This window comes from Limanda limanda, chromosome 1, assembly GCF_963576545.1.
Source record: "Limanda limanda chromosome 1, fLimLim1.1, whole genome shotgun sequence".
In the NCBI taxonomy this organism is placed as follows: Eukaryota; Metazoa; Chordata; class Actinopteri; order Pleuronectiformes; family Pleuronectidae; genus Limanda; species Limanda limanda.
This window is the reverse complement of record NC_083636.1, coordinates 20,820,133-20,890,149: the sequence shown is the minus strand read 5'-3', so window position 1 is coordinate 20,890,149 and position 70,017 is coordinate 20,820,133. Positions and strand designations below refer to the sequence as shown.

General features: G+C 44.6%; 4 protein-coding genes across 7 annotated transcripts in view; 3 read left to right on the top strand and 1 right to left on the bottom strand.

Annotated features, from left to right (window-relative positions):
* Positions 1–6,073, top strand: part of sfmbt2 (Scm like with four mbt domains 2) — a 26,423-nt gene extending 20,350 nt beyond the window's left edge. For all 3 annotated transcript variants that reach the window (XM_061068169.1, XM_061068177.1, XM_061068161.1), the window contains 12 exons: positions 1–172; positions 703–829; positions 965–1,078; positions 1,170–1,212; positions 1,622–1,689; positions 2,299–2,438; positions 2,908–3,017; positions 3,387–3,562; positions 3,661–3,830; positions 4,334–4,573; positions 4,870–4,992; positions 5,091–6,073. The exon at positions 1–172 is cut by the window's left edge and continues 59 nt beyond it. In XM_061068169.1, coding sequence (XP_060924152.1) covers positions 1–172; positions 703–829; positions 965–1,078; positions 1,170–1,212; positions 1,622–1,689; positions 2,299–2,438; positions 2,908–3,017; positions 3,387–3,562; positions 3,661–3,830; positions 4,334–4,573; positions 4,870–4,992; positions 5,091–5,231 — 1,624 coding nt within the window. In that variant the 3' untranslated portion in view covers positions 5,232–6,073. The remainder of the gene's footprint in view (positions 173–702; positions 830–964; positions 1,079–1,169; positions 1,213–1,621; positions 1,690–2,298; positions 2,439–2,907; positions 3,018–3,386; positions 3,563–3,660; positions 3,831–4,333; positions 4,574–4,869; positions 4,993–5,090) is intronic.
* A 10,349-nt stretch (positions 6,074–16,422) lies between these two features.
* prkcq (protein kinase C, theta) lies at positions 16,423–28,344 on the top strand. Its single transcript, XM_061072197.1, has 18 exons — positions 16,423–16,464; positions 19,412–19,710; positions 22,795–22,994; positions 23,192–23,252; positions 23,993–24,173; positions 24,256–24,287; positions 24,368–24,453; positions 24,710–24,839; positions 25,182–25,291; positions 25,371–25,500; positions 25,599–25,771; positions 25,985–26,158; positions 26,239–26,330; positions 26,484–26,546; positions 26,631–26,769; positions 26,864–27,052; positions 27,586–27,714; positions 27,826–28,344. The coding sequence occupies exons 2-18, from the start codon at positions 19,593–19,595 to the stop codon at positions 27,982–27,984; spliced, it is 2,166 nt and encodes a 721-aa protein (XP_060928180.1). The 5' UTR covers positions 16,423–16,464; positions 19,412–19,592; the 3' UTR covers positions 27,985–28,344.
* Positions 28,345–29,165: 821 nt separating this feature from the next.
* On the bottom strand, positions 29,166–44,707 carry tbc1d30 (TBC1 domain family, member 30). The gene is made up of 15 exons (XM_061080379.1): positions 44,228–44,707; positions 42,297–42,461; positions 37,067–37,128; positions 36,905–36,970; positions 36,332–36,457; positions 35,461–35,646; positions 35,271–35,340; positions 35,036–35,134; positions 34,775–34,943; positions 34,539–34,644; positions 34,334–34,440; positions 33,951–34,090; positions 33,085–33,306; positions 32,587–32,673; positions 29,166–31,441 (listed from the first exon to the last, which is right to left on the bottom strand). The coding sequence occupies exons 1-15, from the start codon at positions 44,658–44,660 to the stop codon at positions 30,300–30,302; spliced, it is 3,180 nt and encodes a 1,059-aa protein (XP_060936362.1). The 5' UTR covers positions 44,661–44,707; the 3' UTR covers positions 29,166–30,299.
* A 1,369-nt stretch (positions 44,708–46,076) lies between these two features.
* On the top strand, positions 46,077–49,411 carry atp5f1c (ATP synthase F1 subunit gamma). Of its 2 annotated transcripts, XM_061068791.1 has the most exons (9): positions 46,077–46,159; positions 46,695–46,729; positions 47,229–47,360; positions 47,450–47,657; positions 47,904–48,047; positions 48,136–48,200; positions 48,286–48,441; positions 48,761–48,857; positions 49,212–49,411. In XM_061068791.1, exons 1-9 carry the CDS (start codon positions 46,080–46,082, stop codon positions 49,213–49,215), a joined length of 921 nt encoding a protein of 306 aa, XP_060924774.1. In that variant the 5' UTR covers positions 46,077–46,079; the 3' UTR covers positions 49,216–49,411. The 2 variants fall into 2 exon arrangements, with proteins under 2 accessions (XP_060924774.1, XP_060924783.1); XM_061068800.1 differs by lacking the exon at positions 49,212–49,411 and having other exon boundaries at positions 48,761–48,861.
* Positions 49,412–70,017: the final 20,606 nt, after the last annotated feature.

Here is a 70,017-nt window from a genome sequence, read left to right as displayed (position 1 = left end):
TCGGTCCGTGCTGTGTCACGCCAGCTCGCCCGGCATCCTGCCCGTCCAGTGGTGTCTGAAGAACGGCGTGGGCCTGGAGAAGCCCCCCGGCTACGAGGGCCAGGACTTCGACTGGGCCGACTACCTGAAGCAGAGCGGGACCGAGGCGGCGCCCGACGCCTGCTTCCCTGAGGTAGGACCGGACGTTTTTTAAACATCAGATGAAACAGATTGAAACGCGCCTTGTTTGTTTTCGTTTGCCGTTTACATCATTAAGCTTCTTTTATTATATTTCTTAGAATGTCAAAAAACAGTCCATAACTTTATCTGATCCTCTTATCACTGAAAAACACTCATGTAGTAGACAAGTCCCAGTAAACCAAACCCAATCACACTATGACCTCACCGGGTTTTTGTTACACAAACTTAATCTCGGGCCTCAAAATTGACACAGAGACTTTAATGGGTTTTTGTGTCTCAGTGAAACACAATGAAGATGCAGATTCACTGTTATTACACCTAAAAGGCTTCAAGGGTAAAAAACAGAGTAAAATCTGTTTTGAATGTCACATAATCTGAGTTTAGCTTTAGGTTATCTAAGGTCAGAGCTGTGTCCTGAATGTAAAATAAACTCTGCCTCTCTCTGTCTCCGTCTGTGTGTGTGTGTGTGTGTGTGTGTGTGTGTGTGTGTGTGTGTGTGTGTGTGTGTGTGTGTGTGTGCAGACATGGCAGAGCAGAGGCTTTGCCAAGGACATGTGGCTGGAGGCGGTCAACCCTCAGCGGCCGGTGGAGGTGTGTGTGGCTCAGATCACACAGGTCAGAGGACGCCTGCTGTGGCTCCGACTGGAAGGTACAGACGTTTGTGTGTGTGTGTGTTTGTTTGTGTGTGGGCTGGATTAAGAGGCCTCCTGCTGTGTGTGTGACTGAATGTAAACACCAGTATGTGTGTGTGTGACAGCTCCCTCACCTGTCCTCCTGTCTGCAGGTGTGACCAAGCCCTTGTCAGAGTGCATCGTGGACGTGGAGTCCATGGACATCTTCCCCGTCGGCTGGTGTGAGGCCAACGTTTACCCCCTGACCCCCCCGCTCAGACCTGTCTGTATGTACACACACAAACACACACACACACACTCACACATTTCCCTGTGTGTATCAGGACGATACAAACTCTTACTGTCTCTCGTCCACAGGCCAGAAGCAGAAGAAGATCGCAGTGGTTCAGCCAGAGAAACAGTAAGAAACCAGAGTGACTGTCCCTTTAAGAAACCACATGTCAATCCACCACATCTGGATTTTAGGGGGGGGGGATCTAATTGGATTCAATTAGCATTTTATCATTCTAAAAAAGATCTCCTCTCCTCTCTCTCCGTCGCTCCGCAGCCATTTATCGAGACAGTGTCTTTTTACAGCAGGTATTTCTTTCCCCGATTGATTTTGTCGAACAAGCGACAAGCCGGCGGTTTGAGAGCAGGAGAAACATGTGGTCGTCCGCGGCTCTTTGTCAGCGCTGTCATGATAACCGCTTATTCCATCTCTCACCTCCAGGGGAATCCCCCCCCCCCACACACTGAGTCCTCCCTCTGCTTTCTAGCTCACCTGCTGTATGCTCACTGTATGCTCACCCCCCCTCTCTCTCCTGCAGGTTGGCTCCGTCCCAGCCGATGGAGACGCCTCCCGTCAGCTACTGCCAGCCCGTCGTCATGGATCCAGGTAATCAAACGCCACGCTACACATGATTTATCTCCAGTGACCAGCGCTCACGAGAGGAAACCGCTGCTCCTCAGATCCTTGTGTGTTAAATCTCTCACTCAGTTCTTCACATGTAAAAACAGACCAAAATTAAACCTCGGCACAAGTGGCCATTATTTTATTTCGGTAATTCTGGTTTCCAACTTGTCGTTGTATCCAGTAGAATTGTGTTGCGGTGTGTTTCTGGATGCGTGTGAGCAGCTGAACTGAAACCGCAGGACACTAAACGTAGTTCCCATGACCGCCCCCCCCCCCCCCCCCCCCCCTGTTTAAACACCACCCACCGGCTCATACATATTCATCCACTCACCTGATTACCATTCACCCCCCGGCGCTGTGCTTCCACGTGCCGGTGGCGATCCGGGTCGGCGACCAGTATCATTCAGTCGACCCTGGACTCGTCACTGGGGGCCGGGGGGGCTCACTCGCAGCCCACTTTGACTCTAACCTGGTTATTAACTGCAATAAACATGGACTTGATAGTTTTCAGCTTATTACACTGAGAAACCACATGAAATCCTCCTTTCCACCTCCTGTAACAGCAGAATTCTGTCCTTCCCTCTGTCCCAGGATCCGCTAACGGACGATACTGCTGCTCCAAGATCTTTGTCAACAACCGCTGCTTCTCAGGACCGTACCTCAACAAGGGACGCATCGCCGAGCTGCCGCAGGCCGTCGGGCCCGGGAAATGCACGTTGGTGCTCAAAGAGGTGAGGGGGGGGCATGTTTAATCAGAAGGAGAGGATGGGGGGGGGTTGAAAGGTGGAGACGGGGATGTCTTGTTAACCACCTGCAGGTTTCCCAGCGGTGTCCTCATTTTAATATGAGGAGCTGTCAGTCAGGTGTGTTTACAGACACACAAACACACACACACACACACACACACACACCCACACATGCACAAAAACACTGAAACACACACACACACTGTCATTGCCGCTCAGCAAAACAACCTCCTAATTTCTCCAGAGACTGAGTTTGTGCTCACACAAGAGTTTTCAAATTCAGCTGCGATTCTGTGTTCGGTCCTTTTTACCGACATGTGTTTGAATCCCTCTTCACGTTTAGAGCTGCTCACTCCAAGTCTTCTCTCGAGTTCCTCTTCTCGTCATTTGTTCCGTTCGAGCCTCGCGGATTTGATTTCTTTTTAAATCCGTTTGTTGCTGCTCTCGCCTCCAGCTGCTGAACATGCTGATCAACGCCGCCTACAAGCCCGGACGAGTCCTGAAGGAGCTGCAGGAGCTGGAGGACCAGAGCTGGGACTGTCAGGAGGAGACGCTCAAAGCCAAGTGAGGAGAAACACACGTAGAAGACGGTGAACACGTCAACAGGGACACAGAGCAGATTCTGTTACATGATTTAAAATTAACAATTCAAACTAGCAAGATGTCTGAACAGTCCGACTCTAGCTCAGATTTGTCAGCTCTCCGACCTTCAGCGTTAGATGGATGATGGTGAATTTGACCTTGTCTCTCACTCGGCTCTCCTCCATCACCCTCATCTTCCTGCCGATCTGAATTCCTTAAAACATTCCACACTCATTGCTCTTATTACGTCAGAAGCAATCATCGTTCACTGTCCAGAGCGTTGACGGATTACAGATCATTTAATTACCCCTTGTCCTCATAAATTAAAGTGTGACATCCCCCCTCCTCCAGATATAAAGGGAAAACGTATCGCTCCACCATCCGGATCGTCCGCCTGGCCGAACAGATCCCGGACTTCTGCCGCAAAGTGTGTGTGAAGCTGCAGTGCTGCCCCAACCTCTTCAGCCCGGTCCTCGTCGCCGACAAGTGCCCGGAGAACTGCTCGGTTCAGACCAAAACCAAATACAGTGAGTGTCTGTGGCCATGTGCGTCACTTCCCTTCGGCTCTGATGAGACGTGTGTTTTGTGGTTTCCCTGTTTTCTAACGTCTGTCGTGCGTCCTCAGCTTATTACTGCGGGAAGAAGAGGAAGCTGTCCAAGCCGACAGCAGGAGAGGAGACGGCGGAGGGAGAGCTGGCCAAGCCGGCGCGCCGCAGGAAGAAGAGGAAAGCCATCTTTGTGCAGAAGAAGAGACGCTCGTCCGCCATGGACTACACTCCGGCTGGCTCACCGCAGGTCGGATAACACTTCTCCTCCTCGTCTTTCGTCTTTCTTCTGTTTTCCTCCCTCTCTCCTGTCGTCCTGTTGGCTCACACGACAGGTTTGAATCTATTCAGTGTATTAATAGATACAAACTCTTCTGGTGAGACACAGGCAGGGAGAAGAAGAAGAAATGTTTTATATGTCGTTTAGAGGATTTACTCACCAATAAAAAGCCGTCGACTTAAAAGATGAGCTTAGTTTTTTTGTGGGATGTTGCACAAAGAAATCCTTTTATTATTCTAATATATCTGTGAGTAATTTGCACTTGTTCGCTGTGAACTTTACAGAAATGTTCCTGCTGTATTCTCACAGTACAGCACTGTGGTCAGCATCTGTTTGACAAAAAAAGGGACTTGACCTGTACTCACCCAGGTGTTTTTTGGGACATTATACTGGGGGGCAGGCTGGAAAAATTCCAGAAAATGCCCCAATAGAGTGTGCGTGTGCTCTAATCCATCATTTCCTTCACCCCTCAGGACAGTGACGAGGGAGAGGAGGACGAAGAGATGGCGATGCAGTCGGGCAGCGAAGGCAACAGCTCGGAGCCTCGGGACGACCACACCGACGCGTCCTCGGTGGAGGTGGCGACCTTCAGCCTGGGAAAGGCCGCGGGCAGCGAGGAGGCCCCCGGGGGCCGCAGGAGGTCGACTCGCTCGCTGTCGGCCCACAAGCAGCACAACAACAAGTACCAGCCGCCACAGGCACAAGAGATGAAGGTGAGACGAGAACAGTTATTACCTCCAACAAGGAGGTTTGTGAACAAAGTCACACAGAAACTACTGAACAGATTACAATGAACCTATGAAGGATGTGGTCTGGGTCCGGGGAGAAGCCATTTAAAGCTAGTTTGGCCAGATTCTTAAATCTGTGTGTGTGTGTGTGTGTGTGTGTGTGTGTGTGTGTGTGTGTGTGTGTGTGTGTGTGTGTGTGTGTGTGTGTGTGTGTGTGTGTGTGTGTGTGTGTGTGTGTGTGTGTGTGTGTGTGTGTGTGTGTGTGTGTGTGTGTCTCTCAGGTGGAGGAGGAGGACGATCAGCTGGTTTTGGACAGAAACCCTCTGGAGTGGACCGTAGACGAAGTCGTTCAGTTTATCAACTCGACCGACTGTGCATCGCTGGCCAACATCTTCCAGGAGCAGGTACACGCACAGACACACATATCAGTGCAGGTCTGAAAGCAGCTTAATTGAATAAAGAGTATTTTAATGAATATCTACTCCTGTGTCTTCCGGTGCAGGACATCGACGGCCAGGCCCTGCTGTTGCTGACACTGCCCACGGTCCAGGAGTGTATGGACCTGAAGCTCGGCCCGGCCATCAAGCTGTGTCACCAGATCGAGCGCGTCAAGGTCGCCTTCTACAGGCAGTACGCCAACTGACCTCCGAGCAGCGAGGGAGAGGAACGCCGAGAGGAAAACTGTGGACGACATGGACGTGTTGGATTAACGTTTTTTGTGGATTTCTAACCTGCAAGAAGAAGGAATATACACAACAAGCTGACTACTGGAGGATTTCTTCCCGGGAGAAGTTGAAGGATTTAATTTCTGAGGAACTGTCTGTGTGAAAATTTGACGACAGTTCCCACGTGAACTTCAAACCGAACACATGGGAGAGGATCCATGTGCTTTACTGATCTGTGAAGAAACCGAGAACTCGTTTTCTGAAGATGTTTGTGTTGATTTCTTACTTTTCATTCCCATGTTATTCGTGATAGAGGAGCTTTATAGCATTTAAGTTAAAATAATTATTGACTATAGAGACTTTTTCCACTTTATGTGACACAATTGGTTCTGGAAAAAAATATATTTGAGAAGTATTTAACAATCCAAGAAGTAATATATTTGTAGTATTTATTGTCATCCTTATTTATAAGGAGTATTCTATCTATTTGGATGCAGAGATGTGAATTGAAGAGTTTTATCAAATTATTAATATCAGCTCCTTCTCCCCCGAAACTAAACACTGAGGACGAATTCGTTATTTCAAAAAGAGAAACTCTAAACTGCTGTTGTTCAGACTCACAGTTTCATAGAGGAAACAGAAAAAGGTGTCCCACGTGTTGCCTGAGAGAATAACACCCTCTGAAATACTTTGTGCTCTTTCTCTCTCTCCTCATCGTCACAATCACGTGAAACAATCATCAAAGCTATTTTGTGTCCATCTATGCAAAGGTGTCGCAGATATTTTTGATAAGTCAGAGAATAAATTTCTATTGATTTTTGATGGTTTTGTCTCGTCCTTTTCTTCTCAAGGGACATTCTTCTCATGTTCGTCAGGCTGGAATCAACTTGACGGAACAAAACTCATAAAGTTCACTGAAAGAAGATTCTAATATATTTTGTTTTTAGCCATTTCACCTCCAGGACTTGAAAAATGCAAATCATGATGGATTGTAGTAATAAATTCCACAACAATAACCCGACAGAGCAATTACACATGAAATAAGATTCTGCTTTCCAAAACAAAAAAAAGGTAAATGCAGCCGAAGGTTTGAAGATTGAAGTGCGTAAACAAATTTATCTATTTTCCTTAGAATAAAAGTGTCGTTGATATGAAGAGTTTCGTCTTCTCTCTCCAGATGAAAGAAAAATCAGTCCTTCATTCAGAAGCTATTTACGAGTCTGACTGAGTTTATCTGAGCTTTTTATTTATAGAAGCTGAGCTGCAGACGAGCTCCTGCATCAAAACACTGGTACGGAATATTTTAAAAAGCCGCCTCAGGTAAAAACAATAAACTGACAGAAGTCTCTGAAGGACTTTTGACAAAATAATCCATCAGGTTATTTTTCAGATTGATAATAAAGAGGAAGAAGAGTAGAAGAAAAATCCTTAGACGAGAAAACCAAGTCAATCTGCCGATGGTTTTCATTGATTTATCGATTGGTCTGAGGTGAATTCTTCATCGGCCAAAGCAACAAATCCTCACATCAGAGGAGATGGAACAAACGTCACAGTCCTCTCAAGATGTCGGATATTTTCCATCAAGATCCATGAAGTAATCCCTGGGAAATTGGAGTGAATAGAACCCTGAAATGTAACACTTTGTTCTTGTCTCTGTTCAGTGAACTCGGGTCAATGGACGTGAAGTTCGTCCAGAAAACAGAAAACTCAGCTGTGACATTGAAAACTAAAACCGTGGATCCATTAGGAAGACGTTCCATTGTCCGCTCGGCTCCTGGTTGTGAAGCAGAAGCCGTCGCCCTCTGCCTGGTGGTCGTGAGCGTCTCATGTAACGACATCACTGGAGGCGACGCTGCGTTAGTCGTGCACGCAGCACACGACCCGACGTGCTGATTCATTTGTGTCGCTGGCCGTGTTTGGCAAATAGAAATTAATTTCATTCAAATTCAATTCGAGGCAGTGATTCACATTCAGGTTGTATTCAGCAGCGAGACGTGACAGCAGCTCTGTGTGGCCGCTGCAGAATCTGTTTAATAGCCTCACACACACACAGACACACACAGAGACACAAAGAGACACACACTGCTTCCCCAACTCTGACACTTTGCAGTGAGTCACTCGGAGGAGCTGCTACCTTATACTGTTGCCAGGCAACCTCATTATCAAACGTGCACTGTGCAGGACCCCCGTGTTGTGCGTGTGAATACAAACGAAGTCCTGACAGCCGACGACTACACAGATGTTTAATTTCACCTGAATGAGAGCAGACGTCTCTTACTCATCCGTTGGGGGTTTTGATAATTTCACTTATAAACGCTGACGGATGAAACATCCCAGAAGTGACAGGACGTCAGATCACCTGTCAGTCAGAGTCTGATGGACCAGAGCTCGTCTCTGATGAAGGAGCCGTCACTCAGACTTTTCAGCTGATAATCAGGTTTCAGCTTTGATTTTAAATCTGTTTCTCACCATCAGGCAAAACGACTTCACGTCCTAACGTTTCCAATACTCCAATAACTCCAAGAGATTGATAATTTTACAAAATAAACAAGTAAACAAGAAGGAAAAAACTATGTCGTTTGGCCGTCAGACAACATCAGACGAAGGCAGAACAACAATAAACTGTTCATTCTCCATATTTGCTGAGATGGTTTTGGATCCGAACCCTCAATCCTTATTTTGGGAAATAATCCCAATGATCAGAAAGTTTAAATTGATATCTTCCATCCATCCCCAGCCACACTTGAATTCCCAGTGGCAGCCATCAACTCTTAACCCACAGAGTCATCCACCTCCAGCAGAGATCCATTCAGACTCCGAGGTGACGTCCCTGAACCAGACTTCCTCAAACTCAGCTGCAAACATCAATTTTTGTTATAAATCGGGGTTGAACAAAAATGTTATGATTGAAAACAAACGTGCAACTGAAATACTGTAACTGAAAAACAAGAGAAAACACAAATAAGTGTTTGTGTGACGTGGGGGTATGAGTGGATGTGGGGGAAGGTGCAAGGTGTTTGGTTAACCATAGTCTGAGCCCCGTCCCTTTCTCACACACACTATCTCTCTTTTTATCTCACACACACACAACCATCACTTGCATTGCACTGCACACTTGAAATCTAGGTCATGGTAACACACACACACACACTCTCACACACTCAGTGTGTAAAGGCTCGACAGAGAGAGAACAATCAGATGTGATGAAGACGAGGCTCTCAGCTCACCACTAAATCCACCGCCTCTGAAAAACGCAGTTTGATTTCCTCAGTGTTTCACTTCTCACTGATGAGGTGTTGCGTTTCCCGCTCCTCTGTTGTAACCACTTCAGCTCAAACCTGCCTCCACGCCGCTGAGCACGACTCAGACCATGTGTGAACTTGTGGGTTCGAATCAGAAAGACGAGCAAGTTTCTCTAGCTGAGCTAAAACAAACATTTAGGTTTGAGGGTCGAAAATGACGATTATATGCAGACGATAGAGTTTTCTACCATTGAGATGATCGGAGGAAGTTGGACTAAGTCTCGGGTGGAAATTAAATTATAAGGAATTTCTTCTCCGAGGTTAAAAACTGTCCTCACGTCTTTACAGTCTGAACAAAAGGATCAAAATATAGTCCAATCAAAAGAGGAGATCTGGATCAAACTGTTCGTTGGCAGCACTTCTTTGGACCAAGAAGAAGAAGAAGAAGAAGAAGAAGAAGAAGAAGAAGAAGAAGAAGAAGAAGAAGAAGAAGAAGAAGAAGAAGAAGAAGAAGAAGAAGAAGAAGAAGAAGAAGAAGAAGAAGAAGAAGAAGAAGAAGAAGAAGAAGAAATCCATTAAATCATTTCTGTTTCTAACAAATAAACAGAGGACAGACACAGGAGGAAACGGAACCTCCTCCGTGCAGGTAACAATACAAAGTGCACCAGCAGCTGCAGATACTTTCTCCACGTTCCTCTGGGAATAATCTCGTCTTTATTGCTAATGAATTGCACTGAGAGATGCCTGTAACCCCCCCCCCCCCCACCCCCCCAACATATCTCAATCTGAATCCAGCAAAGCACGTCTCATAAATTATGCGCTTCCTGAGCTCTTGATAAGCTAATAGACGTCTGAGTGGAGGCAGAGTGAGGACGAGCACATGTGCTTCAGACACCGGGACACGACTCTGTATTGATTAATGTTTAGCAGGGCCTGAACGGTGGCCTATCTCCAGCATCACACCCCTGCTTATACGACAGAGCAGTTTCCTCTCTATTGTTCATTATTCATTAGTCATCTGGACCCCCCTCCTCCCCCCATACCTCCCCATCTGCTGCAGCACCATATGCCTGACTCGACCGAGCGAGGCATGCAGTACATCTGATATGTGAGAGACATCATCTCTCTTTCAAAAGGTGATGCTTCATCGATGATATCATTGGGGGAACGGATGAAATGATAAAGAAGTGAAGTTCTGCTTTGAGCGGCGGCGCAGGAGGAGTGGGACACGACTGGTGTGTGAACAGAGGAGTGGGTTTACTGGGTGGGAAACAGAAAGGTCTCATTAAGAGTTGCCCGAGCAGTTCGCCTACATGGGAATTCACGTTGAATAATTTGACACAGGAAACGATAAATGAAATTGGTCTCATTGGTTTCTAACACCTTTGCCTCAGTTTCCTGTAGAAATTAAATGTGGGCAAAAAAGGTTTGTATGAAACAGTGGAAGGAAAATTAATCTGTGGTTAAATTTACAAAATAGAGAAATCCTCCGACTGAGTTTCTGCAGAGTTTGATTCTTCTGCTAAATTACCGAGTTTGATCAAATCCAAACAGATTAAACTTTGTGTTTTGTTAAAGAAAAAGTTGAAAGTAAAACTGAACTCTGTGATGGAGCAAAGCCATATGAAGAGATTTCGGAATAATATTGTTATAACGACGAGAAAGATTCATAATATAATGGGAAAAAAGGGTTGAGATATCTGCATCGTCTTGAGGAGGAATTAGTTTTTTAGCCGGTGGAACAATCACACAACCAGTGGAAACATATATACAACATAAAAACATAAACAACACAATCACGTACGGGTTTAAACAACCAGAGAAATCAGGAACAAGTGATTCTTACGTCTGTTTGTTCTGCATCCAGGTAAAATATAAATATCTACCTCCCAATGGAAGCATAGCCTCTAACCCAAATGTTCTACTTTCCACCTCTTGACTCCAACAATCACCAAACCAACTCAGGAAGGAACCGTAGAGGAGGAGATGTGTGTGTGTGTGTGTGTGTGTGTGTGTGTGTGTGTGTGTGTGTGTGTGTGTGTGTGTGTGTGTGTGTGTGTGTGTGTGCAACAGGTCTGTCAGTAACATGAGATCTGAGCCATGTGGATGAGTGGGAGTGCAGGTGGAGGTCGATTAAACTCAGCTCTCCTCTTCTTCGCTGTGTCAGTGAAACTCAAACCCGGTCGGAGTCGCAGACGAGACATTAACATAAAAAAAAGGCGAGTTTTTCTGTGTCTGATACTCGAAAGTGCCTTGAAGACAATTTTCCTTCTTGGCTTTCGTGAGGATTTATCTCTTAGTGCTGCTGTGGTTTCTAAAACATGTTCCTCGAACTCAAATAAAAGGAAAACGTTTTTACTTTGAGCCTCACATGCAGTATCGCAGAACTTCACTGGTCCCACACGTGGAAATTATAATGTAACAGCAGCAGAGAGAAATATAATAATTATATAGAAAACTAGAATAAAGGGCAAATAATGATCACTTTTAATATTCTATTAATCAGTTGTTTGCTTGTAATTAATTAATTCTTTGACCACTGGAATAAATGAAAATTCACTTTTTTACCTTCACCAAGGAAGTTATGTTTCCACAGAACTTGGTGGATGGATCATAGGCCGAAAAAGAACTCATTATATTTTGGTCTGGATCCGGAAAAACGGGAGGTTCCAGGAAATATTTTATTTAACATTTTGAGGTCTTTGTTTTTGGACATTTCCACCAATTATACAGAGGAATTCATGAATCTTGATCCAAAAGACAAATCAGAAATATTTAGGGACAGAAATCTATGAGTGTGTGTTGCTTGATTGAATGTCAGGGACAGTTAGGTGTTGGTGGTGAAACGTCTCTACTCACAGTTTGTTTTTTCTGTTCTTTGTGTTGCACACACAATTCTTCACTTCTCTTTGTCCTCCTGCAGTGCACTGAGTGTGTGTGTCTGTGTTTGTGTGTGCGCTCTGCCCAGATGTTTCATGCACAGCACTGCAATTATCGTGCTCTGTTTGCGTGCACGTGTTTTTCTCAGTCGTAAAACCGACAAACTTCTCCTGTCTCGTCCTGCACCTGCATTGAGTTTTTCACTTTACCTGCTTTTTTTAATTGTCGCAGTCTCATGTCAGACAGCTGAGTCATTTCCTTTCTCCGTTCCTCACCATCAACCACACTTTGGTTCTGCATCAGCTCCCTGCATGTGTGTGTGTGTGTGTGTGTGTGTGTGTGGGTGTGTGTGTGTGTTGTATTCAGGTAGAAGGTGAATGTGTGTGCAGGTTATTTTTACAGTAGAAACACTCAGTCGTCAGCTTATAAAAATCTGTGTGCTGGTATGCAATATGAATGTGAGGACAGAGGGAGGAGGGGGGGGAGTCGTGAGTGTGTGTGTGTGTGTGTGAGTGTAAAAAATAAAAATGGCTGGGAGGAGGAGGAGGAGGAGGAGGAGGAGGAGGAGGAGGAGGAGGAGGAGGAGGCCGCTGGTTGGCTGCTGGGCTGGTTTCCATGGCAACGTGTATAAAAAGAGTGCAGGCTCCATCCCTCAGTCCCGTATCGGTGCTTTGTACAAAAGAATAACATTTTCCACTACGTTACGAGTCTCTCTCTCTCTCTCTCTCTCTCTCTCTCTCTCTCTCTCTCTCTCTCTCTCTCTCTCTCTCTCTCTCTCTCTCTCTCTCTCTCTCTCTCTCTCTCTCTCTCTCTCTCTCTCTCTCTCTCTCTCTCTCTCTCTCAAATAAAACATGGCAGATATTAAAATATAGTTTTTTACACACAAGACTAAATCACTGTGCAAGAATGGGAAGATTCTCCCTCTCGTGCAGATTCCGATTCTTTCCAGAGAGCCGGGCCTGATTAGAGGGAAGAGAGGAGAAAGAAAAGAGCCTTTGCTGGATTTGCTGCTGCTCACACTGAGCTCTGTGCAGGAGGATTAATTTAGTGCAACGCAAGAGGAAACCCACCGAAGGACGCTTGTGGTTGAACTTGCAGAAATATTTTTTTTGCGAGCTGACACCTAAAGCAGGAACTGTCCGAGACAACGACATATCACTGAGTCACTGTCGAGAACTGTACCGGAAGTATCGATACAGCTCCTCTGATAGAAGGAGTGTTTGGTTCTATGATGTACAGAGACAAATATAAAAACACAATTCAAATTCTAGTAGAAAAACTGGGGCAAAAAAAAAAAATTCTGTTTGGGACAACACATTTAAATCCATATTTCTACTTGGAACCAGAATCCTGACCAAAACTTAATGGGTTCTTTCTATTCTTGCAATCCTGAAACAAACATCAAACAAACAAACGTTTAAGGATTTCTTTGTAAATGCTGGATAACAATTTGTCTTTATTAATAACCTGATAAGTTGGTTTTACTGCTAAATGGAGAACAGGTAGATGAAGATGTTTGTGCCAATGAGATAAACAGGCGAGGAAGAACAAGCCCAAACCAACTGGGTTTGTGGGAAATCTGGTCGTAATTTTTAAAAGCAGAATATCCCAGAACAGAGACGGCTAATTCGATTTAAAGGGAAGTTGTTCTGTTCTGTTCCTGTTCAGAAAAAAAACTTGTTACATTTAAATGATGTTCACGTCCGCAGCTATTTCAGTAGCCGTTTGAGAGAAATGAAATCCTGCACATGACAGTGTCCTCACATGGGTCAGTAAAAACAATACAAAGTGATATTTTTTCAACTTGTAACAGGGGATAAAACAAGTAGAAACCTCAGAGAGAGAGAAACGTGTGAGGGATCCGTCTCCCAGGTTACAGCCAAGAAGTTATACATTATAAAAACCTACTTTTCAAACCAATGAGTGTAAATAAAGGCTCATGGTACCAATCAAGAGTCAGCCTCAGCTTTATTTAACATGTACTTTTTAGTTTGGTCCGTATCCCATCCACTAACATGGAGGAGACAGGGTGTTTGACCCTACTGCAGTCAGCCACCAGGGGGTGAGATCCAGCTGTCATGTCACGTATCTTTAATCTTTGGTTCACAGCCCAATTTGAAGTGTCACCAGCTCATTAAACGAAAAACTCGATGAGTGTGACTCAGTGATGACGATGAATAACGACGTAGAAAGTGTTTTATCCAGAACTACACAATGTCTTTTATCCTATTTGTTGTTTTTGTGCAATTTACCCATAAACAGTGTATTATTTTTGTTATGTTTGAAGAAATCCCCTCAAGGTGTTTGTGAGATATCATGAAAACAGGAAAACATAAAGTATCTGGTGCCATAAAAAAAAAGATTAATTTAACATTTATTTAAGATTGTTTCAGTTCCTCTGCAGCTCAATCAGTCGCTGAGGTTTTGAAATTCAAATCAGTTTCAAATAAAGTAGAACATGACGAGCAGCAGGTCAAGAATATTATGAGACTGTTTAAGGAACTACTGCTCTGTTCTGTACATGGAAATATAGATTCTATAAAAATATACTGTAGGTCGACTGGACAGAAGAGAGTGAAACAGAACAGGACATTAATCGGACAAGACAGAGTAGGAAATGATAGTACAGTACAGTACAATAAAGTAATGTAACTTGCAGTAAAGTACATTAGTAATTAGTACTGTAATATGCAGTATATTTTACGGCATATAACAGTAATTTACTTTTAAGTACTTTACTGTATTCTATTAAATATAATAGTCCTTTACTTCAATGTACTTTACTGCACACTACACTACTTTAATGTAAAGTACTTTACAGTACAAGATGAGACAGTAGGAACCCTGGACAACGCACAGTAAAGTACAGTACAGTACAGTATAGTACAGTGCAGTAGAGTAAAGATAGTAGAGTACAGTACAGACTGTATATAGAGACAGTAAAATATAATAAAACACAGGACTATAAATGAAATAGAAAAGAACTTCAGATGTCAATAATATGATTATAAATCATGGTAAAGGACAAGAAGCCATAAAAGCAAAATACACAGCATCGATATTCAGGATGAGAATATCAGAGTTCAGTAAATGAGAGTTTCTGTGTTTCTATGTGAACAGTAAACGTCACGTGACAAACTAACAGCAGCATCTGGACCATTTCTCTGTGTTTCTGCTTAATGCACAAAGACTGAGTCGTAAATCTTCTCTGAGTAAACTGTAATTATGACTGTTTCCCTGTGTGTGTCTTTATGTGTGTGTGTGTGTGTGTGTCTGTGTTTGTGTGTGTGTGAGAACAGCACTGCCTGAACAATTAAATGTGACAAAAACGCTTAACAGTTATGGGAAGGAAGTGTGACCTCATCAACAGAATACACACAAACGCAAACGTAATCACACACACACACACACACACACACACACACACACACACGCACACACACACACACACACACACACACTCACACACACACACACACACACGGATGAATGTATGGCGAGATGGATTAAGATTAAACGATAGATCTGTTTCTTTAATCATTATTAATGGTAAATGGTTTTGTATTTATTTAGCGCTTTTCTAGTCTTGATGACCACTCAAAGCCCTTAACAGTACAGTTTTACATTCACCCATTCAAACACAAATTCATACTGTGCATCTATTCGCAGCACTTTGTTATTCTATGGGGGGGCATTCAGGGTTCAGCATCTTGCCCAAGGAGGTTGGAGGACGACCACTCTACCCCTCAGCCACAGTTGCCACAATAGTAAATAAATATAATAATAAACATAATAAAACATAACAAAATATGCTTTGAATTAATCAAGAAAAACTTTGACTTTTTCCATCAATTTCTCATCGTCATCATCATCATCCACCTTCATGTATTTCACTGCAAACACATTACATGAACACTGGCACCTCCTGGTGGGCAGAATATAAACTACTATGATCTGTCACTTCTTTTTATTGAATCAAACTTTCATATCAGCTTCTTCCATCTTCTCCTGATTCTTATTCAAAGTCTTGTTCTTGGAGCACGTGACAAAAATAAACTGAACAATTTGACTATCTTTCTTTTTCACAAAGGAAAAATTAGACATTTAATTTTGTAAAATATTTGAACGACTTCCTGCGTCGATCAGTCATCATCATTGAAATCTGTTGTTTTCTTGACACTAGTTTTATTTTAAAAATCTATCTTGGTGAAATTGGATGTTTTTTTCCTTCTTTCATGAGAATTAAGTTTTAGAAACTTGACACAATCAACAGTGTTGAATCTGAACAAACTGAAAAGTCAGAGCAATGGTACGTGTAATAACTTTTAGACTCTCAGAATTTAGAATCAAATAAGTTGTGTATTGTTATAATTACCATAAAAGGTTCATATGCTGCAGACTGTGATACTTGCTGAGTTCCAGTGTGCGGCAGCTGTTTGACTTTATGCTCTTTGATAAGGACCAACTGGTCACATATCATATAGTTAATAATACTATTTTTAATAATAATAATAATATAAATCGTGACGCAGAAACAAACTATTGACTCTACGTCAGTATTGGCTCTTCCAGGTCCAAGCCACTTTGAAACACTGGGTGGCGTAATGAGCGTCGTTCAACCCCTTTAGGTAGATTTCTTGTTTTTTATATATTTGGTATAAATGTTTAAATGTTTCCTGAACTGTCCCAGTTTACAGCTCAGAGAACATTGAGCTGTTTATGTGCAGTTTCTCTTAAAATGTGTCTCTGAGCTTTGTTTCAGTTTGTGAGGGTGGACAGAGTCGTGCTGCCTTCACGGCCCCTTCACACTTTACTGCAGCTGGTTCTAAAAAGCTCTTGACACGATTATTATCTATTGATTATCAATTTTCAAGAATCTCATTCTAGAGGAAATCTTAGGAAATAGACAACAGGTCACTTTTGTATTTTCCAGAATGTGATGCTTTGTGTTGGCTGTGGCGTGAAGCTGCACTCTCCGGACGGTCATGTGAACGCATCACGGTGTGTGTAGCTGCAGCATCTCGTTGTGAGTCAGTAAAGTTCAGATGTGGAGAAGACACAACCTCAGGAGACACTGAATCTTCCACAGGTGAGTTTGTGTGTTTCTTTAAACCGCTTCCATCGTCTGTGTCAGGCTCATGAGAATAAACACACACATCAGATTACATGTGTGTGACAGTTACACACGTATGCATGTGTCATGTGTGTGACATCTACTCAGGTTGTGTTGTTTAGTGTTTTAGACATTAGCAAGTAAATTTACTTAAATACATCAAAAGTGCTCTCTATACATTTATATTCATTCTATTTTATCTGTTTATTTTCCAGGATGATTCAATGTGGGAAGTAATTTAAACTACTTTAAATACATATACTTCATCAATAATGAGTTATTTTAAATAGATCATATGTTCTCTGTGTGTAATCTGCAATTAGTGATTAGTAGTTACAGTAATTTAATAAATATAATGAAGCTCATCCCTCTTAAAAACTGTTTAGCAGAGGTAAGTTGTCATTGATTAAATTAAATGAACAGTTTGTTTGCAGCAATTTAATATTTTATCATTATTCACTTGAGGATTGTTAAATCTATTTTAATTAACAATTCAAAAATCAAATAAATACACAATATTTACCTTAAATTTAGAAGTATAAAGTATTACTTAGTATTTGACTAGATGTTTGTAGTAACATGACAAACTTGTGCTTTAAGCAGTATTTTAATATTGAAGCTAATCCAAAATGAAGATTGTTTTATCTCTACAGATATTTTATGTTGTTTGATCTATAATTAATAACACACACATCTTGTCTCCGCGCGGCAAACTTTGAATTTCGTTTCCCGTGAAATGATCTCGTTTTTTTAAGAAGAGTTTTTACTAAAAGATGATTCATCAGTGAGAGAGTACGGGTCACATCACATTCTCTTGTGCACAGAGGAATCACAGTGACTTCCTGGAGATCTTAACTTAAACCTTAACTTAAACCTGACACCACAGACTCAGGTCCTCACAACACCAGTAACACCAGTGACCACTTCAGGGCCTCTCAGTGTTTGGGCTCTTGCAAAAGCAGCAGCTGTAGTCAAAAGGTTTCTGTCACACACATAGAGCAACTGTCAATAACAACAAAGAGTTCCCCCCTCCTCGAACACACACACACACACACACACACACACACACACACAGGCTGAACTTTGCTGGCGTGGTCACCACAGAGTCTCAGGTGGGCGGCTCCTTTGACTTCTCTCCTGAAAGGTCCCTGAAAGGTCTCGAGCACTTGACCTTCCCGGTGCTCTGTGTGTGTTTGAGGATGTGTGCATGTGGCCTTTAAGTGTCGACGGGTGGCTGCAGCAAAGAGTATCTGACCTCTGTCACTCACACAAACACACACAAACACACACACACACAAAGATCTGACGTTAACTCTTTTTATCATCTCACTAAAAATGAAAACAGATTCAAAGTCTCTCTTGTGTTTGAGTGGAAAATCTCATTCGACTCCTCCAGCAGCTGCTCGGGTTCAAAACAGTCAAATTAAATTCTAAATGTCAGATCAGCAGATTGTTTTCACAGTGACCTGCTGTGTTGGTCACGGCTAAATCTACTTACATGTATTGTGCGGTTACTTTATGAGAAGCAAAGCGGGCTCGGGCAGATTAATCCCATTAGGACTTCACCACAGGCCTGATGCTTTACATTCCATCGGCTCCAAAGCCGCACGGCGCAGATCCTTTCAATTCTGCGGTCGTGGTGACTTGGCCTGAGCTATTAATATACTTATTAGGCTGAAAAAGGTTTGTTTACACCAGTAAAACACTAATTACACCAGTAAAATAAGTTTCTCTGGCTTTTTCTTTGTATTTGCCGCCATTTTTTAATCTCTGGTTCTCAACGGCTCCACCTGTGAAGCTTCAAAACAAAAAATTTAAACTGCCCCAGGACAGGAAGTGTGGTTACTTCGTCGTAACGTCGGCACCGGAAGTCGTACTCCTCTTGCACAGTGACAGCAGGGGAGGTGGCAGCAGCTCGGTGCATTTCTTACGTTTCAGTCTCTGGCTGGTTGGAGTGTCTGTGTCTGTGTGAGCTGAGGATGCTGATTTTATTTATTGTGGAAAATGTGATATTTATATTAGAAAAAGTGAAGACTACTCAAAACCATATGAAAATAAGGTGCAGCAGCTTTTCTGGTGTGAATATTTGTGCGTTTTCTATGCTGCAACAGTGCACAGGATACTTAAGTGATATCAACATTAATACAGTCATACTCCCATTGAGTGCATGATGCATTGAAGAGCTGCTTTATCAATATCAAGACTCAGCTCAATGTGTCTGTCATGAGGTTTTGAAAAGTTAGGAATCATCTTTTCTTGCCCTCTGGCCCTGTGCATGCCTCTGTGTGTGTCTGATCACATGACTCCTCTGACTCAGGGTCAGTGGGAGTTACGGTAAAAAGGAGGTGACGTCTGCCGGCTTCTGACAGAAAGCTCTGCGGACTCAGGCTCATGCGCTCGCATATTCCTGATCTGCGTTTTGTATTTCAACTCTATTAATAGTCACCTCTGAGCCTGCTCTCCAGCAGTGACACACACACACACACACACATAGAGACACACACACACACCCACACACCCCCCCAGGCCTCAAATATCCCATCGACCGTCACCAGCACTCTGACATCCAAGCTGCTGCAGTCCCGGCAGCACGAGTAGGGGACCATCGTTATTTCCACAGTTGATCTCTGACTCTGAACTGAGGTGCTCCGAGTCTGAGTGACGGCTGCTGGAGGTATTTGGTTTTATCTGCGGTATCTTTCAGAAGCTGCTTCGTTCTCTTTGCTTTGGGGACTTTTGGTGTGAAACATTTTTTTCCATCCTCTCTAATTTAACACCTCTTCAGTAGATGTGTTTGTGTGTCCAGAGATATGTAGTTTTTGATTCGGTCTAAGAGGAGCTGAGGGGAAAACTTGACAGCGAGTTCTTGTGGTCACGATGTCACAGGTAATGAAACCTCTCTCTCTATCGCTTCCTCTCACAGGTTGTGTAAAGCATCAAGGGTGAAAAACAGCCTCCTCCTCCTCCTCTTCATCCTCCTCCTCCTCTGCTGCAGCATCAAAACTAAATCTGAGAAATCTCATCTGCTGAAGCCGCTTTGCAAAGAGAGAGAGAAAAACCACCTGGAGGTTTTCTGTGGATTTATTGAGGAATCGTGTGCAGACATGTCGCCTTTCCTGCGGATCGGCTTCTCCAGCTTTGAGATGGACCCCGGCCTGGCGTACCACGAGGAGGTGATGAGCGCGTACTGTGCCGTGTACATGAAGGAGGCCATCGACACAGGTGAGCAGCTGGTCTGGTTATCGATCCTGTCCTACTTCTGAATGTGTGTTCAGTGGTTTCAGTGGTTACAGCTGCACTTTATTATTGAAGTATTTAGTTCTTATGAAATGTCAGAAAGCTGCACAGAACATCTGTGTAGCTGTGACGACTCAAAGTTACAGAAATCCTGACGTTTAAAGTCACAGTTTCTGAATGAGGCCTGTTTTCATGTTTGGTTTTATTTCCACATTATTTCCATCCTGATATTTTCCTGTTTGAGCTTCTCGTCCAAATGCAAACGTCCTTTAAAGTCTCTGCAACAGAGATTTTTCACAAACGATTTCCAAAGGGTTGATTTTCAAAACCAATAATATCAGCTAACTACACACGTGCCCATTGTTGCTTGTGCCTGCACCAGAAACAACAAAGCCAACAACCACGCCTGCTACAGGCCAGTTTCTCTACATTTTTCTTTAGCACAAAGAGATCTAATTAAAAGTTAGCTGCCCATATTACCGACATTCAGGCGTGTCTGCCTCGTCCGAGAAGAGGTTTGTTTTTGATTCATTGGAGTTAATAGCATCTGGACTTGCTTTATTATTACAAAAGAGACGTGGAACCCTCACTTTGTATGAGATGCACAATATGAGACTTTTAAATGTTTCCTTAGAGAATTTTCACTTTAAAAAGCTTAAATATTGTCTTGTTGACGAGGAAAAAACCCAAACGCTGAAGGAATTAAACACCATGTAAAAACAGCTCTGTTAACAAATATGAGTGGATTCCATTTTTTATATACTAAACCTCCACGTCCTTCATTCTGTAAAGGATCTTCTCTGTGGTCGTCTGTTCTCGTCCTGCGTGACTTTGGGAAACGACCCAGCGTGATAACAGACTGGCAGCGGATATATATCTGTGTCCTGCATCTGTCTGCGTTTAACCACTGGTGGTGGATGTGAGTGAGGAACCGAGTCACTGGGAGGAAAGAGGAGGGTCCTGCTGATTCTTTTCCTCTTCTGCGAAAACCACAAGTCTGATGTTTCATCGACACTAACTCACTGGATCAGTTTCATTTTGACTTTACCTCAGAAGAATTTAGATGGAAACACTGGAGACCTCACGGCTACATTCAGTAGATGCCCCCCCACCCCGTGTCAGCACATTGTTCGACATCAGACTCAGCTTCAGTGGTTTCAGTGCTGATGACACTTTGCTCACAGGCTGAGGCGGTTAAATTTTGAGCTGATGGTGAGAAACTCCTGTGGCGACTGAAACAGTATTTTTTGTCAGAAACTGATCTGACACTTTGATAAACAGCTTCCGTTTGAAATCCTCCACAAAGATACTTTTTCTTTTCCGTCTCTGCCAGTTTAAACTTTAAGTTCTTCAACTGAGATCCTCCGGGGTTCTGCTTCTCACCACCTCTCTGTTCCTGACACTTCCAGCAGGAGGAAGTTATTATCATTTTAATAATTACTGCAGTGTCAGTTTGAAACCTGGGTTTGGAACACAGCTGTTTGCTTTGTCTGCTGGTTGAAGTTTTTCTTTCTGAAACCGTTGAAGTATCGGAGCCACAGCAAATAAAGACCTGCTGCTGTTCACCCGTTAATTCAAAGTTCAGTGATGCTCGACTCAGTTTATTCAAAGTTTATTAATATTCAATGTATTTAGAGTCCAAATGTCCCTAATTTCACGAGCTCTCGACCCATGTGAGCAACAGACTGAGGAGCTATCTGGAATAAACTGTCCTGAAGTGGGTTGAGGGTCAGAAACTAAAGTAAAGTGAGGTCAAGGGAGAGTGAACACAACTCTTTGCACGACGCCTGGACTCACACGTACAACCTTCTTTGTAACTGCTCCTGTAACTGATTTTATAAATGTTTCCTATTTTTATTTGTTATGCTAATGAGACAGATCTCCGGCTGTGTTGATGGGAAACAGTTTGACAGCTCGTCACTGGCGTCGCACACTGAGCCTTCACTTCCACTTTCAGAGTCCTGTTCAAATGAGGCAGAGCAGCTGAGCACTTTTATTTTCCGTTGTGTGACTGGAGACGCACAAAAAACACAACACCAAGAAAACTGCAATAACTTTGAAGCTCTTAAACTGCTCCTGGTTCGAAGTCTCATGTGAAAAAACACCTCAGAGTGAAAAAAAGAGGAAAATGTAAATGAGAACGCCCTAGCATCTAAAACGCCCCCCTGGTGCTGTTTCAAAGAATAACACAGGAACTGGCTGACACCAAAACTGTCACCTCTCAGTCTGCACAACGTCGCAAGGAAACACACACACACACACACACACCGATGTAGCTGATGTGTGTGAGTGGTAAATATTTTCCTCTCCGGGCGATTTCATCAGCGCAGATGGCAGCTGGCGAGGCCGGCGGCCAGACAGGAGCTGAGCTGGTGATGGAGAAGGCCGCTGATCACTTTGCAAGTTAGAAAGCTTAGTGGGCTTTTATTGTTGAAGGACGGTTATGTAAGTGGATATACAGGATGATGGTGCGGAGTGGAAAAAATGAGCAGATGTCAATTATGAAGGCCGGGGGATGAACATCTGTCCGGGTCAGCGTCACGTACGGGTCACATGGTCCCGGTGCTCAAACCTTCAGATATCTAATAATCCACAAATGAAAGGTTCTACCAGTGAGAGTCGTTAGAGAGGGTTGAGCTGATGGTGAGAGCTGAAAGCTGGAAAAGAGCCTCTGATCCTCTCAGTCAGACTCTGGTACAGATTAACTCCTAGAGTCGGTTTGCATCCCCGGCAGGAAGTCGTCTCTGTATCTATTAATCGAGCCTCCACAAGTTAAATGCATGGGATTGAGATGTCCTACATGTTTGTTATTGTAAATACTAACAGCGCATTGTTGATATATGACATATTGTTGATGTGAATCTTTAAAACACTACTGTGACAACCGTGAAGTTATGAATAGGTCAGCTGTGGATCAGGAGGTACAGCGTGTGATCCATTAACTATAAGGTCGGTGGTTCAATCCCCTTTTCATCCCTAAATTGCCCCTGACGGGTTTAGAAATGAAACATGATAGAGAGAACTCAGCGTACGTTGGCACTGTGTGAATGAGACGTTCTCTCTTTGCAGAGAAAGGTCAAGTGTACAAGCAGAAGAAGCCGACCATGTACCCGCCGTGGAACACCACGTTCGATGCCCACATCCACTGCGGGCGCATCATGAACGTGATGGTGAAGGACCGGACGGCCGAGCTGAAGTCTGAGGCCACGGTGGCTTTGGACTCGCTGGCGACGCGGTGCAAGAAGGAGAACGGCAAGCTGGAGATCTGGGTGAGTGTGTGTCTGTGTGTATGTCTGTGTGTGTCAGTCTGTCTGTGTCTGTCTGTGCCAGTGTGTCTGTTTCTGTGCTGCCAAACTGTGACCAGCATCATCAGCCTGAAGCCACAAACTTCCCCTTTTCATTTGATTCTCTGTCTTTTTCCCGGTTGTAAGGTTTGTTTCACAGTTTGTGATTCTCTTGGTTTCAGTTGGAGCTGAAGCCTCAAGGTCGACTGCTCATGGAGGCCAGATATTACCTGGAGAAGAGTGGTGAGTGGTTCAACCTCCACCCGCTGCAGAGCGTGACTCCACCCACTATCTCCCACTACAACTTACTGAAACACATGTTCACACACAGATACTAATAGGGAAGCTGAAACTACCATCAAAATAAATCAGTGGCCAAGCAAAATGTGCGAAACCAAAAGTGGAAATAAAAGATTATAGGATGTGAAATTACAAGGTTGGACGGTCGTCTTAAGAAAAGGACAGTCTGTCTTCTCAGAATTTAGTCAAAATAATAGTTTTAGCTTCCAAATACAGGAAAATGCATAATTTCCAAGTGCAGCACAAAGTCAAGCATTTCAAACTTCCACTTTTTATTTGAAACCTTAATTTCCGTCATTTTACTCTTAAAATATGAGAGTATTTGAAAGGTAGTTTTGGTTTAAATATTGTCAAAATAAAAGTGATGATAAAGGCGAAAACAATTCACATTCTCTGCACAGCCCTGTATCCTGTGTCTTTAATCCTCTTGGCCTAATTACATTTTCTCAAACTAAAAATAAAAGTGTCGACCCTCTGCTCTGCTCCGAGGGTTTAGTGTTTTGTGTTGGATCTTCTTCTCTGGTGCTTTCCCGACATTAACACAACGCTGAGGCCGGAGAAGAGACCGACCAGGAAGAATCCATCTCACGTTTCTATAATTAGACCCAGCCATTAGTGAACCCCTCTCAGGACGACAGGTGGCACAGCGACTTACTTGACCTTGAATGATCTCTGTGTTCCAGACGCCGCGGGTCAGACGGAGGGCGACCCGGAGTCGGAGCCGGAGAGAGACGGCTTGTTCGCCCTCCATCAGCGACGCGGGGCCATCAAACAGGCCAAACTCCACGTGGTCAAATGTCACGAGTTCAGCGCCACGTTCTTCCCTCAGCCGACCTTCTGCTCCGTCTGCAAAGAGTTTGTTTGGTACGCGACAGACTTGAGATGTCATTCAAAACAAATGTGTATCACAGAATTTCTCCATCTAATCAGTTTGTCTGCACCGCAGGGGTCTGAACAAACAGGGTTACCAGTGCAGACGTAAGTGTCAGGAGGAATTCTAACGATTTGCTTTGAGTCCTTCCCCACGTGTCTGACCCGCTCGTCTCTGTGTCTTTCAGAGTGCAACGCAGCCATCCACAAAAAGTGCATCGACAAAATTATCGCCAAATGTACAGGTTCCGCCATAAACAGCAAAGAAACGATGGTGAGTGTCCGAGTCTCTGAGCAGTTACATATACAGGTGGTGTAATAACTCAGGATCCCAGGATGCATTGCTCTTGATCCAAGTCCAATGCTCACACCTTTAAAATTTAAGTCTCAGGCCTCAACTGAACTGAACCCTTCCTCCTTATGTTGTATTAGACATTAGAAACTACAACCTGTCAGCTGCTGTTTGGATAAACCATGTGTTTCTATCCTAACCTCAGAGTTCAGCTGTGTGACGTTGTGTCTCTTCGCAGATCCACAAGGAGCGATTCAAGATCGACATGCCGCACAGGTTCAGAGTCTACAACTACAAAAGTCCGACCTTCTGCGAACACTGCGGGACGCTGCTCTGGGGTATCGCCAGGCAGGGGCTCAAATGTGAGGGTGAGAGGCGGGAGTTTTATGATTTCTGTAGTTTGTGCATTGTGTTGATGTCAGATACTGGACTCGTGTCTTATAGATTAAAGTTTAGAGCTTTGCTTTGTGAGGAGGAACGTGAAAGAAAGTGTTTCCCTGTGGTGAGGGAAATGTGAACATGCAACACATTATTATTCTCTGGTTACGATAAATTGTTTTATTCCCTTTATTCTAAACTAGAGGATATCTCATGTATTTGATTCAACTCCTCTTCACGTCTATGAGCAAAGCAGATTATAAAGCACTGTTAAATACTGTTATTTTTGTTATAGTTTAAGTTAATATCATACTTCTCTTCTTCTGGTGCAGAGTGCAGCATGAACGTTCATCACAAGTGTCAGGCAAAAGTCGCCAACCTCTGCGGCGTCAACCAGAAGCTGATGGCTGAAGCTCTGGCCAACATCGAGAGCCTTCAGCTGGTATAATAACAAAAAACCTTGGGAGAGATATGATGTGATCAACATGATGGATCACGTTTGTTTAACCTTTGACCTTCAGGCCCGAAGCACCAAAGACAGTGAGATCATTGGTCGAGAAGGTCCAGTGGGCGTCGGCCAGGCAGGAATTGTCCGAGCTCCGTCGGGGTTAATTATGGGATTACCAGCCAAACCTACTCCTGCAAACAAAGGTAAACAAACATCTTCCTTTTCATCACACACGTTCATTTCCTCTTTATTTCTTTAACAACGTGCACTTGTGTGTTTTCTGACCTGCCCCCTCTGGCAGAGCTGCTGGGCATCTCGTGGGACGGGCCCACAGACGAGAGCGGGTCGCTCGCCGAGGCGTCGAAAGAGGAGGAGGAGCCGCTGTACGCCGTCCCGAGGAAGGATCACCACCCCAAGTTCACCGTTGAAGACTTCGTCCTGCACAAGATGCTCGGGAAGGGCAGCTTCGGAAAGGTACCGAAATCCATCCGGCTCTCAGGAGAGGAACGAGAGCTCAGGACAACAAAACTGAACCATGTTAAAAGCAATTAACGATTAACACAGCGTTGTTTCTGTCTTGAAGCTTTAAGACTATTTCTAATGGTTACAAGAAATAATACACAAACGGATCACAGCCAGTTTCCATAGAAAGCCACAGATTGTCCTGAAGTTCTCGTTGTGTTCAAGGTGTTTCTGGCCGAGCTGAAGAAGAGTGGGCAGTTTTTCGCAGTCAAGGCTCTGAAGAAGGACGTGGTCCTGATGGACGATGACGTGGAGTGCACGATGGTGGAGAGGAGGGTTCTGTGTTTAGCCTGGGAGAACCCCTTCCTCACACACCTGTACTGCACTTTCCAGACCAAGGTAACGACCACGCACATGGATACGAGGGACCAGGGGCCGTTCTCTCCACTCTCTGATGTTTCCTGCGTTCTTGTTCTCAGGAGAACCTGTTCTTCGTGATGGAGTATCTGAACGGAGGAGATCTGATGTTCCACATCCAGAGCGTCCGCAAGTTTGACCAGCACAGAGCCACGTATGTGTACAACTTCCAGGATTAACTAAATACCTGAAGATGTATGAATGTAGTTTTTAACTGTTCACAAGCTTCTTGGAGAGAGACGGTCGTAAGGAAGGAGATAAAACAACCACTTGATGTTTTCCTCCTCTTCTGTATTTGTTTGTGCAGCTTCTACGCAGCCGAGATCATCTGTGGGCTCCAGTTCCTTCACTCAAAGGGAATCATCTACAGGTAGAGTCTCAGTTGGAGCCGGAGATAATCATTTGAGAACAGTGACCCACAGTTTTCTGACTTCCTGCCTCTCTGTGTCCTCAGAGACCTGAAGCTGGACAATGTGCTGCTGGACTCCGAGGGTCACATAAAGATCGCAGACTTCGGAATGTGCAAGGAGAACATGCATGACGACCTGAGGACCTCGACCTTCTGTGGGACGCCCGACTACATCGCCCCTGAGGTGACGACATTTCATACAGTCAGAAAGTCATCACTTTACAATCAGCTGTAAGGGACCTGGTCAGATCTTGCACGTTTCTCTGTGTGTGTATCAGATCCTTTTGGGGCAGAAGTACAACAGCGCAGTGGACTGGTGGTCGTTCGGCGTGCTGCTCTACGAGATGCTCATCGGTCACTCGCCGTTCCACGGCCGCGACGAGGAGGAGCTGTTCCAGTCCATCCGCACAGACAATCCTGTGTATCCCTGCAGCCTCGCCAAGGACTCCAAGGACATTCTCGTCAAGGTCAGAGAGAGTGTGTGTGTGTGTGTGTGTGTGTGTGTGTGTCGGCTGTATGATTGTCAGTATCAGGGGAATTAATTATTCCCCTGCAACAGTAATTCTGTTTTTTAAGTTCATTAATAAATAACTAAATTAATATATAACTGTAAAGTTATATATAATAATAATACTACATACTGTACGTACATACGCACACAAACAGATACATTTAATGTATGTGAGCTGCAAATGGAATCAGTGAAACTGGAAAATTAGCAGCCTACGCAAATAGAAAGAAAATTAATCTGCAATAATTTTTGATAATCAGTTAAGTTACATAACAGTTACAAGATTATCTTTGTCAAATATGTTAGTTAATTAAATATATTTTGCTTATTTGGGGAAAGGAATTTAATAAAAGCTTTGGGTTGTGGGATGTTTTAATCTCCATTTCTGCAGGTTTGTTGCTAATTTTATAAATTAAATCAAACATTTGAATAAGTAATCGACAACAGAAGCATCGCTCTGAAGTGTAACTCCAGCTGTTTGTGCTGCAGCTGTTTGTCAGAGAACCTGAGGAGCGGCTCGGAGTGAAGGGAAACATCAGGCAACACGCTTTCTTCCGCACCACCGACTGGAACGCCCTGGAGCAGCGGCAGGTGGTGCCGCCCTTCAGGCCAACCATAGTAAGTACAGCAGGGTACAAGACCAAACCATGTGTTGGAGGTATTTTAAATTAATTATAGCTCGACCAAAATGCTGATAAAGATGTTTAATAAATATCGTCTTCTTCCCAGTCGTCTCCCAGCGACTGCAGCAACTTCGACAAGGAGTTCATCAACGAGAAGCCGCGGCTGTCGTGCGCCGACCGGACTCTCATCAACAGCGTGGACCAGACGATGTTCCAGAACTTCTCCTTCGTCAACCCGGGGGTCAATCGCATGGCAGCGCATTGACCTCTGACCTCCACACCGACAACCTACTACCTACAAACCAGCCGCTCGGTCACGACCAGCACTTCACTGCAACTACAACTAAACTTCAGACGCCGAATGTCGAATGGGGGGGGGGGGCTTTGAGTTAAGAATAAAATGAATCACCTGAAGAATCCCCAGTTTAAACCTGAACTCACCTTTGAGCTGTTTATCCATAGAAAACGTGTTTGTAATGAATTCGTGGTGCCTTGTCATAATTTATGAATTTCACTTTGTCAAGAAAAGTGGTTTGAATGTTGAACGAAGGTTATTGTGAACGAGGTACTTAGATCCCGAGATACTGCCGTTGTGACTCATATACAATAAAATGTGTGTTGTTGTTTTTTGGACGACACTTGTGTAGTTTTACTCTTCAGACACACAAAGAGAGTGGAGGAGGAACCATCTGTTTTCCCACTGGACATTTCTCTGGGAATAAAGTTTCTCCTTTGTACAGTTTCGCAGGTTCATCGACGCAAACGTCATAGAAGTCAATTTAATTACCTTTCAAGTTGGACTATACAGTGAATTTAAATATAGAGGACGTGACAGCTCCTTTTAAGTGAAGCTAAAAAATCTGGATTGCCTCCTAGTGGCTGGCTGCAGTATAGATCATATACCCCCTCTCCTTCATGTTACAGGATGAGACATGGACTAAACCAAAAAGTCAAACAATTATTTATTTGATGTTAACATAAACTGGGTGAGACGACTTCATTGACTCAAGATTGGTAGAGTGCTTGTCTCGGTGGGACGTCGACACCCTGACTCCACCAATCGTGAGTCAATCAATGACTTGGCTTCATTTCTGTGCAGTGGGAGGAGGTGGAGACGCGTGGTCCATCTTTATTTAGTCCACTGACAGAACACGGCGCCTGCAGGACATGTCTCTAACCACTGAAACTGCTCATATTTAACTGCATGGAACAGGAAACTGAGTCATTTCTCTTTCTCTGAAGTGTTTCTGACTCATGACGTGAGACCTCGTTTTAGTATGAAGGAGAATTTAGTGTAATTTCCGTTGAACACGTCTTCACCCTCACGTCACTCTGCGTCACACTGGGATTTTAAATGGAAAACAAACTTACACCCACCATCAAATTTCACAACCAGTTATTTTCTCCAGCCGCTTCCATCACATGACACAAATAACCACACTTAGATTTTTCCATCTCTTCACATTTATTTGCATTTCCTCCAGTGGACTCCATTCAGAGCCCGGTGACAAGTTTCCAAGTAAGACGCTTATTTGTACAAATAAGTAAGACGTGATAGCAGTACTTTTTTCTGCCTTATAAAGCACCACATTCCAGTTACTGCATATTTATAACAACACTTAAATACAGTTATGATCCTGAATGAAAACCTTGTCTTGTGTGTCGATTCATTCAGCAGGATTACACAAACACAATGGAACCGATGTCCATGGGATTTTGCGGAGGTTTGACTGAAGGAAGAACCTGTTTTATTTTGGTGGGGCTCCGAAATCAGTGAGATTGAGAATAATTCATGGATCTTAGTGAAAACCAGACATTTTTAGGGGTTTGATATTTACAAGTGTGTGAACTTTGGTGCAGATGCAACTTAAAATCTGCATCTAGTGAATTTAAACGTGTTTTCAAAGTACGGGTAGTAATGAGTGACATTCTAAAATTGACTTTACATTCCTCGTGTTCAACGGTGGAGACACGGACAAGAACAAAAAACAAGTTAAGAGCTTCAGGACAAAAATACTCTTATGATCAGGCTTTGATTCTTAACTTAAATAAACTTGTGGAGTCAATTCTTTAAATACTTGGCACAGAAACAACCGGATGGCTATTGTGTACTCGCACAGGAAAAAGGGTTGTGTTGATAAATATGTGAGTCCAGAGCAGCGTCTCCTCGTGCGTCGGTCCAGAGAGAATCCAGGAACTTTGTCGGAAGTCAAGAGAACATTTTACTTTCATATCTTATTTGTGATGAATAGATTATGGTTGAGAAGAAGCTGCATAGGCCCCAGTGAAGAATCTGATACTGGGACATGGCGTCTCCTCTGCTTTACAGAACTATTTTTATACTATTCGTCTGAAATGGCTTGTTAGTTCCAGGATGAACCCTTTAGTCTTTGTCCCCCCCACCGTCTTCCCAACGCAGGTTTGATGACTTAGTGACTTCTCCGCACAGTTTAACTTTACACTTCTCTACTTTAAATAACACGTAGGTTGTTTTCCTGGTACGCAGGAGGCAAGGTGGTGAAATTAATCGAATGATTCACTGTGTGTGTTTCCAGCATCAGTGAGGAAGTGTTTGGGTCTTCATCGCCTCCTGGTGGTGCCCGTGGCAGTACTGCAGTTGAGGTTGCGGCTGAGCTGGGGGAAGTGTACGGTGGGCGTTCTGGATGTGGGGCCGTAGAGGCCGAGGTTTCTGGCTGCGGCCGACTTCCTGGGCTGCTTCACGCTCGGGAACGGGGAGAAGACTTGCTGTTTCGGGGAGTTGAGCGCTGGCGTTGACGGCGAGGAGGAGATGTGTGACTTGGTGGAGGAGGAGACAGAGGAGAGAGAGGGCGTGGAGGGGCAGGGGGTTTTATAAAAGGTGGAGGAGGCGGGAAGGGAGAGGGCAGACAAGCTGTGGGCTGATGAAGAGGAGGGAAGGCAGGATGTGGAGTCCTGTGACGGAGAGAAGGAGCAGGGGGAGGGGGGCGGACTGCAGGTGGGAGAAGGGAGGCAGGAGTTGGAGGAGTGGTGAGCTGGAGGTGAAGCAGCCGAGTCAGAGCCGGTGATTCTCTCTGAACCGCAGGAGTCAGACTCTTTGTTTCTGTGTGAGGATGGAGGAGGAGGAGGGAGCAGAGGGAACTGGACGACGGGGGGGCTCAGGCTCGACTCGTCCTCTATATCCAGAGACGCCAGTTGCACCATCACCTCCGCAACTTCTGCTGCCTTTGTCTCCTCTGCAGCCTGTGGAGCCTCCTCACAGACAGACTCTATAACGGAGACATCAGGAGATGGAGAGACAGAGTCGTCTCCTCCATCCTTCTGCTCCTCATCTTCCTCAATCCTCCCCTCCTCTTCACTCTCCAACCTCACTGATCCTTCCTCCTCCTCCTCCTCCTCCTCATCGTCCCTTTCCTCTGACTCTCCGAAGCCCAGCTGTGCTCGAGCCCTGGCCATATTCCTCCGATGCACACGGACATGAGCACGCCACGGTGACCCGCCTACGCCACCGGAGCCGCCCGGAGATCCGATGGAGGGCAACGAGCCCAAGCGCTGCCGGGCCGGGGAGCCCTGACCCTGGGGCAGGAGAGCCGGTCGAACCCCTGGCAGAGTGGAGGGGCCCGTGGTGGACGTGGGTCTGGAGCCCCGGGGGCCTCCGGTCGGTGTGCGGCCCAGAAGGAGGTGGTTGATCACAGCGCTGGACGGGTTGAGCTGGGAGGCGAGGACGCGGGTGGCCGGGCACTTGTCTGGATGGACGGTGAAGGGGACAAAGACAGGAACAGGATTAAAGCAGAGAGAATATAAGCTCTTAAATTTGCGTTGTAGCGTAAAACGATGATAGAGAAAGAAGTGAAAAGTGAGAGAGCAGCTTTATGACTGAAGCTGTTTTCAGTGATTTCACTGATAAACATTCTGTTGAAGGTCAAAGTCAATGTTTGCAGAAATTCACTCAGCTGTTCCCCAAAGCCGACACAAGAGGGCATCCGGACTTTTCCTCTGAGGATTCATCCATCGAGCATCTTACAGGTTTTGAAATACTGGTCCAGAACATCCTGATTTCTCCGCCTCCAGCTACAAACACTAACATTATATAATATGTAAAGTGTTTTCTGGGCCTTTTTCCCAGATCTGGAATGTAAACACGACTTCATGGAAGCTGAGCGAGTGTTTCTGCTGCGATTAGATCGACGGGAGATGAGTGTGAGCACAGATGCTCGTGTCTGAGGGGGAATAAACTCAGATCCAGCTGTAATACTGTTACACAAGCCTCGGGGATGGAGTGTTAGTGTGAGATGGAGCGGCAGAGTCGAGAGTTTCTTAATGAAGGTTAGAGAGAAAGAAATGGGTCAGAAAGAAAATCCCCCAAAAAAGCAAAACAGCCACAGAAACAAGAATCATTCGTTAAACCAATTATAACTGGAGACACATGTCAATACTGTCGGGCTCTACTATTAACTCTAAAAAACAGTTATTGTTAAAACTGAAATATAATAATAATAACACAGCAGCTAGATTTACTGTAACTGGAAAGTTATTAAACCATCTGACAGTCGGGACATGTGTCTCCACATAAATGTTCATTATTGTGAATTGATTATAGATTATATACCAACTCCAACCATCACCAGACAAACCAGCTACAGTTTCCTTTACCAGAGATCAACTCTGCAGCAGTTTTCGCCTTTTAGGAGCAAGATTTCCATGTTTTGTTTCCTGTCTTTATTTAAGAGGTGGTCTTTTAATTTGATAGCAGGACTCGTTGATTTCCCTTCATGACCAGAGTCTGCTTCCCTCCTTAAAGCATCTGATTGCTTCTTAAACACCCATTAATCGTCGAAGACCCTGAATAAATTCCCAGAACACCCAGTTTCAGAAGGTTCGACCTCAGTACCCTCGGCTTGGTGGTCGGTACGGTCGCTGTGAGTGTCGAGAGGCTTCGGGAGAACTCCTGGACGTGTGGGAGCTTCGGGTCCAAATCCTACGAGTCACACATCATCATCAAAACCTTCTTATGTTTGTTATTATTGTTCTGGAAATGGATGCCTTAACACAATTTTAATTACAGAACTTTTGATGTTTGAAAAAAGACTTCTTCTGTGTTGATAACTCTAAAAACTTTACTTTTACACTCTTTATTCTCTGGAGAATAATTTGTTCTGAAATAAGATGTTTGTGTGTGTTTCTACACAACAAATCCCTGCAGCCTATAAGGAAGTTTGGTTATCGTATCATAAAGCAGTGGAGCTACTCACCTCTTGAAAAAATGTTGCCCTCATGCACCTTACCCATTACAACCATTAAAACCATTAGCCACACAACTAAAGCTGCTCCCTACAAACATTAATGTGAAACCAATGAAAAGATGCAGCCTATACTCTCTTCCACTCACCTGTGCGTATGTACAGCTGCATCGCCTGCTGCTGCTGCCGCCTCTTGATGCGGGTGTATTGCTTCTTGAGGGCGTAGATGTCGGTGCTCATCCTCTCCATCATCATGCTGTTGATGGCAGCTTGATGCTCCGCCCTGGCGCCTCCTCCTACACCTCCTGCCCCTCCGGCTCCCACCGCGCCCGGGCTCAGCTCGGCGAAGTTTCCCTGCTCTGATCGCTGGTCTGGAGGAGAAAGAGAGGTTCAGGTTCTCATGTTAACGTCTTTAACCCAACATGAAACTCTTCTTTTAACCACGTTACACTTTGACTCTGGCACAGGAGAGTTTAAGAGATTAGGGTCAAGAGCTAAAGGTCAAGATTGGACCAAAATACATGAATCAGACATAATCCAATGAGGCTTTTTAGGTCTTAAAAGCTTCTTTTCTTACTTATTTCAGCTTCCGTCCTCTTTAATCAGACGACAACTCAAGACACAAAACTAAGCATCAGAGAAAATCCTCTTGTTTGTCTCTTGGTCATTTCTTTGTTCACGCTGCTGTTCCAACGTGACTGTGATGTTTATTGATAATCGTATTTCTCTTTTTAAGTTTCCATTTCGAGCCAGGTCAAGTCACTCTGTTAAATCTCTCTTGAGCGTGACGCCTCCTGCTTCAGATGTTAAACTGTTTCCTGCTCGTAACAGTCGCCGGAGGAAGTGGAAGTGGGGATTTGTCTGGAGCAAACAGATCAGAGATGGAGTTTGTACTTGGAGTTGAATTGGGGGCAGCGCAGGAGGATTTGAGGCAACAGCTCGCCTGAAACTACTTGTCTGTTTATCTCTGCCTCTTTAAATCCTGTGTGTCGTGTCCACAGTCGGCTGCACTGACCTTTCAGATGTTTCTGATATCTCTGCAGCTCGGGGGCCAGCAGGCCTCCCAGGGGCCCCAGACAACCGAGTGCGGTCACCACAGAGTCCTCGTCGTCCATGTCGCCATCATCATCACTCTCCCAGCTGCCCAGACCCCCACTGGAACCAGAAAATAACATCTTCATCACCACAACTGCCATTATCACACCTTTTTTTAACAAAGATTTTAACATCCACCAAGGAGATTATGATTTCTTCTGTGATTGTTTGTCAGCAAGATTATGCAAAAACTACTTAAACCATGAAATATAAACATACAATGAATCCTGCAACTTTACTGCAGCGACGGATGTGAAGCTGAGTTTATTTTGGGAAAATCATAACTGTCCAGAAACAACATACCTTCCATTGGATTTGACTGAGGTTGGGAACGGAGTGATGTTGTACGTGTATTTCTCTCGGAGCTCAGCCAGCTGAGGGAAAGGAAACACTGCCATGGAGTAAACCTCCTGACGGACAGAGGAGAGGGGGGGAGAAGTACTTATATGAAGTTAACAACATCACAAAGGTATTTAAGGAGCTGTGAGCAGATTAGATTATCTCGTACCTGCATGAGCTCAGCAGGTTCGATGAGGCTGTGCTCCAGCATCTCCTGAGTGAGACAACCCATGGTGCTGTAGAACTCGTCTGATGTCTGACAGAACTCGATCCTCCTGCAGAGGGAGGGAGGATTGTGTGTCAGCAGGATTACACCATGACCTTCTAAATTTTGGCATATAGATCCACAATGGGCGAACAATGACACCTCCGAACAGGCTGTAATTCAATCTGAGGCCCACTTACTCTCCGATTCGCTCCCAGATGGCGATGGCGACTCGAAACAGCACCTCTGACCCCTCGAAGAAAACCGAGTCCCAGATCTTCAGCACGGTGGATGCTGGCAGGCAGGTGGCGAACATGGTGAGGAACCACTGCATCGTGAAGACGTTGGTCAGAGGAGGCTCGTAACTGCCTGGAGGAAAGACACAGGGTGAAGGATTAGTACACAACTCAAACTGGATTATAACTTTTGTTTTGCCTCCACCTATTCAATCTGATGTGTACCTCCAGCGTCTCTGTTGGCTGCTTTCTGAAGGTGGTGCAGGTGCTGGGAGAGTCTGGGCAGCTTCAGACGCAGCAGGTCTCTGAAAACCGCCATGTCCACTGATGGGAGGAGACGTTACAGAGTGAAACGATAAACTCGACAGAGATTAAACATGTCAATTGGCTCCAATACTAAATTAGATAAATGTTTATCCTCTTCAAAGCGCTAACACAAAAAAACATTGTGTCTGTTTACCTGACAATGCTCGAAGGTTGTTTGCAAAATAACTCTCTGGCAGCACTTTGTCAATCAGGTAGATCATCACCTGAAAACCAAAGAGCACAAAAGACATATACACAATTGTGAGCATTTAATCATATTTTTCGAAACTGTATTCTTGTGTCTCAGTTTCAACACAACCACACACATCACTGTGTGTAGCTACCTTAAGTGCGTCGCTCTCGTCGCCCTCTGTGACCTCCAGTATGAGAGCAGCCAGTACATTGAATCCTTGGCAGTAGCCCACGCTTTTATTCCAGCGGGCGTAGGCCAGCAGCACCCTCTTCAGCACCACCCTGTCCTGCTCCCCCTCCTGGCCACAATACGAGCTGCAGCCCGTCCTGTGCAGGTCCTGGACACGAGGAGGACGCAGAGTTATAGATTATTTTAATACTGGCTGATGCTTTAACTGGGACAGAGAGATGAGGACAAACACAGAGAGGATGAAGAATGGACTTTGTCCTGACGGTAATCGTTCTGTTGACTGATGAGTCATCGAGAAATGGAAAAGAGCTCTGGTGTTTCCATGATGCGGTGATGACGTTCTTTGACGACAGCAGCTCAGTAACATTTTTCTAGCTTTTGTATAAACCACAAGAGCAAATTCAGTTTTGTTTTATGAAAAGAAAATTACTATAAAATCCTCACTGCACATAAACCAGGTAGGATGAATATAAGTTGTCTAACTTTGCTCTGCACACAAACAGTAAAAAGTGACAGTAGATCGTAAAAGTGTGTAGAAGGAGGAGGAGTCACTAATGACAAGGAATAAGTCTGAAGAAGCTCTGGAGCATCAACACAGGACGTCAAGAGAATCGAACATTAGGAGCAGGAAGGTTAACGATGGGCACTGCATTAGTTGTACTAAAGTATTAATGTGTTGTTGCCGACTCTGAAAACTCTGAACACAACACTTCAAAAGATTCTGTCTCTTTCTGTCTCAATCGACATGTTTAGAAATGCTGACTCAGGACACAAGCAAACACAAAAACACGCTCAACCCCAGCCCCCCCCCTCCAACACATCACTCTCGTTACCTTGACGATTTGGATGCCGAGGGAGTCGTCGTCTGGGTTACTTCGCTCGTTAAAGGCGAATCGAAGCGTCTTGTCCCAGTCGATGGAGATGGTGTGGAGGTACTGGTCTGCGAGAGTGAGCCAGACCTGCACAGAGACGACAACAGCAGATACACAATGAATCAGGAAGTGTCAAAAAAAACAACTATGACCTCTAACTGTCAGTAGAAGAAGACAGTCAGAGAAATTATTCCAGTATCAGGACGGACAAGATACAACTATGACGACTGTGCTGTTTTTCTCTGGTGGCTCTTCTCTATGAGGCCCCTTGTTTCACTCTGACTCAATTTCTTCTGTAAGATTTAATTGTTCTTCTCCTCCGACGAGATGAAAGTCTTCACTTCCATTTCCTGGCTCGCTCGTCCCAAGAGAGAAACTTTAGATGTCTGATAAATTAATCAGACAAAGTGCTGCTGCTGATTAACGACGGCGTTGGAGGTTAATAATGAAAAAAGGAAACACACTTTCCTTGGCGTAGCACAAATGGATGTTTAGTTTATTTAACAAAGTCATACTTAGTTTAAAGTTACATACCCTCTTCCTCCATTCCTTTGGTATCCCAGTAGAAAGCCTGGCCACTGACTTAAGAGCGTCGTACCACTGCAGAGAGGAAAAGACACACATGGTTCACATTATCACATACGCACAACCATTAGAAGCAGTGAACAAACAGTATAAGACAAACTGAGGTCTCACCTGCTGGAATCCATTCTTTCCCACTGATGGTTCGATGGTAAACTTCAGCCTCGTGTCGACTCCTGCGAACAATCAAACACATTCGGTTTCACTCGTCTAGAATCAGGTTGGAGTGACTTTCTGGGACCGGAGAGGATGGGGAACGTCTCTGAACGCAATATGGGAGTTTAGGGGTTTAGTTTCAGCACAGATATGAAAGATGAGAACAAAAACACGTGTTCAGCTTCTTTTTCATTACTTGATTTTTAAAATATGAACGCAGTTTGGTGCTGTGACGTGTCGCTGTCCACTTCCTGGTGGTGCTGAACTCGCGTCACTGTAAGTACACAAACTTCTTTAGAGAATATCTAGACCTAAATCCCCCCCCACCCCCCCTTCTCCCCCTTCCTTCCACGAAGACCAAACGGAAATTAAATGTTGATCTGAAGTTAAGAGGGAATGTCGCGACATGTTTTTTCGGCTCTGAGCCAAACTGCGGCCATTTCTCCTCCTGCTCCTCGTCCTCGGTCCCCGGAGAGAATCCACCTGCTCCCGATCCCATGAGGAGGAAGGAGACTATTCTCCCTTCAGTAAAGCGACAAAAGCCTCCGTTATAAAGAATAAAAGACAGAACGTGTTTAACCTGTTCGGTCCGTGTCTGTCATTTCCTCCTGCGCCATCCTGTGTTCTGTGTTTCCTCTCGGAGCTTCGAGAGGATTAACGCGGAAACAGCCCTCCCACTTCCCGGTCCCAGATTAGACTCACACCGCGGACACGACGCGGGACACAAGAGGACAACTCCATCATGACAAGAGACAGACTGGTCTCTATGGGGTTTGAATTAAACCAGTAAGATGGAGGTGGGATATGACCGCGATTCGTTTGATGCCCGGGAAGTTTTTAACTTTCTCACTGCTCCCAGTCCAGCGAAAATGGTTGATGTCTGTTGGTGTTTATACTTTCTTTATTATATCTTTAAATTCTCTGTTAAAAATAAATCAAAATTGTAATTATTATAAAGTTAAAATAAAGTACAAGATCCACAAAGTAAAGTAAGACTTCCTGCAGGTCATGGTCTCTTCAAAATAAAAAGAAGGGTCCATGAAAACATAATAAAGGTGTAAAATCAATGCTCAGTCATTCCAGTATCAGACAGACAGACACACGTCACTCGGTGTTTGACTGATGTGTTTCCACAATCTGTGATTTCCATCATGCTTCCAGATTTAAATTGTTAAACTGTTCACGTTCCAGTTTAAAAGTGAGATGTGGATCTTTCTCCTCGATGCTCCTGCTCGTCCATTCAACAAAGTATGAAAAGAGGCGAGAAATTAATGAGCGACATCTGCTCAGTCGTTGGGTCAAAGCCTCTAATGCTCTGATGATTTTAACACTGTGATCCAAACGAGCTCATGTGACACCTTAAGTGGGTCAATTGATTTTATCACAGGACGAACATTCATGTAAATAACTTTTTAAACACCCTGTATATCTGCCTATTTGGACATAATTATCTAAAATTGTATATTTGTGGACTCAAACACTTCACCTACCCTCTATCTGCATAGAGAGATAATGAGTGAATCTTCCTTTTTAGGTGAACTATCCCTTTAAGCAGCAGCAGCAGCCACAGGATGCAGTGACACCATTAAAACCACAGACTGACGGTGTTATAGCCTGCACCACTTCTACATCACACTGCATTAAACCAGATGATAGACCGTGCCATGCTTTGCTCATCGGGTCATGCGTGTCGTGTCACCTGGCTCTAAGGTGCAGAGCAGCCGGGGAGCACTCCTGGAAATCCCGTTCCGCTTCTTCAGGACGTTGCTGATGATGTTCCCGACCCCTCCCGACCCCTGCTGCCGCTGCCGGCCGCCCCCCCTCGGCCTCCTGCCGGCGGCGGTGAGCCTCTCCTGCCTCATCGGGAATCAAACCGACCGCTCCTCTCGCATCGTTTCCACCCGCTCGGGTTCTAGTCTTTCTTTGGGTGTTGGTCGGAAATGGAGAGAAGCCACCGAGGGGAGCAGAATGAGCAGCGGTTCCTCCGATGACAATCGATTGAACTGGTGTTTGAATTCTCTTCCGGTGATGGTTAGTTTCCGATTTGAGCTCAAATAAACGTCACATCTCCGGGTTCATCCCGATGCTGCGGGGACGTCCAGGAAATCGCGAATTCACTCTCATATATCTTCGTGAAATGCGATTCAGAAAATGGCAAAACGGAAGTAATTTCAGGAGGAAGAAGGGGTTTGTGCAGCTGATGCTCAACACCTCCTCATCATCATCATCCTCCTCCTCTGGTCCAGCGTCACCGGGAGGAGGTGCGAGGATGGAGGGATGCGGTAGGATGGTGAGACACGTGGGGAGGAGACAGGGGAGGATGAGGTAATGGTAGAGGAGAGGATGAAGAGGGAGGAAGAATATATTTCTGTGGTTGGCCCACTTGTACAACGAAAACAATCATAGTATATACAGACAATAAAAATATTTTAAAGTGAACAGGCATTTTAGACACTGAGATGGAGACCAGGAGAGAAGACACATGTTCGGTAGACGACCGTTAAAAAAGATTTTATTTCTTAAATTAAAAACAGCACAGTCCCAGTGGATCAGCCCCAGAACTGGGACAGGATCTGATTTAAATAGACCTGCTGCCACAGAAAAATAACCAATATTTGGGGCATGTTTTATAACCAAAGGACATTAGTTTGTCCTATTTACTCACATTTTAAAGACACAGAAGCATTTGTCAGGCTTTTATCTCAACACGTCTGGTTTACTGCAACAGCCTCTTAACATGTCTGTATAGAAAATCGTGTTTGAAACAATTCAATCTCTGTTAATTTCATTTTTGATATTAACGAGAAGAACGGAAAAGGATCTGCACTCAGATGTTCAACCCAAGGCTGCATTAAAGAAACAAGAAGGACAAAAATCAACTAATCAACTTATCATCAACCTGTGGCTGTAATTTCCCCAGAAGAGAAACTATCAGCGTTAACCAGCATGTTGAGTCCAGAACTGCCACAACATGTAGAACAGAGAAGTGACACAGGGCTGTTTGTCTCCAGCTGATTTGGAAAAAGTACAAAAAGGTGTCGACCAGAAAAAGAAAAACAAACTTCTCCCTGAGCTTCAGAGAGTTCAGATAGGTAACACTGCATTACTATAATTTAATAAAGTCATTAATGGAAGCAAAGTGGCTGCTGATGCAATGATTTAATACAAATGAGCTCAGAAAGTTTCCCCAGAGTGAAAAGCTGTAACTTTAGCAGATATCGTTGACATCAACTATTATTTTATGACCTTTTTGCCCAGAGCCAAGCCCAATGTTAGCTCAGTCTGGTCTCAGTCTTTCCGATAACAGTTATCTGTGAGGAAGTGGCCTTTCCTGCTGTGAAGAAAGCAGGAGGCGGGTGCAGTGACGTCGCATGAAGAGGGATTATTTTGATACTGACTTTAGTGGAAATAATGGCACAGTCAGGCCAAAAACACACAAATAATAACAATATAATAATACAAAAACCGCTGACACATACCCATGTTTAGTGCATTTCACACCCACCTCCATGTGAGCATCCACGCTGCGTGTTGAGAGAAGATAACAGTTTCAAAATAAAATCAAAATAATAACATGCACCTCGATCAACCTTCAATTATTTCCTCACATCAACCAAACACTGAACCAGCCAAGCTCCTGCAGAGAGAATCCTTAAAAGCAGAGGTCTTCAACAGGGGGTCGCGACCCCTAGGGGGTCCGCGGAGGTACTGCAGGAGGGGTCGCGAAATCTTTGATTAATTAGACAATTTTTAAATTTTTTATAATTTTTTTTTTTTTTTTTTACACAAATTTAAATGTCTCTAAATACAAATTAACATGCATCCAAAATATTGTGAGGCTGATATGAACCTCCATCCGTCCAAGATTAGATAAGTTGTGTGCTGCCCATCAGGGTCTGACATCTCACTAATGTGGGAGTATGTGTGTGCCATCCACAGATGGCTTGAGGATTCCCTGTCTCTTTTACATGTATGTTTAAAATAAAAACATGAATCTGTGAACTACTTTAATAGCTCATTGTTGTATGCAAGATGTATGTTTATAAATGTCAGTGGCATGGCCACCCTGTACCTTGCACATGTTTTAATTAAAAACATGAATATATGAACCTGTGATATATTTGAATAGCTAGTATTGAATGCATAATAACAGGGTAGCTATGTTAACATGGCACTAGGCCCAGTTTAATATAAAACACAAATTTATACAATATATATAGTAGGGGGTCCCTGCTCCACCTCTCCACCAGTTGCAGACCCCTGCTTTAAAGAAGTGTCTGCTGACAAAGTGAACAGTGACATCTAGTGATGAAAATGCTTATTGAAGCCAACTGAACGCCCGTCAACCTTTCAGGTCATTAGAGGAGAACAAACTGAGGCCTTCAGCTCACGTGGCCCATTTCAGAGCTGCTATTAACATGCGACCTGATAGACGTGATCACAAGTGGAGAGAAATAAGTTTGTTTGTTCACACATCTTATTAAAATGTGTCTGGAAAGTGACCACTTGTGATCACTTGTGATCAGATCTCACCTCCATGGTTTGTAAAACCCAGTTCAAGTTTACAGATGTGTGTGATGTCACAGTGTGTAGAGAGAGCTGTGCTATAAAGCAAGATTTTCACTCATTAAAGAAAAGTATCAATCAATATGTGGTGATCAATTCAAAATCTCCTAACTGGAAAATAAATGACCACAACTTCATCCTTATCGACCACATTACTACAAACACCTCTTACACAAGAGATCATTAATCTGAAATGTTTTTGGAGCAGCTTCAAGGTTGAAGAGTGGAGAGACTGGGATATGACCATTAAAATACAGCTCCCTACTTTGGGTTTGGGTCATAGTCCACTATGTAAATTACCAGAGTAGTTTCCATACTAGCATATGATATGACAACTAGTGAACACAATGCATTCACAGCTGTGTGGCATATTGTGCTTTTAGTTGCACCTGAGAGTTATTTCTAAATTGACATTTAGGCCTGGGGTTGAAACGCGAGGATCACAAATAAATGTCTCATATGTAAAATGCTTTCTTATCTGACACTTGTGATTGTGAGAGTGTAGTTGAATAGCATCATGAAAACAAACCGCATTTGTGGTGAGTACCTCTTCCTGAAAGTTGACAGTCATCAACGACACCATCTACTAAAGAAGTGCAAAGAGAGAAGTGTGTGTTCTTACGTCGTTTCGGTGACACAGCTTGAAGACACGCTGTGATGATGTCGTAGTTCTTCTGCAGCTTGTGGCAGAGTCGGTCTCGTCTCTTCAGCTGGCGAAGCAGCTTGGCCGACTGCAGGCCGGTGCGATACTTCACCTCCTGGATGATGGACTGCAGCTCCGCCGGGGCTGAGAGAGCAAAACGGAAAGATATGACCACAGAGACAACTCGGTTCAATCAGGGTCTCAACAGCACTGATGGATATTCTACCAGGGACGTTTCATTTCTGTTGTTTTCTGAGGTTCAAACAGGGAAACTTTACAGCTAGTGTGTAAAAAATGTCTGAAACAAGCTGGAGATACTGACAAGAGACACTGAAACACACTAAGAAATATCATGTGAACAAGGTAAAAAGATGCATGTCATCGGTCATTTGTCGGCTCATTAAACTCTTTCTTAAACATTCTGGGTGATTTGTAAATATGTTTTTCAGTTGTTCAGAAACACAACAGACACAGAGATATTCAGATACGTCTGTCGAAAATTTGATGTAATCTAAATAAAGCCACTTGATACAGTTTGGATGAACATGAGATGTCTGCTCAGATCAGAACATCACAGTCGTTTGTCCGTAGGCGAAGAGGAAATGAAAACCAGAGCGTTCCCCCCCCACGCTTCTCCAATTTAGACAAAACCTTTCAGGCCGAGGAACATCAGAGTTTTGACATCAGGCCAATCAAAAACAAATATGTCTCCTTGTTTTGAGAAAAGTATATAAAGATGCAGTCATCAGTACCGCATGAGGAACAGGTGATTATATATTTATAAATTATGGTATTTTTCCTCCTTAATCACTTGGAAGTTCACCATCTTCCACAAGGAGGTCAAAGCTCACTCACCTTCATACCTTGGAGCAATAAGGATATTTTAGCAAGTTCTGCACTCGTCTAATTAGCAGCCGACCCCTCAACAGATTATTCCTCATCCTAACCACACACATCAGAGACAGTGGCCTCGTGGTGTCACTGATCTCCGAGTCTCTCTCCGAGTCCTCTTCCTCCTGGCACTCGGCTCTGTTTAACTTGTGAGCTTCACATGTGCAGAGGGCAAACAGGGAAGTCCCCGGCCGTGTTTGCTGTAAGATTCCAGAGGAACAGAGGAAACAAAAGGGCAGACGTGCCTGTAAAGACTCTGTGGCAACGTCGGAACACGAGCTGTCGACGCACTAATTAGCCTCCGAGTGTGTTTGTGTATGAAAAGGTCTGAATGCTCTGGATTCCTTCCTGTGAGATCTGATCACACTGGACCATTGTTTACAAGCTGTTTTACTGAAGGACACACGTGTGGATCACAGGCCTAAAACTATCATATTCTCCTCTGTTTGTCGTCTCTCGTTCTAAATGATTTAACTTAAAAATACTGTAATATTGTCAAGGTAACTACTAAATTTCTACACTTGTGTAATTCTATATATGTGTATTTGTGTCATGTTGACTTTATTCATCAGGCTCGAGGCTCTGGATTTATTTGCCTTTAGTTTATACAGTTAAACAAAAAGATAAACAAAGGAAGGGAATATTTAGTATTTAAATAATACAACATTGTTAAAGTTTCCTATAAAACTCAATCATCGTTTTTACACAAAACTGATAAAACTATTTATAAATTTGTCAGTTTTAAGCAGACGATATTATCAGAAATACTAAATTATTATATTCTTATTGCTGAACGACATCAACAATATAAACCTCTTCTTTTACATTTACCTAAATTATGTCCAAAATATCAGCCCCAAAACGAAAGTAAAGAGAAATTGAAGAGGACTTTAAACTTGGTGCTTTTTGACAGTGAATTATGAACTTTTAAAGATCCATATTTATTGTTTCTGTAACTTTACAGTTAATCCAGATGTTGCAGGCAGCAGCACCCCCTATCCTCCCCGCCCTGCCCTCACCTTTCTGGGCCAGGTAGTTCATCTGGTGCCTTCGGGTGTGCTTCTCCTGGAGCTCCTGCAGGAAGCTGGACCCGGAGCTGCTGCGGCCCAGGAAGCACTCGGACCCGGACGCCTCGGTGGAGCTGTCCCAGCTGTCCACGTTCCTCCTGCCGCTGCACGTCTCGTACAGCTCCACCAGGAGGCCGTCCACGATGGAGCTCCGCGGGGCTCGCAGGGCATCGTAACGGGGCTCGGAGCTGCTGTTCCCGGGGAGCTGCTCCTGTCTTCCCGGGGGTGATGATGTGTCACCCGGGGACAAGGCGGCGGGACTCGACCACGCCTGGAAGCCGGAGAAGTCCTCCTGCCGCTCGTCCTCGGACCGGAAGCCGCCGCCGCCTCCAGAGTCACTTATATCAACTTCTAAAAGTTCGATCCCGGTTCCTTTCAGCGCCATTAGAGGTGGATTAGCTCAAAGTACCGGCGCGGAGGTCTGACAGGTGAGGCGACATTTTTTTAACTTCACTGGAAAGTTTTCCCGGGTCAGTCCACTTCTCCTCACCGGGGGTGGGAACTTGTCCTGCAGCTTTGAGTTTCCTTCCTCTGTCCGGGACTCTGTTCCTCCTGCCACCCCCCTTCCTCCCCTCCAGGATGGACCGGTCCACCTTCATCAACTCCCCCAACTGCAACTTTCTGCAGGTGCAGCAGGTGTCGACCAATCAGGGACGAGCCCAAAATGTATCCACCAATCAGCTTTCAGCTGTCAGAAAAACGCGATTAAGAGGCGTGAATTCTTTATTTACTTAGAATTACGAGTTATTCTAAGTAAATAAATAAAGTATAAATAAAGACCCCTCTGTGGAAATTGATTTTGAGAAACCAGTCATGTCGTTATAATAATAATAAATAATAATAACTTTATTTACTTGGCACTTTTTAAAAACAGAGTTCACAAAGTGCCTTGACAGCAAAACAAGAAAAGTAAATACAAACCTGAACACATAAAGGCAGTAATGTGACATAAATAAATGAACAAGTGAGAGAAAAAGTGAAAAGATAACAATAAAAACACAATATCACATGAAAGCAAGTCTATAAGAATAATAGGGTTTAAGAAGTGATTGAGAAGAAGTCGTTTTATCAGCTGTCTGTTGTTTTAGATGTTGTATTATATATTTTGCTTTCTTGGATTGTAATGACATCATATTCATTGACTTCTTATCTCTGTGGTTTTCAATTGTTGTTTTTATTTCCGCTCTTGTGAAGAACTTTGCAACATCTGTTTTAAAAGGTGCTACATCAATAGAGTTAAAATATGGTAAAAGTTGATATAATGCAAAATCATATCATGTTAACATTGTTTGAGTTCTCTATTCCCAGTGTGCATGAGAACACATGACATGAGCAGGCAGGATTTATGACATGTACTGCAGCCGGCCACCAGGTGGTGCTCAAGATGATTTGAGGTCACTTCTTTATTACAGTAATATGGGTTACAAGGGCACGTTACTGTACCTAAGTAGATTTTTCAGGTATATGTACTTTAACTGAGTTTTCTAATGACTTTTTACTTTCACAATTTAGATGAATACACACCAGTGAAACCACCACAAGGATTATATAATATTAAATTTCGGCCAATGGATACTTTTCACCTAAATCCTACACACTGGATCTTTACAAAGAGTTAATAGCAAAGTAAAACAAACATATTGTTCAAAACAAATAGACTTAACTGAAATAATGTGTTTTAACGGAACCATTATATTTCTTTTTTTAGCAGCAGCATTCTGAGCTCGTTCTAGTTCCGGTTTTAACGACACTTCCGCCGGTCCTTGAAGGCAGCATCCGTCCATCTTGACTTGGGAACTGGCGCATGCGCAGTCGTGCTTGTGTGACCTTCACAGGAGGAACCATGTTCGCCCGGAGCAGCGCGTTGATCTTCTCCCCACAATGGTAAATATTCTCCCATTTAAACCAGTTCCTCCACAGCGGCGTGCACCTCCACCTCCTCTCCGCCCAGTCCGAGCCCCGGTGCTCCCAGTGTCCGGACTGCGAATGTGGAGCTGGTTCTCTGAAGGACGAGCTAGCGAGGCCGCAGGCTCCAGTGGCTGAAATGAATGGGAGCCGGAGCTAGAAGCTAATGCTAACGGAGCTAGCAGCTAATGCTGACGGAGCTGACATTGCACGTTGTGTGTTTTAAAGATGAGATCGAACTCTTGACTTGTTCACGCACGCCAGAGAAACTTATTTAAACACAAGTCGCAGCGGTGTCGTTAGCCCCGATGCTAACTAGCTGTCACAGGCATTTGCTGCGCAGAGCTAATTCATGCTAGCTCCGCTGCAGCTCTAATCTGTAATCGTGGTTTAATTCAGACTTTGTGACAACGTGGCGTCAAACACAAACTGCAGTGATACACAACTTTTATATTCATAACAACTGGGATGTTGTGTATATACTTGAACCTGATTTAACTTTGTTTGTCCACAGTCTGCAGGTCAGGAACATGGCTACCCTGAAGGACAGTAAGTACTCAATGTGTACTTCTCACTTAATACATGACAACAGAACACAACAACACAGGACAACAACTCCCTGAACGCAGAGTTTAGACGGCAAACACACACATTATATATATGCTGTTTATCTATCTGCAAAATACCGTTGACCTGTAATCTCCTCTTCCTTCAACACACACTTTGAACTCTTCACTACACGATCCAACACTATGTTGTTCATTATGAATCATTTTTAATATTTAAGACATATTTTAAAGTTAAATTTATTTCCCACAGCTTCATGGCTTAAGTCCCAAATTCACCGATTTTGAGTCTCCATCATTTTATCATGTTGTATAAATGATAAGATGCTCTTGATCTGATTTATAGATTAAATAAATTGAATTCTGTCCGACGCCTGTTGTGCTGATTGATTTACGACCTCACCTGCTGTTATTCAATAAAACTAACGGTGTTACAGACATTAGAAACCTAACATGAAGTGAAATCCTCTTTTCCCCTCCAGTCACCATCAGGTTGAAGTCCATCAAGAACATCCAGAAAATCACCAAGTCCATGAAGATGGTGGCCGCTGCCAAGTATGCTCGTGCTGAGAGGCAGCTGAAGCCAGCGCGTGTCTACGGTGGCGGAGCTCTGGGTACGTGACCCGGCCGCCATGTTACCTCCCTCTTTAAAATGATTCTAGACCCTGAACTAATAGTCCACTGTTTCCTCTCCGCCCTACAGCTCTGTACGAGAAGGCCGAGATCAAAGCGCCGGAGGAGAAGGGCGCCAAGCATCTGATCGTCGGTGTGACCTCTGACCGTGGCCTCTGTGGCGCCATCCACTCTGGCGTGGCCAAGAACATCAAGGCCCAGATCGGCGAACTGACCGCCGCCGGCAAGGAGGTGATGGTGATCAATGTGGGCGACAAGCTGAGAGCCGTGCTGCACAGGTAAGAGCCCCCGGAAACACACAAGGCAGACCCAGAGTCAGTTTGTCAGAGCCAGGAGTTTGTGATGATGTTAAATAAAATGAACTGTAGTGTCCCTGTTGACACTTACTAAATGCTTTCCTGGCTCTGGAATTATAAAACCTGACGACAAACCACAAGGGCTTGTTTCTCTCAAACACCGATGAGTCCATCACTGTTTATCTATCCAAACATGCTGAAGGATTAAAGTTAACCTTCCCTCTTCAGAACTCATTCAAACCACATCCTCATGACCTGCAAGGAAGTCGGCCGCAAGCCTCCTAACTTCGGCGACGCCTCCTTCGTGGCCAATGAAATGATCAACTGTGGCTACGAGTTCGACCAGGGCACCATTGTCTTCAACAAATTCAAGTACGAGATTCTTTCATTACTTGGATTCGTTTAATCCCTTTTTCCAAGAGTTGAACTATAAGTTGAATGTCCCCTCTCTCTGCTTCAGGTCTGTCATCTCATACAAGACGGAGCGTAAGCAGGTGTTTTCCAACGAGGCCGTTGCTAGCTCAGGTACTTTGCGTGTTTTAGTTTCTACTTGCAGCCTCATTTCTATCAGGCAGATGATTCACTTATTGCATCTGCTGTCTCCCAACAGAGAGCATGGGCGTCTACGATGACATCGATGCTGACGTGCTGAGGAACTACCAGGAGTTTGCTCTGGTCAACATCCTGTTCTTGGCCATGAAGGAGTCGGCCACCGCTGAGCAGAGTGCCAGGATGACTGCCATGGACAGCGCCAGCAAGAACGCCTGTAAGACTTTCTGTTGATGCACTCTCACAGGTCTATACGGAGTCAGGGGCCTGGTCAGGGTGTTTTTAAATGTTAGTTTCTCACATGACTTTAGTCGGCACATTCTAAAACGATAAAAAGAAATGACACAGTTGAGATTAGTTAGAGAAAATTGATCAGTTGTGTAGTAATTGGAAACGAATGGCATCATGCTGATTTTATATTTAGATTTGCTGGAGTATAATCTCACCTGCTGCTATAACATCACAGCTCCTCCTCCATGATAAAAGTCTCTCACCCGACACTGATTGATTGATGGATTTCTCCTCCCTCCTTTCAGCTGAGATGATTGACAAGCTGACCCTCACCTTCAACCGCACCAGACAGGCCGTCATCACCAAGGAGCTCATTGAGATCATCTCTGGAGCTGCTGCTCTGTGAGTCTTTCCTCTTCTCCATTTGTCCTCCATCCACCCTGTTTATTTCCACCCCTTCATTATATCCCTCCATCACTCTGTTAACTGTCTGACCGCTCAACCCTGCATGTTTTTGTAATTTCCATCACATCCCCTCATGACTGATTCTTCTCTACTCAGGACTTGAGGCTTTAAACAGGAGGTAACATTACATCAGTTTCCTGCAGAAGAGACAGGAGTGTGTTTGATAGACATGTTTAAAACTAGTAGATTCCCTAGATTCCCTTTTAGGTTCCAGTTTGTTGTTAGACTCTTAGTCAGGGTCTGAAAGTATGTGATATTCACTGCTCTAAACCTCTGTCTTTTTCTTTGCAGATAAATGGGTGACTTCCTTGTTTCCTTTAACTATAGCCCTTCAAAGTACTTGGAACACGTGTGGTCAAGAGTCTCATGAACATTTGTGCTTCTATTTGTAAAATATATGGAGAAAAATAAACCTCTTAAGCAGAATTCTCGTTCTTTCCTCAGTCCCTGTATCTGTTTCCTCACCAATAAAAGTTCACGACTGAGATAAATCCATGTTGATGCTTGACTCTACAAAGGTTTTTTTACTTTAAGCTGATGTTTAGTAGAGCTACTCCTTAAGTTATGAAAACATACAGAAGATGAATAAAATGATTCCTTCAACTTTATAAAGCCAGTGTTTAATTTAACGGCTGATCTCAGAGGATCTAGTTGTTTTCAGGGACACTTTGGTTCTGGCATCATTCAGCAGTTGATAAAACCATGTAAACTCAGATGAGCCGTGGCTTACATCAGCCACAGATTCTGGTTTGTTCTGCTCTTGTTATGACATTTAAAGTTACTTCACAACAATCTACATTAAGTCTGTAAGATATAAACAGACACTGTAAAACACCAAGTGAGTAAAAATGGCTCAAGCGATATTCAGAGTAGCACAGGACAAATACTTTTACTTATGAATGCAGAACTTTGAATTTCAAGTGAGAGTTTTTAAATGGTTTATTTGAAGTAAAATATCAGATCAGTGCTAACCAAAGGTTTCTTAAAATCACTGGCAACAACTTCTTAGTACGTAGAATAAATGCAAAACAACAGGTGTGGTGGATTATTCACTGAGCGAAGCTTCAGGAAGGTTTTACAGTAAATTATAAAACATTAATCCACTGAAGGTGTTTAACAAACTGTTCAGAATTCACGAGACAATCTGTTGGTTATAATATTGATAATTATGTCTATTTGTATAACCCTTAAAAACAAGGATGAAACAATTCAATTAAATATAATATTACAGTGGAGTGAAGCTAGTTTGTTGTCTATGTGACACACTGCTGTCCTGCATAGAGAATATTAATATACTGAGGTGTACAACTGGGGAAACAAAGGTAAAGATAATTTAAAAACCTGCAGATGATCATTGGTGGAGTTTTTGTGATTTGTAACTTCAAATGAATCAACCTCAGTTTCCACTTCTCTGCACTTCCTCCAGTGTCCACCAGGTGGTGCTGTGCGATAAGAAATGATCAGTGAGTCTTTCTGCAGGAGAGCAAGAGCCAGAGGAGACGAGAGTTTACAACATCTAGACAACACACCTTCATCCATGATTTACTGTTTGATAGATGATACATTTCTGATCATTGATACGCGTCAATATCTGATCTGAGTTCAGCCTTTTTCTTCTTCTCGTGGTTTCATGATAATCCGGCTGCAATTGATTCCTTTGGAAAATTAGTCGCAGGGTGTTTCTAGTTTGCTTTTCATATAAATTCTGTGTCCAAAGTATCGTCCTTCCTCTTTGTGCATGCCTGCATCTGTGTGTGTCTGTCTGTCTGTCTGTGTGTGTGTGTGTGTGTGTGTGTGTGCATGTCCTGCAGGCCTTGTTTGTCTATTGTATTTGTGCTTGTTATTGTTTACTCCTGAGGGGAGTGGGGAGCGATTGCATCTGAACACTGAAATTACAGCGATGCCAGACTCTGATAAACACAGTCAGAGAGCAGCAGGCTGAGCATCAACCCCCCCCCCCCACCTCGCTGGTGAGGCCTTGGGATCCAGCATCACGTGGACGTGTGTGAGGAAGAGGGTGAGGAAGAGGGTAAATTAGGGCGGTTTCGTTGATTCAGGGAAGCCGAGTCTCTTTTGTGATATTTTCTACGTCGGTGCAAAGAGAACAGGAAGCAGGAAGTGCGTCACGGTGGAAATGTCCAAGTTTAGACTTTCAGTTTTTCAAAGTAGGGAAGAAAGTCCCAGGTGGAAGCTCGTCGAGATGTGACACGAAGTCGAGGGACGTCTTCCTCGTTGGGTTGAGTCGAGCTTGAAGTTAAAAAAAATTATCTTTCAGGATCATTTTCCCATCGTCAGACGTGTACATTTCTGGTTTTATTGGAGATTTGCTGAGCATCTACCAGCGGCTTCCTCCATCTTGATGTTGATGCACACACACAGAAGCAGAACTAGACCCTTTCTGGATCAATAAACCAGAGATCAATCTGTGTACTGTAAAACTGACAGTAAAAAAATGAATCCCATCTTTGCTTCTTATGTAAGATATTTGTTTTTTTTTATAAATCGACACAAAGATTTATTCCACATAATTTCTAAACATAAACTACAGGATATATATATATTCCACAATTTGGAAAATGTATTTTTCCTTCTAAGCCGCTCACCAGACGTCTCGGGACAAAGCAGAGAAAGGACTTGATACTCGTATTCTCCTGTTGTTATTGTGCGTCCTGATGAGACTGTGCACGTGTGTGTCTGTGTTAATGTGAAGGTGATTTGACAGTTGGCGCCATAATGAAAAGACTGAAACGTGAGCGTCGGAAGAAAAAGGAGATGAAGTGTGTGTTTGTGTTAGAGAGTGTGTGAGTGTGTTTTTCTACATTGAGAGACGTATAAATGTGTGTGTGTGTGTGAATGAGTGAAGACATCTGAACATTGTGTTCAGGGGGGGGGGGGCCTTGCCCTCGCCGCCGCTCTGTATTAGCTTCACCTCGTTATCGTTATCGTCGTCCTCCATTGTGGCACGACGGGCGGGAAATGATTAGAGGAGCAGGTGACAATGGAGGCAGAGATTTGTGCGTTTGCCCGGGGCAGCGGCGCCGTCAGGTACAGCAGCATGACACTCAAACACAAGAGACCGGGGGGGCGCCGCCGCACAAAAGAGCTGCTCACTCACTTTAAAACACTCATGTCTTCTTCAGCCGGGCGCCGCTTCACCGGGAGCCAATCCACTGCCGCCCTGCGTCCCCCTCTCAGGTAATCACAGGACGAGAGGATGAGAGCTTTGTAATGACGGGAGACTCCCCCCCCCCCCCTTCTCCCTTCTTCCTCTTCTACTACCTCTTCTTCTTCTTCACTCTTTACCTCCCCTCTTTTTCTGACCAGAGGGAAAATGGGGGGAGGTGGCGATGAAGACAGGAAGCGAGGCCGAGGCTGTTTCCCATGGCGACATCTGTGCATGTGAGTGGCACTGACTCTTCCTTTTCCACCTCATCCTCATCTTCTCCTCCTTCTCCTACTTCCCTTAACTCCCCTCTTTTCCTGACAAGAAAAAAATGAAGTGGGGGAAGAGAGGGATGAAGGAGAGAAGACAGGAGGCAAGGCCGAGGCGACACTGACTCTTCCTCTTCTTGCTTCTTCCGTCCATCCCCCTTTCAGGTAATCGCAGAATGAAGGATGAGAGCTTTGAAAGGAGGGAGACTTCCTACTTCTCCCTTCTTCTTCTTCTTCTCCTCCCTTCTTTTACTGACTCGTGCAGAAATCGGGAGATATGGACGAAGGAGGGAAGACAGGAAGTGAGGCCGAGGCTGTTTCCCACGGCGACATTTGTGCATGTGAGCGACACAGACTCTGATGTAGTAACGGCGGGGTATTATCTCATTCAACACCCCCCCCCCCCCTCCTCCTCTTATCTCAGTGCATTCTCCTCCCCCCCCCAAGCCTTACACAAAGCTATCTGCTCTGTGGACTTTTCTGACTATTTATGTCGGACAAGGTCAGGATCGTTTAAACCGCTCTGCCTCTCTCAGCCCCTGCAGATGAGATAGCGCGGGAGAAGGAGGGAGAAACGATCGATTCCCGCCGCCACGCAGATTTATTCCCCTCCTCCTCTCTCTCATTTCGCCCCGGTGGCGTTTTCACGCCGAGCCAATGGAGAGGGTCACCGTCGCCACCGAGGCTCATCAGTCTCTTTAACATCCCGGCACTTTAAAATACAGTAGCAGGCCTTAAACTGGCCACTTTTCTCCCGCTCCAAATGAGAGGCGTGCTCGCATCAATCTGCTCGACTCGGCTTTTCTCTGAGGGAGCGTGAATAGTGAGGCCTGTTGAGGAGAGAGGGAGAGATTTAGACCGGGGACGTGGCGGCTCGTATCATTCACGGGGGCGTTTTACAAATGAAGTGGGGCACTAACTCAGGCTGAAGGCTTGATTGTGGGGGGGGGGAGCGGCTCTCGCACACGCAACTCACACCTTGAACTCTAGAGGAGCCACACCCATTGGCTCCTTCTACCTGGAAGTTGTGACAACACAAATATCTGCAGCCTAAATAAATAAAAAATATAAATATTCAGTTTGGCTCCTACAGGCAAATCCGGAAAATGTCTGAGGCTGATTCCAGAGTTCACATGTGAAAATGGCCAAAGTTTTGGTCCTTGTCCAATCTGCTAACATGGAGGAGGCAGGGTTTGGGACCTATACTGCAGCCAGCCACCAGGGGGCGATGGAGGCACTTTTGGCTTCACTTTTGGGGGCTCTCATGTCGTTCATCTTTATTTACAGTCTGTGAAAGAAAGTAAATGTGTGTGTGTGGATCATAAACAGTCAGTGTGTCGTTGTAATGGTTTGAACAATTGTTGTGTTTGTGGGAACTTACTTACACATGTTGTGTGTGTGTGTGTGTGTGTGATCCCCTGCCACTCATGTCTTGGGTTACTGTGTTTCTGGCTGTATGATAGATGGCTCAGCCCAACCTCAGAGCCCCCAGTCTGAGCCGCCGGATAACCTGTCACTGCCAGTTTCCGCCAACTCAATGTGTGTGTGTGTGTGTGTGTGCCTTGCCAGTTCCGACCCCCCACTGGAACAGGATAGGTGGGTAAGGATGGCCTGGCAGTGTGTGTGTGTGTGTGTGTGTGTGTGTGTGTGTGTGTGTGTGTGTGTGTGTGTGTGTGTGTGTGTGTGTGTGTGTGTGTGTGTGTGTGTGTGTGTGTGTGTGTGTGTGTGTGTGTGTGTGTGCGGTGTGAACCTCGAGGTCCATGTCCTGCTGTGTGTGCCGGCCCCAGCCCTTTCCTGTCCAGACCACACGTCTAACCAAAACCCAATGTGTGTGCGTGTGTGTGTGTGTGTGTGTGTGTGTGTGTGTGTAGCAGAGAGTGTGAGAGAGTGAGTGCAGCTCAGTCTGTTTATATATATATTTTTTTAAATCTACAAATATTTTACATCTGATTGGTTGATTTATTATAAAATCGATTAAAATATCAAAAACTGTTTGGTTTCTTCTGATAAATTGATTCACAAAATTTCCATCATGGTTTCCACAGGACAGACAGTGACTTAATAATTAGATTTATCCAGAAATAGTTCAAAATATATTTAATATAATATATATAACATTCTTTAGATGCTAGAGGAAGAGATGAAAAGTCTGAGACATTGTCAAAAGCTTTTCTGCTTAATAAACGTTCCAGAGAAGTAAATGTTTTTCAGGCATTTCTGCTGCTTCTTAATCAAATTATATTAATAATGTTATTGACTTGATCTCCATCAACCTTTGCCATCTTTGACAGGCATGTCAGATAATTAATATAATTCTTCTTCTTCTTTTACTAATCAACTCTTATACTGTGTCAAACAGACTAACGGCTAAAATGGCTTTTCAGAGAACTTCTTGGTCATTGATGAACTTTCAGTTTCAGCTTTCAGGCCGGAGGGGGTGAATTTTACAAAATGCTCTTGTGATCTGATCGAAATCTCAGAACATCTTCTCCAAGGCTCCTTGCAGTGTTTTGTTTCTTTCTCCGTGGTAAAGAATAAACTTACATTTGATTGTCTGCAGTGATGTGGCGTGAACATCAGTGCAGAGGTTACTGGGTCTCAGTAAATCAAGATGGAACACAAAGCCAATGAAATATTTAATGTCCTCCTGAGAGAAATGTTTAATTTGAGAGTGAATATCCTCAATGAAATCATGCAGATTAACCTCTATTAATCCACATCACAACATCTGGACCTGATCTGAGACACATTTTAATCTAATAAAGTGAAGCAAAGCAAAGTTAGAGAGGTGGATGTTGAGGTGTCATCACAAATTCGCCCAGTCAGATTTTTCTTTTATGTCACTACAGGTATTAATCTGAACTAATAATCGATTATCAATCAGTTGATTTTGTCCTTTTTTCTTGAAAGGTTTGTCTCCTTGTCTCCTTGTCTCCTTCTCTTATTCTCCCCCAGCTCTTCTTCCTCCTATTTTCTTTTCTCGCTTCGACTTCCCCGTACAATTCTTCTTAAAACACGATTCGGAGATTTCCTCGGCGATAGCAGACAACCGAACGGCACCTCGAGGAGAAGGGAAAATAAGTAGTCAAATCCCCCCCCCCCTCTTCCTCCTCCTCCTCCTCCTCTTCTTCTTCGTCCTCCCTGTTCTCCACAGCTGCCAGCAGACAGTGTGTTTCTCAGTGTAGTGGAGATTATAGCCGGGAATGACAAGCACGCCGTCTGATACCATATCCGCTCTGAATTACAGATCAGCCCTTTTTAAATGATATTTTAAATACTTGCTGCAGGCTGCGAGTTTTCACAGGGTCTAATTTCATTGTTATTATACTAGTACCATATTTTTGTTAGAAAATCAGTGTTGGCGCTTATTTAAATGAGGGAGAGTGGAAGCCGATATACACTCCAGTGTGTTATTTTACTGTGCCACTTTGGAAAATCCCTCAGTACACCCCCTTCCACTCCTCAGACCCACCCACCAACCCCTTCTTTTTTGACTGTGTTCTCGTTGGGAATTAAAAGGGAGCTCTGTGAAAAGGACAAAAGAGAAAGGACAAATTGTAATTAGTTTGATTTTGTGTGTGTGCTTGGCTGTGAGGTTGGTGCAGCCCATTAAGGGTTAGATTCCCACACAGAAAGACGAAGGAGGCTTTGATTACCTCTCTCATGTGGCTGGGTGGGTGGGGGGGGGGGGGGGGGCGGCGGCGGGCTAGCGTGTTTGCTCAAAACCCGGGATTTGACTCGAATACTTTCCCCGTCGCTCATTTTGATCACTGAATGTGGAATAGTGAAAAACGTCCCCTTTTTTGTTTTTCTTTTTCCCACCGCCTCCTGCTAATGGGGAAGACAGGCAGGTCAGGATGTGGCGCAGTACACGTGGCGGCGTGCTGGGTGGCGCTGTTGCCCCAGCGATGCTCCCGCCTTTGGATAAAAGGTCCCTGGGTTTCAGTCGGAGGCTCTGAGCTCTTTGTGCTTTGGCGTTTCATGATGGGATTCTCTGGAGAGCAGAGGATGGAGAACGACACTCCTTCCCCCTCTAACCCTCTCTCACTCTCTCTTTCTTTCTTTCTCTCTCGCTCCCCCCTCTCTCCCTCTCTCCCTCTCTCCCTCTGCTGGAATACACCCCAACCTTGACATATTGAGAATGAAAACGACGGTTCCACATCCCATGCTCGCTTGTTGACAGCGTTAACACTTTTTTCATGTGTGTTTTGATAGCTGAAAATGAACCATATTAGAGTGTGTGTGTGTGTGTGTGTGTGTGTGTGTCAGGCCATGCATTTCCTCCCGTGTGTGTGTTCAGGTCCACGTAACTCCATATTTTAGTCAGAAAATCATTTCCCTCTGCTCCCACGCGTTACGTTCACGTGCACACGCTCACCGCACTAATTGTGCTCCGTGTTTGTTTGCAGGCTCTGAGAGGCAAGAATGTAAAATAGACCCAGGGGACGGAAAATTTAGCCACTGGCGCTAAACTAACAGTTTTCACCCTGTCTCGCCCTCCTGGTGTCTCACCCCCCGAAGACGCCCTCGTCTCACTCGCCTGTCTGATGTCTCACCGGCGAAGCATCGATGGAAACGTACACGGTGGTGCTCAGGTTGGAACTACGGCAGCTGAGAAGGTCAATCTTGGCGTTGTGGAAGAAATCTGGCAGGTGGATGAAAGAGGTTTAATGTGTTCAATACTTCAAAAGACGCCTGATGTCTCTGACTCTGCCGTATGGAATGGAGGCCTCTTTTTATATTGTGGGTTTTATATAGACGACGCTGCTGATTGGGCAACACCGCTGACACGCCCACCTAACGAGAGAAAAAGTACCTTGAACCCCATTTTGTTTTTTAAAACACCAGCTGTAATACACATTACAGTACCACTGTATTAAATCCAGGTTGTATTCTTCTCTCAGACAAACAGTGTGTGTTGTGTGTCAGTTCCACGTCTTGTTGTCGGATATTAATACGAACGTGGATCCACTCAGTTTGCTGTAGATTTGTTTGAAGTGAGCGTGTGAATCCACTGAGGAACTTCACAGACATGTTCAACTATAACCTCGGGCTCCCGCTCAGTTCTGCTCTAATGACGCTCACTTCCCCCTTATTCATCTGTGTGTGTGTTTATTTGTGTGTGGTTGTGTGTTTTCTCCTCAGTGTTTACGTCGTAATCGAAGCCGTGGCCCCTGTGTAACCTTGTGTGAGTCTTCAGACAGTACATTCATATCGACTGTGTGTGGACACAAAGCTTTCACAGATAATTATGCTGCGTTTAGTCGACGCTTCATTTGTTGCAGCGTCAGTCTCATCATCATGGATCGAGTCTGTGTGAGCGCTGCTTTCTGAGGTGGTAGTTTGTGTGTGTGTGTGTGTGTGTGTGTGTGTGTGTGTGTGTGTGTGTGTGTGTGTCTGTGTGATAAGAAGACGTTCAACCATTTTGGGTCGAGGCTGCAGACTGAGAACATGGGAGCTGTGAAGACCTGTAAACGTAAACTTCAGCCACTAGGGGTCGAAACAATAACAACAGACCTGGTTCGATGACGTCGTGAAGCAGCAAAGGATCATGAGACTTTCCACTCAGTGTTGTGAGAATCCGATCTCTAGCTTTTTGCGTAATCCTGGTCACAAACAAACAAACAAACAAAAGGACGGGGTGAAATATCGCCTCCTATAGGTGGAGGTGGAGAATTGAACCAATTTGATCCTGATGTCGTGAAAGTTATGCATCGACAGCTCATCATTTCCAACTAATATCTCACATTCAACACAAGTGTGTAACGCAATGACACAGCAAACACACTATTGCATCAAACAAGGCCTCTCCCTCTCCTCCTTCACCTCCTCATCACACCATCTCAGTTTCCTCTCCTCCGTCAGCTCCTCCCACCTCCTGCTCCGAGTCCCCTTTCCTTTCCTTTCCTTTCTCCGCCTCCTCTCTCCTCAAGCAGATTACTGATGACCCCCCACAACACGCATGAAGCGTTACACAAAACACACACATGCAGGAGAACGATTAGAAGCCCAGATGTTTACAGAACAGGAGCTGATACTCGGGTTGAACCAGCACGTGAACAGTTCTGAAGCTGGGAATCGCCTCGAGGCCGGAAGATGAAAAAACCCATTAAATCTGACATTTACAAGTATTGTCACAGATGGTGAAAAATAAAACCTTATCTTAAAGATAAGATTAGATAAAACTTTATTGATCATTGTCACAGCAGCAGTCATTCAGAGTGCGGTCGAGAATAAAATACAAATTATGAACATAAAATATATATAAATGTAGATTTGACTGTTTATACGTATACAGGCAGATATGGTATACAAACATAATAAGTATAAAATGCTATATAAATGGGTAAATCGTTTTCTACACTAAAATAAATATTTTAACACGATACAACATTTAACACGGCAGCTGCATTAGAGAGAGTTTGATGATTCAGAGACTTGGAGCCGAGGGAGAATGTTTCCTTCTTCCTCATCTTCGAGGCGAAGAAGAGAAATCTTTCCTCGTTGCTGGAAAACTGAGCCAATTATAGATTCAAACCAAATGAGTCGTCTAATTTCCTCGAGCACACGTGTGCACGCTCCGGCCCTGCAGACGTTCTAATAAGGTAAATATTCAGAGGCTGTCGCCGTTGGTTCCCACACTCGCTCACCTGTTCCCACCGTGTGTGAAGTCCAAATGAAACAGAGATATTCATGGCCCCTCTCCCTGAGCATAAAGACCTGGACCTCCTGCCCCGGCCATTCAATTAGCCACAGTGGCCAGTGTGTGTCTGTGTGTGTGAGTGTGTGTGTGTGTGTGAGTGCAAACTATTGCCCTGTCTGAGCAGCCAACCTCAACTAAGGGCCAGGCTCAAACAGCGGCTTAAAGCGAACCAGGTCATAGCTGATGGTGTGAGAACTGAGGCTGCGGACAATTTAGTGTGTGTGTGTGTGTGTGTGTATGTGTGTCTGTGAGTGTGTGTAACCTGCCAGTATTTATGTAGGTGTGTTGCCAAAAACAAACCCGGATACCTGTGTATCCCATGATGTCACTCACAGGTTGCAAATGTGTCAGATTTGCAGGAAGAGCTGAGTGTATTTTTCAGGTTAAGTTTATTTGTATCCGCGTGTGTGTCTGTTTGTGTGTGTGTTGTGCGTACGTGCCGGCTCTACAGATGGAGCCTTGTCTTTCAGCAGCTTGTGTGTGTGTGTGTGTGTGTGTGTGTGTCTGTGTCTGTGTGTGTGTGTGTGTGTTTTCAGAGGCCGTCAGGCTACACTGAACTTCTGCTGTAGTGGTTGAGCAATCAAAGCCTGATTCTGTCGAACGCTGACACACAAAGACAAGTCGTGACTCTCGCAGGGTTAAAAGTGCATTTATGGGGAGTGAGAGTTTCACAGGAATCATCAATGAATATCTATCGAGGTTCATTTAGTTTTAGGTTACGTTTATTATTTGGTACAAATATCAGAGTTTCTGGTTAAAGCCTGTTATGGATCCTGGTTAAGAAACAAGCTCATCTACTCCTTGTTCTGCGTAGATAAAATAAACCAGATTGGATTATTATTATTATTATTATGGATTATGAGGATTATTGAACTTTGGGAATTCCCAAATTGGTGATAGTGTAAATAATAATATTTGTTTTTTAACTTGTGCTTCAGATTAAACAGCTGAGAAAACCCGGAATGAATTTACATAGCGTCTCTATCCCCACCTGGTGGTTGGCTGCAGTATTGGTATTCGACATGGACCGAAAATTGAACGACTGGCAGATTTGGATATCCTTTCATAATTCACAGAACAGATAAACGGACTTGTTGATGATTTTATTTCCTCAAGTTGTGACGGTGCTTTTTTAGCGAGTTTCACACAGTTTGGTGTTAATCAGGCTTTTAGTTATAGTTTGTAAACATTATTTTTAACTGTAGCTAAGAGAGTTTTCTCCATCTTGGTTTTCTCCAACTATTTGTGTGTAAGGAATAAAATTTTGTGTAATTTCTGCCGACAGCGTTTCACTTCCTATCACTCGTCGCTAACTGACCCAAATCTTTTCCAATTTACTCCCAAGAAGCCGATGTAAACTTCATCACCTCTCACGTATAAGACCGACACACACCAGTTGTTCAAGCAGCAAATAAAATATACTTTTGTCTCTAGTTGGAATCACTAAGGTTTTTAAAATAACAAAACTCACAATCACACTTTGACTTCCCTGCCCTGATAGAAGTGAATCCACCCTCCTCTTCTTCACCGGCAGCCATTTCCCACCATCGGGGGCCGTATAGTGTGTGTTTCTATAGTCTGCCATTCCCGAAGTTGGCGGAGTGTGAAGACGTATAATTGCTTCATGAAACCTAACTAGGTGATATGAATAATCTGTCAGTGGAGGAGGCGACCCGGCCTCCATGCCAATCACCGACGTGTCCCGGAGCAGCGGAGCGTGGCCAAAACCATACCTGTCCATCCGGAAAAAAACATATCTGTCCCTCAACTTCCCCTTTCCCCCCCCAAAGTGCTGCTATCAGACCAAAGGGCTGAGTCTGTGTGTGTTTGTGTGTGTGTGTGTGTGTGTGTGTGTGTGTGTGTGTGTGTGTGTGTCCCAGGAGCAGAAGTCCTCTATCACCTGAATCCCAGAAAACTGACTCATTCTTAAAAGTAAAACTTCTGCTGCCTTCTAAACGCATCGTTCGTATATGAGACAAAGCAAAAAGGTGAAATATGCAGAAAAATCTTTGTTAAATGTATTTGATGGTATTAATAATTGTTTATTCATTAAGTAAAATAATGCATTTAAGGTTCATTGGCTTGAGCGTAACACAAACTTTGCTACAGCTGCAAAGATTAATATCAGAACCATCTTTCTGCAATTCTGCTGTTATTTGTGTGTTGAATGTAAATTCAGAGCTAATTTAAATTATTAAAACTATATAAACTAGATATTTCAGCCTGTGTTTGACATCGTGATGTGTTTTTGAATCAGGTTTGAATCCAGTTTGTCGTACACAGATTCTAAATGTTGCTGCTGGTTGAACCTCCCTCACATTTTGACCATCATCCTCAGAGTGAACACTACTTAATCATTTCTAAATCTTCAAATCACCAGAAAATCTGTAAATTGAATGATTAAAGTGAAAAATACACAATAATAATAAAAACACACAAATTCTCCTGTTCCTCCTCTCGTGCTGTAAAGAAAACTGGATTTTCAGCTGCAGACTTGAAGCAGTTTGCAGCAGTAAAATAAAATGATACAACAATTGTACAATTGTTGTAACACCAAGTCACTCGGTCCGTCTCCGCGATGTTATCACGTCTTTTTCATTTACAATACTGAACTGGCCTCCGTGTGTCATTACTGAACACACACACGCACACACACGCACACACACACGGACGGACACACACACACACACACACACACACACACGTCCACATCCGTACATTTGCTTTTCTGTCCGCGGTGAATGTGTGTAACGTTTGCCTCGTAGCTTGTGTGTATTTATCTGTGGAAACGTGTGTATACCTTGTGGTGTGTACACGTGTATTCAGACGCGGGTGCTTTTGTGGCATTGTGTGTATGAATGTGTGCGACTGTGTGTGTGTGTGTAGATACAGTACATAGCGTGTTTGTTTTTATCAGAGATCTTTAAGCTGGGTCATGTGTTGTTGCTTCGCATTTCATCATCCTGCTCTCTTATCTGCTGTTTTCATACACAACTGCGGTAATACTGTTATAACACACACACATACACACACAGACACACACATAATATACTAGACTCCCACCATATAGCGGTAAGCTGGTGGAGATAGTTTGTAGGAGGGAGAATGAAGGAGTAGAGAAGAGGGGAGGAAAGCTTTGAGCGAGGGATAAGAAGGTGGAGGGAAGCAGCTTCTTTTCTAGCGTCGCTGCCGTCGTGGTTGTTGTTCTCGTTGTTGTTGGCGGCTGATGTGACCAGACAGAGGCTGGAACCTGTCAGCGACGTGAGGAATGAAGTCTCTCCGATCGCTGCCGCAGATTATTCTGTCCTCGGACACACATAGTTCTCACTGCACGCTCCACATGCCGCTGTTTTGTCTGCGGAGGCTTTAAATATGAAGGGTTGTGTGTGTGTGTGTGTGTGTGTGTGTGTGTGTGTGTGTCTGTGTGTGTGTGTGTGCTCGGGCCTCAGGGTGACTGCTGGGTCATAACGACTGATGTTCATCCTGATGTGGTTTCAATCTGACAGCGGCTCATATTTTCTGGTGTCTTTTACACCAACGTTCCTTCCTAGCGTCGGCTGCCGAGAGAGGAAAACTGAAGTGATGCTCCAACGACAGCAAAGACGGAGGAACATCCAGAGTTTGACCTGATCCGTACCAACCTTCATGTACTTTCTGTCTGAATGGGTGACTTTAAATGAAGATGGACGACGAGTCTCGAGCTAAATCATTCTGGTGTCAGAGTCTGTGTAGTTGTGATCGTGGAGCAAAACCAGAAACCATCTTTAAGAAACATGTCCCATCTGCTAACATGGAGGAGGAGGGGTATATATTGGCCTATACTGCAGTCAGCCACCAGGGGGCGATCAGCCTCAAAGAGACAGGAGCTAAAAACCAAGTGTTTTGGACAGAGGCTGAAAAGAGGAGCTGCAGCAAAGGACAGTTAAACATTTTCACTAAATAAAAATAATCAACCTGAATATGAGCAGAATAATTCTTCTTTAATAATGTGTAACTCCATTTCTAAAGTGCAGATGACATAAATAAAGATACTTTAATTAAAACTAATCACAGACGCACTGGAACTCAGGAAAAACACACAACGAAGTGTGTTGCGTGTCAGTGTCACGGCTCCTCGTGCAGTTAACACAAAGCGTGACCTGATTCCTCCTCTGCAGCCGGTCGTGGCTCCGCCGGGACGCTCTGCCCAGAAAGTACCCTTCGCCTGCACTTCCTGCCGGAGCGTCTCAGCTCCCATGAGCCTCTTCTCCGCCCGAGCCTCCCGTCCCGGCCCGACTCATGGGAGCCTTTCCCTTCCTCGTGAGCCGATTGGACGAGGACTCTAATCGTCGTCAGAGGAGGAGGAGGAGGGGGAGAGGGAGTGCGTGGGCGCATAATGGCTTCCGATTTTAGGGAGGAAACGAGATGTAAATGAGGTAATTATGTGTCTAAACGAGGGCAAACTGCGTTGACATCCTAGCCCTGGTAACCAACATATTTATAGCCCTGAATAACCTGAAGCGGGACTGGAAGCCGTCAGGAGGATTGGAGACGTCTCTGTTTTCATCAGGGTCGTTTGGATCCGTCCGACTCCTCCATCGGACGGGAGAGGACGATACGACCTCTGACCCCGTCCGACGCCTCCTGTAAAGAGCTCGTTCTGTACGGGATGAAACTCAACTCCACCCACCCCCCCCCCCGAGGAGGCCGTGTTTTGGGGCCTTTTATGTAAAGTATATACGATCGGGAGAAAATATTTTCACTGCGAGGTTTTTCTGTTTGTCCAACTAGTTAGTGCATAAAGAGAGGCAGTGAAAACAAAGAGCGTCCGTAACCAGATTGAGTTTCAGTGGTTTTTGGCTTCCTACAACATTTCCCCTCCTCCTCTTCCTCCTCCTCCTCCTCCTCCTTTTGTTTTTCAAACACGACATTAAAAAAGAGAGAGTCTGATTTTTAAAAACGAACGGACCTGGTCAGGGGATGCCAGGAGGACTGTGGGTAAAAATGTCTTGGCACCAGGATTGTGCCGAGCGCAGCAGAAATGTGTTTCTGACGGAGTAAGCAGGGGGGGGTCCATTTCCCTCCCCTGCAGGTTTAAAGTGAGGATTTAGTCGGCACGTCTGCGTCGGTGCTGCACCGGAGGATTATCACTCGGTGCCGAGGAGTTTTATTTAAAAGTAGGAAAGGGGAGATGGGGGGTGAATTAATTCCTGAACTGACGGACGTTCTCTTGTTTGTGCTGCAGGAGGGAAACGACAGGAAGTCCCTGTTTTATTTGGGGAAATGATCTTTGCATGAGTAACTGGAGTTAAGTGGTATTCATCTGAGTCACTGTGTCCAGACTGGTTTCACTAAACAGTTTGAGACTAACACCACAATTTAAACAGTCCTTTTGTTTGTTATCTCTATTTTATTTCATTTCAGGTCCCATCATGTCTCTGCTTCACCCCCAACTCTCACTAGAATGGGTTCAAATCACAAATGGAAAATAAAACAAGTAAACGACAATTAAATAGATTTATTACAACATTGTTTGGAAGGTGAGGGGATGTCAGAAAATACCATTAAATCTACTATAAAATAATAATGATAATGAAAATTTGAAAGAATGTAAATGTGCAAATTGCAAAAAGTAGCGTAGGGATAACACAGAATCGACAAAAGTGCAAAATAATGATATTAGTGAGTAAAAAGTTTACTAAACAATAAACTTTATCATGAAAAAGAAAACGCAAAAAGGCATCAACCTTGAAGAATCTGTGTTTACGTGACATTAACGTGATAATTATCGATATCGACGACATGAAGCCTGGAGAGAACTGATGAAAAGACGCTGAGTGACACAGGAAACGTCCTGAAGAGTGTTGTGCTGTTCATCTGCCGTCCCATGATGCCGTGCGGCCCCGTCAGCTGCTTCGTCGCCACGTTGGCGAGGACGGAGCAGCGCCGGCGGCCTCACCTGAGAGCGTGTTACCTGCTGCCTTCCACCGTGTTCAGCAGCTCCCTCCCCCCCGCCTCACCCCCCTCCCGCCTGACTCTTTTCCGATTGCACTCAGCCGTTACGTTCTCAAGGGAAGGGCAGACTGCTGGCGCCGCACTGTTTGGGCTCCACACACACACACACACACACACACACACACACACACACACACACACACACACACACACACACACACACACACACACACACACACACACACACACACACACACACACACACACACACTCACACACACACACACACAAACAAACACACACATCCACCTACCTGAGGTACTCACACGGCAAATTAAGCGTATTGTTGTGTTGGCCTCGGTGTTGAGGGGTTGAAAAGTCAACCTGAGGTTTTGTCCTGAAGCAGAAGGTCGGAGAAGTCACGTGTTTTACTGTAGCTCACTTCAACAGCCACGACTGAATCTGATGTGAGAGAACCAGTTTGTATTTGTACAAATATTTAGTTTTAAAGAATATAATGATCGAATGCAGAAACATTAAATTACATAAACCATGTTTTTCATTATAGTGATGTAACACGGTTCTGTAAAGAGTAACTCTACAAATCTGCACGAGCACAAAGAGAGTAAGTCATCAGATATTAAATGTGAAATGTTCTGCTTCTGATAAATGACTAAACCAGCTGCAGAGACCAACACAAAGTGTTTAAACGTTTTTTTGAAAAGTTGGACGTTCAGTGTGAAGCCGCACGGTTTCTCCGTCATTGAGCTTGTTTCCCTGAGATCAGATCCATGAATCGGACACTTGTCTGGCGCTGCCCGGGTGTAAGTGCTTCAACAGACCGAGCGGGGGGGAAACACTCCTGGCACTCGCCGTGACCTTCATGTGAATCTCGGCCTCGCTCCGGCTGCACCGCTCCGGAGTGTTTTTGTGGTTTGTAAAGCTTATTTGACTTTTGACAATAAGTTTAAACTACGGTGTTTAGTTGAGGTAACGCAGGATTATTTTTCCAGTCTAATTTGAAGCAGTCGGCTCTCTCTCCCTCTCTCTCTCCCTCTCTCACTCTCTCTCTTTCTCCTCCCTCTCCCTCGCTCTTCTCTCTCTCCCTCGCTCGCCCTCCTCCTCTCCTCGTAATCCGCCGTCATCTTGATCAGAGGCAGACACGGAAAATTAAACAAATAAACTCCGATGCTTCGGATAACGTTACCCTCCGATCGACCCGACCCCGTGACCTCCGAGACACTCTGGCCGGGGTTGTGACCCCGCGGTGGCGTTGGCTCTCTGCATCAGAGGGGCCTCAGTGTGTTGGTTTGGCCCCCGTGTCCTGACCTGTAGGAAAACAATCAGAGACTCGTCCACTTCAGGAACACACGACACCTCCTCACACTCAGAGACTCAGAGGCCTGAGCCGCTCGGAGCAGCAGCTTCCTGCTTCCTACAGTACGACTCACGCAACTCCTGAGATATAAAACACTAAAGAGATTTATATTTAGAGGGTTTTAAAAACAGGTAGAAATATTAAATCTTTTCCACAAGATACAGGAAAGAAAGTTAAGGGCTTTAAAAATACAAATAAGATTAGATAAGAATTTTATTTCTAAAGATTTGGGTATTTGAATATGGATTAAATGTTGGAGCCACTTTAGAATATTTCACTGAAAAAATGCAGCTTATCGTTTTAATAAAGTTTTAAACACTTTTTCTAACATTATAAAACCAAGGAGACATTTTGGGCTGCAACTAACAATTATTTAATTTAAGTCAATAATGTTCTGATTTGTTACAGAACATTTTTTTTTTACCTATCAGATTTGTCACTTTATCGTTTTTATCGATCAATAAATCGTTTCAGCTTGAGTGAACCTCTGTGTTTTGACCTGATGATTAAATGAACAGTTTGTACGAGTCAACGAGTGCAGACGTGTGCTCCTGTGCAATGTTGTATTTCAGGGTTTGAACCGGTGACACGGCGCAGGTACAGTTCACGACCCGAGCGAACACAAAGCCGGAGATGTGACCCGCTGATGCAGACGCTGTGATGTATGAAGAACGATTGACGGGAATGAAAACACAAGCACGGACTCGTCTTGGCGTCTGCACAGATAAAGGAAAACCATTATGCCAGTTATCTGACGCACACTCCTTCTGCTCATTCAGCAATTAGATGATCATATGTGTGGTTGTGTAGCTCGACTGTACGAGGACGACACGTTAAAGTGTCACAGGGATCAGAAGGTTCCATGTTTAACAATATAGAATCTATCATTTGGACACTTTTGGAAAAGTTCAGGCATATTTTAGGGACTGAAATCTATGAGTGTGTGGAATTTGGTGCAGTTCCAAGTAAAAACATGGATCAAGTGAATTTAAATGTGGTTTGTGTGTGGTGAGAGGTATCATTCTATTTATAGGACAATTTCTGTCCAAACCTTCCTCATTATCATTACACAGTCGATAGTAGGTGAGAGGACGAGGTGGAAACTGGGCCAAAGGTGAACCTTGTTCTCAGATGTCCAGATTCCACAGCTTTTAATTCCCTGGTTCCAACCTGAGCTTTCTTGTTTCAGTCAGATCCTGAATAGTTTCACGTCTTCAGGCCTTGAGAATTATTCAAGAGAAACACAACAGCTCAAACCTCATCGGCGAGTGTGACCAGGATTTTCAGGAAGACGTCGCTTCACTTTACAGAAAAAGTCTGGACACTTTGTTCTGAATGATTATTTCTACATCTGCTTCACATTGGAATCTGTTATTAAAAGACAAGATACATTTGAACCCACACGTCAAGACGTCCTTTCACTTGCAAATCACCAAACTGTGTCTGTGTCTTGGGTTTTATTGTGCGAGTGGTCAAACTCCTCGCTCGGAGGCTTCAGGCTGGAAATATATGAAGCCTTATCATCCCTGTGAAGCTCGCACGGGTCAAACCAATAGATTCTGCAGCGATGAATCACTCGGCTGATCCCATCTTGGGGATTTTACTGTTTCCGTGGCGGTAACCCCGGCGACAGTATTGGTGGCAGTGGGATCCAGGGCGTTCGGCAGGTCCAGAGAAACCTGCCTCCGCCTCACGTCTCCTCCCGAGAACAAAGCCCAGGTTTTGGATGCGAGCGGCGGTCACAGACGTGTTCTCTCCTCTTATCTTGTTTGTGTGATGGAGTTTTTCAAACGCAAACATTTTCTTTAGCTGGCACAGCGGACCTCTGCGCCCAGATCAATATCAAATGCAGACTTAATTGCCTGAGATGGAAGCTTATTATTCCCATTAAAACGGGCGATCGTGGGCCTCGCTCTCCGGGCCTCTGTGTGTCACCCCCCCCCCCCCCCTCCCCTCCTCTCGTCTTTCATCCCTCCTTCCTCCTCCCTCCTCCTCCTCCTCCTCCTCTTCTCTCTGCGTGTCTCTATTGTCTGTTTGATGTGGAGATGAAGGGAGGAGACGGCAAACAAGAACAGTTTGGTGCTGAAAAGTTGGACAATCTGGTAACGATTGGTGGAGGTCTATCCCCCCCCGATGTGCTGAGCTGATGATTCTGCCCCCCCCCCCCGAGTGCAGCCGGCGCTACGTGTGCACGTTCACACGACTCTGCCTCATATTCTGATTTCTCTTTACCTCAAACTCTTAAATTTGAATCCTTTCATCGAGCAGCTTCTTCTGTGCACGCACTCCTTGTGTTTCCTGCCTCCCCCCCCCCCCCCCCCCCTCCTCCCGCCCTGAGTCTCTGAGCCGCGATGCACGGCCGTTGCCTTTCTGGGATTTGTGCGTCTCCGGCGGCGTTTTCCCTCGCCAGTCGGCACCGAGCCGGCATTCCTTCACGGGTTCACTGGCAATGCTCAAGTGGCTCCCTCTTAACAACCCCCCCCCCCCCCCCTCCTCTAATCACTCAGGGACATAATCACAGGCCACTTTGAAGTAATAGTCAATTTGCTTCGAGTCCACCGTTTAACAGAACCGCTCCGACGCAAGCCGGGGGCCGCGAGCTGGCCACGGCCGATGTAAAGATATCGAGGCCGCGTCGGTGGAAAAGAAGCTTTTTGACACTTTTAACAAGAGGTAGCACACACAGGCTTAGTGGTGGTGCTGGTGGTGGGGGGGGGGAGTTTACACAAAAGACAGGTGAGGTCGAAACCAAACGTGGCGGAGCCGGTCTACGTGCGAGCGTGTTGCGAACAGGAAGTGCGACCTGTCACTCAGGAGCTGCACGCTCTGCCTCTGAAAGCACCGGCGCCTGCTCACAATGACACACTGTACCTGCGATGATGGGTGAGTCGAGTCGGGGGGGGGGGTGAGTTCAGCGCGGCCCCGCGTTGGCCCCGTGTTTATTGTTCACCGTACTCCGGGTGGCGCCAGGCGCTGAAAAAAACAGGAGCCGAAAAACACTTTGTTTTGGTCGGGGAGGCGGCTGCTGCGGTTTTGTAATCGCCGTCGCTATCTGGGCCCTGATCGCTTTACAGAGAGGGGGGGGTAAAAGGTATGTTATTCCACACGGCGTACAAAGGGAGAGAGGAAGAGATGTGGGTGCTTTTCCTCTTCTCCCTCTCTCCTCCACCTTCATGTTCTCCATCGTCTGCAGCTGAGTCAGACCAGGAGTCACCGGGGCTGGAGGGCGTCGACTTCCTGCTCCGAGACGCACGTGTCCGAGTCCGAGCTTTAGTCAGAGATTAGTTATTGGTTCTGTGTTGGTGCCCGACTTTCATACAATGGAGTTAATAACTTTATACTTGTAGAGCTTTAACTCCACTTTCAGTTTAGTTTTTTGACACTTTTCCTTCTCTAGACTTTGTGGTTTGACCCGTCATGCTTCTTCTGGGCCGCGTCCACATTTCAAATTTAAAAAAAACAAAAGAATTTTTTCTGGATTTATTCTAGATGTCATTATTTCCCCCAGTGGAAGATAATTAAACTCAACATTTTCCAGCAGTTTCCTTCTGTCGAGTAAACAACAAAATCCATCTTTGAGAAAAATGTATTTAAAGTGAACGAGAATGTGACTATTTAGTTTAACCCATGTCCCATCTGCTAACATGGAG

Bases quoted from the DNA above. Each gene is read 5' to 3' on its own strand.
- prkcq (XM_061072197.1), top strand. From the start codon at position 19,593: ATGTCGCCTTTCCTGCGGATCGGCTTCTCCAGCTTTGAGATGGACCCC. The intron at 24,840-25,181 runs GTGAGAGGCGGG...CTTCTGGTGCAG, and splicing joins GCAGGGGCTCAAATGTGAGG to AGTGCAGCATGAACGTTCAT. The intron at 26,547-26,630 runs GTAGAGTCTCAG...CTGTGTCCTCAG, and splicing joins TCAAAGGGAATCATCTACAG to AGACCTGAAGCTGGACAATG.
- tbc1d30 (XM_061080379.1), bottom strand. From the start codon at position 44,660: ATGGCGCTGAAAGGAACCGGGATCGAACTTTTAGAAGTTGATATAAGT. The intron at 34,441-34,538 runs GTACGAGATAAT...TCTGTCCGTCAG, and splicing joins AACCTGCTGAGCTCATGCAG to GAGGTTTACTCCATGGCAGT. The intron at 31,442-32,586 runs GTACTGAGGTCG...CCGTCCATCCAG, and splicing joins TACCGACCACCAAGCCGAGG to ACAAGTGCCCGGCCACCCGC.
- atp5f1c (XM_061068791.1), top strand. From the start codon at position 46,080: ATGCGCAGTCGTGCTTGTGTGACCTTCACAGGAGGAACCATGTTCGCC. The intron at 47,361-47,449 runs GTACGTGACCCG...TCCGCCCTACAG, and splicing joins CTACGGTGGCGGAGCTCTGG to CTCTGTACGAGAAGGCCGAG. The intron at 47,658-47,903 runs GTAAGAGCCCCC...TTCCCTCTTCAG, and splicing joins CTGAGAGCCGTGCTGCACAG to AACTCATTCAAACCACATCC.